Source organism: Choloepus didactylus, chromosome 3 (assembly GCF_015220235.1).
Source record: "Choloepus didactylus isolate mChoDid1 chromosome 3, mChoDid1.pri, whole genome shotgun sequence".
Classification (NCBI taxonomy): Eukaryota; Metazoa; Chordata; class Mammalia; order Pilosa; family Megalonychidae; genus Choloepus; species Choloepus didactylus.
This window is the reverse complement of record NC_051309.1, coordinates 207,501,148-207,573,236: the sequence shown is the minus strand read 5'-3', so window position 1 is coordinate 207,573,236 and position 72,089 is coordinate 207,501,148. Positions and strand designations below refer to the sequence as shown.

General features: G+C 36.2%; 1 long non-coding RNA gene and 1 pseudogene across 1 annotated transcript; both read right to left on the bottom strand.

Annotated features, from left to right (window-relative positions):
* LOC119530624 overlaps nucleotides 1-809 on the bottom strand; it is a 2,103-nt pseudogene extending 1,294 nt beyond the window's left edge.
* A 22,226-nt stretch (nucleotides 810-23,035) lies between these two features.
* On the bottom strand, nucleotides 23,036-39,195 carry LOC119528963. Its single transcript, XR_005215790.1, has 3 exons — nucleotides 39,078-39,195; nucleotides 36,526-36,572; nucleotides 23,036-23,095 (listed from the first exon to the last, which is right to left on the bottom strand). It is a non-coding gene; the product is annotated as an uncharacterized LOC119528963 (long non-coding RNA).
* Nucleotides 39,196-72,089: the final 32,894 nt, after the last annotated feature.

Here is a 72,089-nt window from a genome sequence, read left to right as displayed (position 1 = left end):
TGCTTTTTGAACAGATTGGGTGCCATTTCAATATCTGACTTGGATTTCATTCTCTCTTCTTTTTTCTTCTCTTCTCTAATCATCATTTGAAAGGGCTCGGGTACTGAAATCTTTGGCACCCATTCTTTCAGTTTCTTTCTTATTTTTTCAACTGCTGGGAAGTCAGAATCTTCATGCTGAATATAATCTTCAACAGAAAAGTCTGTCCACATGCTGTTGATAAGCTCCCTAGCATAGGCCATCATTTTGTTTTCTTCAGAGTACTCCTTTTCTAGGTTGGGCAGCTCATCTTCAGAGGAAGACCCACAGGAGAGAAAGACTGGCCTAAATCAGACTCTGAATGCGATGGCAGTAAAGATGCCAGGTGATGGAAGTTTTTTCTGATACAGACCTGGAAGAGATACTAGGAGCGTCTTCTCTGATGATCACTGGTTGAACTCCCTTTAAACTTAATTTATTCTGGTACATTTTCTCTAACTTAGCCATAGTTTTCATGTGTGCAGTCTTCAGCTCTTCTAGTTTCCTGAAATATGCTTTACTGGTGTGGGAGACATCAGTAAGTCCACAAAGTCCTCATAGCTTATAGATATATGTTCATCCGTCCCAGAAACGGTGTTAAAATCAGCCGACGCCAGCAACACCGCCTTCTTCTCTTCTTCCTCCACCTCCTTCAGGGCTACTGCTGCTGCCTCGTAGGCCTCTAACGAGTCCTCCTTTTCGAACAGGGTGACCCGGGCTGCGGTGCTGGGATTTCCCAGGCTTTGGAGACCCGAGGCCGCCGGCTTCGCTGCTTGGTGCGTGGTGTCCATCCCCGCACCACCGAGGCCCCGGGCGGGGACGCTGGTGCTCAGGATACATTTTTAAATGTCAATTTTCTTGAAGAGTTAGAGGAAAATAGTTTTTATGTTAAAGTAAACATGCATATATTTTGTGATGGAGAGTAAATTTCATATTTAGTTTTAATGTAAAACAGTGTTTGAAGGAAATCTGTTTGCCATGAGCAAGGTTTTGTACATGCTCAGACTTTTTTTTTTTCTTTAGCTTGAGAAGAACCAGGAAGAGAGTCACTGAAGAAAGTAAGCAAGGTAAGGACCTGATCAGGTCTGCATTTTAAAAAGAATTACATTTGAGATTTAGGACCCGTCTTTCAAAATCTCATTATACTCCCTGAAACAATTCTGAAAACATATTCTTTTGGTATTACTTATTTTCAAATAAGTCTACAGAATTTCAGGTAAAATCATAAAATAGATGGAGGAAAAGAGGGGTTTTTATGAATTGTTTTTGAACAGTTATGCTTACAAATACCTTCCCCATTGGATATTTACTATTCCTTCATTATAATCTAGAAAGCTGTTGTATAAGAAAAAGTATTGAGGAGAAAGCACACAAATTGTTCAAAAGGAATTATGGCATATTTCACGCAGGAAAAGATCACAATTCTGGAGGAAAGCGGGAGAGTTTTCCTAGCTAGTTGTGTAATCTTGGGCAGTCACCCTTCCTGCACTCCACACTTCATCTGTAAAATAAATAGTTAATTTAGACAGGAATGCAATCCCCAATGTCTCTTACAATTGTACATTTACATGGCTCTAAAATGCGATTAATAAATATACAACAATCCTTTGAGCAAGAACATTTTTCTCTTTGGTCTTTTCGTTTTAAGATGGTCATTATGTCCATCCGACAGAAGGGGCAGTAACTTCCCAGAGGCACCACTGTCCTCAGACAGTGTTCTAGAAAAGTCTTGTCACTGACACCCAAATCCAGGCTGACTGGTGCTAAAGCTGATGTTATCCCTTCATTTGCAAAGTCACTCTCATGTTTGCTTTTTAAGAAGGAAGAAGACGTACAAGTGTGTGTCTGCAGGTCCAGCAGATCGCTCACAAAACAGTATGACTTGCTGGGCAATAGAAGGAACTATCATTTACCAACTATGACCTTTGTATGTTTTCTTGTTATCCTGTGTATATCCATGTCATGTGCGATGTTGTGGAATTTGTGTGGGTTGGCAATGACTCACCTGTTGCGCAATAGCGATTTTAACTCACTTTTGGTTCCATAAACATTTTAAAGGTTTTATCTTTGCTAACTATCCTCATATTTTAGGAAGTGATAGAATCTATGGTTGTGAATCCATTTTTAAAAGTTTATAATAAATTTTGAGAAAAAATTAGTATAATTTTCAAGGCTCGAGTCTGGGGCTCTTTTAATATCTTGGTAAGAATTAAACAATTCATTTAATTTTTAATGATGTTGCATTTAATGTTTCAGCTACCATCTATATGTCATTTCCCATCAAATCTCTACTTCTGAATCTCAACTCATTTTCTCTGTGGTTGTCTGCACTTCCACTGTGCTGTGAGATGCTAGTGGCCCCAGCCTGTGTGGGAGACCGTGATGCCAATGAGGTCCTGCTCAGGCTGACCATGGAGGACACGAAGAGCTCTGCAGGTGTCAGTTTTTGTCTTTAAGATAAGAAAAGAAAAACCGTTACAAAGGAATCTTTTATGATCGCATAATCTTTTAGGAGCAGGAGTGGGAATAGAACCTAATTCTTCTCATTTCTGTTTACTGCCTTTCTAAATGACAGCTCTCTTATTGTATTAGGCAGAACCTTCTCAGACACCTCAGACACATCATTTTCTAGATTGAAATGTCTGTGAAAGCCCCATGAGGCAGGGAAGTTTACCTTGTACTTTATTGAAGGCTAAGACCTTGTGCATTGTCAGGATACCCAGGGATAAAGGTTTTTGTTTTGGTTTGGTTTCATTTGGTTTGGTTTGTGTTTTCCTGTTCCTTTCCCTCACCCATAATGGATTTTTACCTGTGACTTGAGAACAATGGAAGCTTAAGGCCTTTGCTTTAATAGTTGCAATAGGTAAAAGGATCTAGAAGTAGGTCATGCCTTTTCTGAAGAAGTAATTGCTCCCCTCCCACAGGCCTGCATCAAGACAGAGGCTCTGTTCTTCAGGACTGGTTTCAGTCTTTCTGTGAGTACCTGGTGAGGTCTGTAGAAAGGATGTGAACACTTTGTGGCTGCAGCTCCTGAGGTTTCTATACACATATGCTGCCCCATATTAGGCTTTTAGCAATTTATTAAATATTTTACTATTTTTTTTTCTTATGAGCTTTGTGGCACCCATTTTATTTTACTCCCATGCTCTTCTCCAACTAAGAAAGGAATAGCAAGCACCCTGTGTTTCTTTGTAGGTGTCTGTATTTCTTTAGGTTTCCAGGTTAGTTGATTTCCCTGTGAACCCACATTTTTAATAAGTTTAAGAATTTTATGATTTTGTAGTTTATCTGGATTATTTTGTTGTTTGAAGCAAAACTATTTCTAGCTTTCCATTTCCTAAGTGAAAGCCAGATTACTCTCATTATTCTTTATTGTCTCTAGGCTCTGTTGTGATATCCCCTTTTCATTTCCTTTCTTTTTTTTTTTTTTTTTTCCCCTCCTCAGGACACCTGCCTCTTTGGATAAAGATTTTTTTTTTTTTTTGACACTGCATGTCAGATATTACTTTTTTTGGATGCATTGCCCCTTTCTCCTCCCCACATCCCACTGGTCTCTGCAAATTTCCTATTTCTATACATTTCTTATAAGTGACATCATGCAATATTTGTCTTACGTCTTACATTTGCACCAACAATGCCTGAGGGTTCTGATTTCTCCAGATCCTTTCCAACACTCACTATTTTCCTTTTTTTCTTAATACTATACATCCTTGTGGGTGTGAAGTAGTATCTCATTGTAGTTTTGATTTGCATTTCCCTAATGGCTAATGGTGTTGAGCATCTTTACATATGCCTATTGGACCATCTGTTCATCTTCTTTGATGAAATGTCTCTTCAGGTCCTTTACAGAGTTTTTAATTGCGTTGTTTTTTTGTTGTCACACTGTAAAAGTTCTTTACATATTCTGGGTATTAATCCCTTATCTAATGTACAGTTTGCAACTCTTCTCTATAATTGTTTTAATCACATGTGTATAGCTATCAGTCTTATGATTCTCTCAAGTATTTTTATTATGGTTGCATTTCCCCTTTTGGCTGTATCTAAAACTCTTCTATTCTTACTGATTCTAAGTTCTTTATTTGATCTTTAATGATGTGATTTGTACTTTCAATGTGTTGCTTAGCTCAGAAATTTTCCTTGCCATAATTTTCTATGGTTTTAATCAGCTCCTGTTTATGTGAATTTGCATTTTTATTAAGGCTTATGGAGTATCATATGCCTTTGCTATAAGAGTTATGTTCTTCCAAACCAGCTACATTATTTTTGTGGGTTCCAACCTCCCCACCCCACCCCTACCCCATCATTTTTAGTCCTACATTTTGGTAGTATTTATTATTACCTTATTTAAGGTGCTGTCTCTTACAAGTTATTTTATTTTTTAATATATATTCTTTCCTTTTGGAAAGCCTATAAAAAACAATTTGGAATGTACACATACAAATTTATTATCTCTCAACTCTTCTTTCATATGTGCCATCACTTTATCTCCCATTGTGCTGGCTTCAGGAAAGTGTTCCACTTAGTTTGCTTTCTCTTTGTCTATGATCAGTCTCTTATCCAGCCAATCTTAAAATATAATTTAATTTAATTTAAAATCTTAACAGCTTTTTCTCAGTAGAGCAATTGTAGGTTTACAGAAAAATCATGCAGAAAGTACAGAGTTCTGGTATACCCTCACACACTCAGTTTTCCCTGTTATTAATATTTTGCATTAGTATGATACTTTTGCCATAATTTATGAAACAATATTTTTATAATCTTATAAATAATTATAGGGTTCACTCTATGGGTTGTACAGTTCTACAGGATTTTCAATAGCTTTTTACATTGCTAAGCTTTTAATATTTTATTATTATTTTCTGTACTAAAACATGCCCTTGTTATATAATAGATGAGATTCACCCACTGATCTCCCCTAGGGTATTAAATATATTTATTTCAGAATTCTCTTTATTACGTCTGTTTGTTCATTGAGGGGTTCCCCCATTTGCTAAGTCTGTTTTCTCTCATGATGTTGGTTTTTATCAGATGTTTTGTGATTTTTTGGTTGTGTACTTATCTTCGGGAGGAAAATTTTTCTTTGTTTTTTGAGTTATGACTGCCTCTTTGCTGGTGCCCTTGAAGCCACATTTACTATATTATTATGGTGGGCTGTTGCAGCAACCTCTGATTAAAACTTTGGCTCCCCATTTGCTTCCTTCTCAAAGAGTCACCATTTTAAAAATTTATTTAAATTTATTTTTGTAGGTTTTATATTTGCTCTTAACTTTAATATTTATGTTTTTCTTTTTGTTCTTTTCCCTTGCTTCCTTGATTTTTTTTTTTTTTTTTTGGTCTTTTTAAAATGTAGATCACTATTTATTGAACAGTTTGTTTTTATCCTACCAAATTCTTTGGCATGCAGACACACACAGCACATTCATACACACAGAGACACTTACAAACATATATACACAAAGAGAGAAAGAGAGAACATATATTTATTTCTTTTCTTATTTCTTTTTTCTAAATATTTCTCAACCTGTGCTCATAGAATCTAGACAACTGGGAATTATTTTTAAAATTAGATTTTTCTGTTAAAATGTCAATTTTTAACATTTGCATTCAAGTTTTGTGACTAGCTTAAAAACAATACCATAGACGTATAGCTTATGCTTATTCAGTTAGGGTATTCACAGTCATATAGTTTATGCAATAATTTTTGCATTCTTGGGTTCTTAATTTTGTTCAGTTTTTAAGTTTGCTGGTCATCAAATTTAAGTACTCCTAAATGAAGAATGATGACTACTTTAAGTCTCTGTATAACTGAAAGTGCCTTTATGTTGTCTTTATACATGAAAGACAATTTGGATGAGAAAAAATTTCTCTTTTTCCTTTCAAAATTGCATATATTTTTCTATTGCTTCTGACATTTGGAGTTGCTGAGAAACCTACAGCTAGCTTAATTTTATCTGTTTGTTTTGTAGATGAGTTCTTTTTTCTTCCCTGCCTGGATACTTATAGATTCTTTTCGTACCTTTATTTCTGGCTTCTTTTTTTTTTTCTTTTTTTTTTTTTGCTGTAGGAAAGTTTCAGTTTTTAATGTTCAATTAATGCTTCCCTTGCTTTTCCTCTGTATTCTTCACAATTATATTGAGTCTTCATTTTCTGTCATTAGTATTCATAAATAATTTCTTAATTGTTATCATATCCTTGCTTTTTTCTGTTAAACTCTTGGAAAATTTATCAAAAATTGTTTCCCTAATTATCAACTCAGATGTCTAAAATGCCAGTTAAACTCTTTGTTGGAAACCAAAGAGATTAAAGAATAGAATCAGAATTCCCAAACTCCAAAACACTGAAAGATCATACTCTTGCACAAATTTCCAATAGTCTGCATAAATGACGGAGGGGTGGAATATAGTGATCACTGAGAGATTGGTACACTGAATAAGAAGATGCAAAAAAAAAAATAAAATCCTGAAATTTAAATTGTGGCAGAAATACGTGTGGCTTCATTTGAATACCAATTCAGAAAGTTGCTGTGTCAGTTTTTAAATAAGTAAAATAAAATAATTTATAGAAGGGTGAAAAGCATATTGAATCATAAAATAATTTTATAACTGTGGCATTTGCAAGTCAAATCCATCTTGGAATATACTGTTAAATATTATTCTCTACAAGATGGAGATGAGGTTGCAAATTTCAAAGATGTTCACAAGAGAAGACTAGGATATATAACAAAAATGAAGGGAGGGAGGGAGGAAGGAAAAAAAGAAAGGAGAAAGGAAGGGAAGAAGTGTATGATTAGGGGGACTTGATACAATGAAAGAAATTATTTTGCAAAACTGTTAACACACTAGAGTTCTGGGAAGTATTGAAAATTTAGGCAATTTAGTTATAAGTCTGCATAGGGGTAGGGAGGAGGGTATACATCATCATATGGACTTCTAATTCAAAATTATTGAGTTCAGTTATTCTCAATATGATCGGGCTCATGCAGGTTGGGAATTTGAATGCTATAATTTGAGGGTTATAATTTCTCTCCACCTGTGATACAATTGAGGGCAAAGTTTAAGAAGAGTACCAGATAAGGCCCTAAATGTGGACTGAAATAATATTATGCATGCCCTTGAATTCAAATGAAGAAGTTTTACCTAATTGTGCATGCACTGAAATGCACGGAGGCTTTTGAGCAGTGATGATTCAAACACAGCTGCATACTGGGAAAATTAAACTGACTGTTTTGATTTTGAGTACAGGAGGTAGGGAAACTAGACAGAAACATATTTCAATAATCCAAACAGGCATTTTAACTAATTTGATTGGAGTGGGAAATTTTGTAATAATTCAGGAGATGCTGTAATGTTAATTTAACTGAAAGTCAGAATATAAAAAATCAATAGTAAGCAGAAATTGTATATTAGCAATATGTAGTTATGATTGCCAGATTTACTTTTGTGTACTTAGAGATAAATGTGACAGGAAAAATGATAGGTGGCAACAGTTGCATTTTTGCACTGTCTTTATAATTTTCACATGAAGGTTCTTGATTCCTGAGTTAAAGATATTTATTTTCCCTAAAATTCGCTTCCCTTGTTATCAGAAAGCAAGCTCTGTTCTTCTAACCTCTTGGTTTAGCACAACTCAGAATCACTCTGCAGACAAAATTGGACATTTGTTACTTCCCTATTCAATTTTTCAAACAGCGTTACGCGCTCTTAAGGTGGAAATCTCAATGAATGAAATGGATTTGGATTTGTGAGCCCCAGATACTGTTTGGTTTAAAGAGGGTTTGGGGGCAGTGTTAGAAATGTGGGAATAGCACCCAGATGTGTCCACCCTAATTTCTCATATTATGACAAAGCCAAATATAAAATGCCTGGTAACATAGTGATGTTACTGTCAGTCTACCACATTCTGTACTAAGTAGATATTTCCATAGGACTACATTTATGACTCTGCTCACATACACACAGGCACACGCACATACACGCACGCACCCACACACACATTTCTTCACATTCACAGACCTGTCAGATCTGGATGATGTTAGTAATTTATGGATTTACCTTTTTCATGTAGAATATTCCCATGTTCACAATCTCTAATTCAATGAGCACAATAGAGGCAAAGCAATTTTCAGTTATGTGATGTCATATGAAAATTAATAAGGAAAGTGAAAAGTAAAATATAAACTTATTTTTTTATTGCCATGCAATTAATATACCTTTACCTTTTTTTTTTTTATAACTTCATAGGAACCACACAATCTTCCTTATTTATTTCTCAGCAAAAGTTGTATGCTAACTTCACTGCAGTTTAAAGGTCAAGTTGCTATTTTGAAATTCCCAATAAAGAAGTACCCGACTTAGTGATCCTGTGCTAATAATAAAAAATGACACCAGAACAACTGCTAATCCCCACACTCAATACTGTGCTTCACTGACAGAGAAAGGACAACAATAATTCCTCTACAAGCAACTGAACATTTGATAACAAGTCAAAAGTGCTTGTCTGGTTTCTTGGTATCCCCATAGTCATGCAGAAATATAACTGAGAAAACATCATAGACACCACATTGAGGAGAAAACATTGCTTTATAAAAGCATTTGAAAAACAACATAATGTGGAAAGAAGCAATTTATGTTGAGCAAAATTCTACTCAAAAGTAGTTCATTTGCCTTCCTTTAAATATTTTTAGAAGAGACTTACATAAAGCAGCTGTTATAATTCAGTTCTTTTAAATCATTATTATATAATTCTGTTATACTTTGTCTCAAATAATTTCTATGGAACAGAGCTATATTGGATAAATATTTTAGCTATGATCACAGGTGATTCTGGTATTTCACAAAAACAGAGATGTCATGTCAATGGAACTTGATAACATTTATCACAAAAATGTAAAATGTGTAGTCTATTAAGGAGAATTCCTGGAATTTCTCCAATGAAACAAAGATGTTTATAACCCAAAATTTTAAAAATTGACTTTGATATTTTCTATCTTCTTACCCACCTTTTCTTATACGTATATATAATATATATGTATCTATATACACACATATGCACACATGATTTGTATCTATATGTAAAAATCAATTTTGTATGAGGATTGGTTTCAAAACCCACAGTTGCCATGTTATTACTATTACATGATATATTACATATCTATTATTACAGAGAACACTGTGACAAGCAGAAGCATCCAACTTTACTTAAGAACATACCCTTGAAGGAATTTTAGTCTAAAGCCAGTTTGAACAATTGCAAATTTCAGCCTGAGTTTAAAGAGCTTAATTGAGCGTGACAATTGAGTATTTGTTCCACTTCTGGAGCAACAACTTCTTTGCAGTAACTACAATTTGAGTAACTGAAATTAGCATCATCATAATAAAATGCGTTTCTTTTATTCAAACTCTGCTTTTCTTTTTTAATTATACTGATGTCCTACCTCTCTACCTGGGTGTGATAATGGCCCACATGATTAGATTAACAGCATTCTGAGGGAAGAAATCAGAGTGATTTTCTTTTAAAAAGAAGCAAGAAAAGTTTGGGAAAGTTGTTCTCAATTTTTAATACAGATGATTCACTTTAAAAACATACTTCTCCAACATTGTTTAGAGCTTCAATAATATATTAGGATGTCACACATTGTTAGTTACTTCAAGTTTATCAGATGTCCTTTGGAAGACATCACATCCAGCCTCTGCCATCACATCATAACCTCAAGGAAAATGATGACTCCCCAAGGCTCATAAAATCAAGCTAATGTATAAGAAGCATAAAAGAAGTTATCAGTGAAAAGATACTGAGATAGTTGTATCTCTATTAATAAACATCTCTGACTAGAAATGCTGAAAGTACATTAGGAAGCAGTTATACTTCTGCACAAAGGTTATCACTTGTCAGTAAGAGTAACCACAGTCATTACAGGCAACCAAAACACTCTCCGCAGAAAATGGCCCCAGAATAGTCTGACAGTGGACCTACTTCATCAGATTTTGGCTTCTGCACATTGTTATGATCCCATCATCCATAGTCTGGATTCGGGAGTAGCACAGACATAGCTGATGTCCCAAAGAGCTCAGAGATTCCACTCATGTAATGGTACATCAGGAAAATACAGTCCTTCAAGGATAATGTGCCACTTCTTCCTCAATCACAAGAAGATGACCCCAGCATAAGAGAGAGACGTATTTTCATATTATTTCAATTAGCATTGTATTATTTTAGTTGATAATATAACATGTTGAAAATGTTGTGTTAAATTGATCTTCAAGCCCAACATACTCACCAGTGCTTGCCCTGGGTGCTCACTGAGAGTCATTTCACTGGAAATTGTCCCAGTGACTCCATTCCAGTTGTGATGAGAGTTATTTCCTAGTACCCCTAGGAGACCTATAAGTTAATTATATTAATTAGTTTGTACTTTCAGCTTTGACATTTTACCAGTAGGTAGGTAGTTAACTGACGGGACAAGGTATTTCTTTGTGTGGGTTGGGGGGAAGATATGCTGAGGAAAAATTTAATCTTTTAACAATTTGTTGAGGAAAAAAATTGTTAGTGATGTGGGAGCGGGAGAGGGGATGGGGTGCTATTAGAGTACACACACTGAAAGTGAAACAAAGAATAAAGTGATGTGTAAATTAAGAAATTCTCAATAGAGTCAGAACACCGAAGCGATTTCAGAAATCATAGATAGTTATCTGGACATTCATTGTGTTCCTACATCCATGCTGATGCCTACAGATCTCTCAGAATTACTAAAAGTGTCCAATGTTCTTTTTGTTAAGTAATGTTTGGCTATTTCCATTCTGGTGTTAAATTGCTCATCATCAGTAATCCTATATTTGTCAATTCGTGAAGGACCTTCTGCTATCAAATAATGATCTCATCTATAGAGAAGCTTAAACTTAAACAACCTTCTTATATTCTATATAGATCAGTAAAAGGGTGATGCATTAGACTGTGTCTGGAATGGTGAGAGAAACATTCTGACAGGAGATGACCTTTGATCTGAATCTTAGATGAGCTGACATTTTCCAGATGGACAGAAGAGGTAAATAAGGAAGGAAGAAAAAGTGAGACCTTATCCAGGTTGTGGATAAAAGCATGCAGTGGTATTAGAGGCAAGGGTTGCAATTCAAGTTTTCCTACCCAATTCAAGCTTTCCAATATACCAGATATATTATCATGGCAAGTAACCTTTCCTTGTTTGACCTTAATTTTCTTACATATTAAACAAGGACTTTAATAGGACAGATCTCATCACGTTTTAGAAAGACATAAATGGCATAATGCATGGAGTCATAAAGCGTGTATTATTGGACAGATAGTAAGCCTCAGTAAGTGTTAGCTATTTTTTATCACTATCATAATGCTTTTGAGTGGTCATTCAATTCACTAAGGATTTCTTTCTATTAATTTTCCAATGAAATCACAACAATAAGAATAAAAGACTTTAAAATAATAGAACTCTCAATGGGCATAATAAATTTTTGCACATTTCTAAAATACATTTGTTTTTAGTAGTCATTACATACATTAATCAATAACCTCAGCTAATTAAATATTTCCAGTTTTTAGTCTATATAAATTTAACTGGATATTGATTCCTGGTCATTGTCAGGGCTTTTAGACAAGTTAAATGTCCTCAGTTCAGAAATGTTTGTTTGTGTTTTGTTAGTAGCTAGTTCTTACTATTCCAAGGTAGACTTTTATACTGATTGTGTTGTACAGCATCACCAAACAAAATCTATTCCTTAAAATTGAAGCTACACCCACATATTAAAACATAATAGCAATGTCTGAATCTGCTTTCAGAAATTTTTCTATTTTAGTTTCCTAAGCTGCTCAAGGCAAATACCATGAAATGGGTCAGGTTAAACAATGGGTATTTATTAGCTTGAGGTTTTGAGGCCAAGAAAATGTCCAAGTCAAGACATCATGAAGTGATACTTTCTCCCCACAGCTGTGGCATTCTGAGGCTGGCTGCTGACTATCCTTGGTCCTTAGCTTGTCACATGTGCTTGGCAAGGCACATGACAGCATCTCCCTGTCTCTTCCTTCCATTCTGGTTTCCGGTTCAGTTTCTCGCTTCCTGTGGCTTTCTCTCTCTCCCTCTGTCTGAATTTTGTTCTCTTATAAAGGACTCTAGCAATAGGATTAAGACCCACCCTGATTGAGGTGGGTCACACCTTAAATGAACAGCCTCATCAAAAGTTCCTGTTTACAGTGAGTTCACTCCCACAGCAATGGTTCAAATTTAAGAACATGTTTTTCTGGGTATGTACAGCTTCAAACCACTGCATACCCCATTCTCAGTTAATGATCTAGATCTTGTGTTTATTTATACTTGATCTGCAGGTCTGGATGCTTCACCTTATTGGGCTGAACTTTTATTCTTGCTCCACTGATAGAGGGTATAGAAAAAGAGCTTGAAGAACTGGACTTACTTGTTTTCTCTGACCTGGACTCAGGGATGATTCAAGTAGTGTCGACAAATAGCTATTGGAAACCTAATACGTGTGATGAGCTGCTTAACAATGCAACCTTAGCATATTTTTTTCTGTCCATACCTCTTTCCAGAACTGATTAATTTTCTTTTTCTGTAAGAGAATTCAAAGTTTCTCAACATTAAGGTATACATGAAAATTTTATCATATTTTTTTGAGGTCAACACAGGCAATTTTGACTCTCATCTTCTTCAAATGATGTTCTGCCATCTATTCAGTTGTATTTGAAGTGTTTTAAGTAGATTGCTAGCTCTTAAAAAGACTTTTTTTTATTAGAGAAGTTGTGGGTTTACAGAACAATCATGCGTAAAATACAGGATTCCGATACACCACCCCACCACCAACACTTACATTGGTTGGAAAATTTGTTATAATTGATGATAGCACTTTTTTGTAATTCTACTGTTTTTTTTAGCAATAATTACATTTGTCACAATTGATAAAAGATTATTAAACTAGTAGTATTAACTGTTGTACAAAGTTTGCATAGGGGTATTTTTCCTCATACTCCCAACGTATTATTTATTTTTTATGCATATCTTTATTTTATTACTCATCTCCCCATACACTGGATAAAGGGGTGTCAATTACAAGGTTTTTACAATCACATGGTCACAAGGTAAAAGCTGTATAGTCATATGATCATTATAAAAAAATCAAGGCTACTGTATTACTGTTTAACAATTGCGGTATTTCCTTCTGGCTATTCTAATACACTAGAAACTAAAAAGAAATGCCTATGTAATAAGTCAGTAGTCATCATCATTTTTTAAATCCTAACTTCTCTGTTACAACTGCTCCCTTTCATTTGATCATTCTCTCAGTCTTCAGGGATATCTGGGCAATGACTATTCTAAATTGTTCATGCTGAAAAGGGGTGTTGACATTATGGGGTAGAGGAATGAAACTGGATGATATTCTTGGAGAGACTGGTACCTCTGGGTTTCAGGGCTTATCTGAAGGCTTTAAGTTTCCAAAAAAATAAACTTGATAAGTAAAAATTTATGGAGTCTTAGATAGAGTCCAGGTATTCTTACAGTTTTCAGAAATACTGTTGGCTGGGGCTTAAAATACTGTGGCAAATTGCAATATCTGGCTGAAGCTTGCGTAAGAGTAACTGTCAGAATGACTTCTTGACTCTATTTGAAATTTCTTAGCCACTGAAACTTTATTTTGTTTCATTTCTTTCTTGCCTTTTGGTCAAGAAGGCATTCTCAGTCCCACAATTGTAGGGCCAGGCTCATCCCTGGAAGTCATGTCCCACTGTGTTGTTTTGAATCTGTTATATACCCCAGAAAAGACTATGTTCTTTTAATCCACTCTTGTGGGAGCACCCTATTGTGAGTGGACATTTTGGTTAGGTTATTTCAGTTGAGATGTGACCCAGCCCATTCAAACTGGGTCCTAATCTTTCACTGGAGTCCTTTATGACAGAATAAAAGGCAGAGATATTTTGGAGAGAGTTTAGAGAGAAAATGCCCCAGAAGAAGCAAGAAGGACCCACAGAAACTGAGAAAGCAATTTTGAAACCAGGGCCCAGGAGAGAAGGACCAGCAGATGCCACATGTGCCTTCTCATGTGACAGAGGAGCCCTGGATGTCACTGGTCTTTCCTCACACACAAAAAAATCTTACTCTTGACATTTTCATGGCCTCAGAACTGTAACTTTGTAAACTAGTAAAACCCCATTGAAAAACCCATCCATTTCTGGTATATTGAATTTCAGCAGCTTTAGCAAACCAAAACACCCCCATAGTGGGAAAAGTAATGAGTTTATTTGCAGAGTTGGCTTGGAGAGAGAGGCTACATCTGAGCAACAAAAGAGGTTCTCTGGGGGTGACTCTTAAGCATAATTGTAAGTAGGCCTGCTAGCTTTTTTATGATAGGAATCATTTCATTCATTTATTGTAAATCTCCATACTACCTATTCCTGTGCTAAAACATGGTATTTGATGAGTAAACACTTATTGAATTGACTAATAATATATTATTAATGGCTCTTACTTAGAAAAAAAGTAGGTAATGAGAAAATACAAAGAATTGGATTGTCAAACTAGACTCACAAGAATCAGAGAGTTTATGCAGTATCACACTTTACTAGTTTCAAGGACACAACTAACCATGAGGCAGAGGTGAAGCAAGAAGTCTTAAATGGTTAATGCAGCTCTCTAGATACTTCTTTGCTCCATTGGCTGCACCTTACTCAGATTTACCAAATAAATCTCTAAGAATTGTATGGGCCATCACTTATGAAAGTAGAAGCCATTTTAGACATGAAACATTGTGGTCATTTCCTATGGCACTGGGAACAATTTACTACAAACTTAGTGCCCTACAAGAGTGTGCATTTATTATTTTGCAGTCTGTAGATTAGACCAACTAGAGTCCCTCTGGGCTAAAATCAAGGTATCAGCAGTATGACTACATTCTTTTCAAGAGGCTCGAAGGGAAAATCTGTTTCCTCCCTTTTCCTGCTCCTAGAGGCCACCTGCATTCATTGGCTTATGGACTCATTCCTCCAGCTTCAGAGACAGCAGCAGTGAGTTGAATCCTTCACATTTTGCATCACTCTGAACCCTTCTGCCTCCCTCTTCCACATGATAAAAGTATATAGAGAAAAAAAGATGTAAAAAATTTCATTAACTTTATATATATACTATTTATCAATCACTAATTGCATAAAAATAGAAAAATGAATTTTTGTATTTATATACATATAACTTCTCCATATTTGAGAATAAATCAACAGCCTCCCTTTCTAGATACAAATACACACACACACACACACACACACATATAAAACAGAGAGAAAAAAGTCTTTAAGAGTCTTTTGGGCACATGCTTGTGAACACAATGGTGAAGAACATTATATGCAAAATATGCCCAGGGCTCTAAGAGCCAGAACTAATTAATGCCTCTGAGCTCTACCTTTGTAGAAAATTATGGAGCAGATGCTATCTGATGTCATATACCTTAAGTGAGTCTCTTCCCAGGTAGTATACCTGTGGGTGAGCATCACCATTTATTTTGTTTCAGGACCCTTTAGTCTACATTTGTAATGACAACTGATTAGAAACAATTTCTTATTTCTTATTAAGGTATAACAAATTATTATTCACTTAAGAAAAGTGTCTTTGATGCTCCTATTATAAAATCTGCGTATAACAATTCATATCCAAATATTTACCTTGCTTCTTCCCTTACTTAATCTACAACTGTACCAATGTCACTTTCTACAGAGAAATGTCCCTACCTGAAATAGCGGTCCATCATTATCATTTCCTTTACGTAACCTTATTTATTTATTTTTCTTGTAACAGTTCTCCATGTCAGGACCTGACACTATAACATTTATTTATTCACTTGTTATATCCTTTCTCTTCAAATATGATGTAAACTCCATAAAGTTGAAAACTATAAAAGTGCTTGGAAAATTGCAGTGTTTGATAAATATTTCCTAAATAAATGAATGGATAATCATAAGGAGTATGTACAGCTGCATTCAAGCTGTAGGTTTCTTCTTTTAACAGTTTCTACAGGGAAAGTTTTAGAAGACCAGTTTCAAAAAATTTCTTTGAAGATTCAATTGGTATTTTACATAACATATTTTGCAAAGACAATATTTATTAGTCTAGCAGGCTGAATAGTGGCCCTCCCAAGATGTCCACATCCTAATCCTCCCAAACTGTGAATATGTTGCCTACATGGCAAAAGGGATTTTTCAGATGTGATTAATTTAAGCGTCTTGAGATGGGGAGCTTATTCTGGGTTATTTGAGTGCACCTGGTGTAATCACCAGAGTCCTTGTAAGGAGAGGCAGGAAAGTCAAAGACAGAAAAAGTGTTATGAGGGCAGAAGCAGGCAGGGATAGGGGAGAGAGAGAGAGAGAGAGAGAGAGAGAGAGAGAGAGAGAGAGAGAGAGAGAGAGAGAGAGAGAGAGAGAGAGAGAGGAGAAGGAGAGAGAGGGAGAGGGAGGGAGAGAGAAGGAGTGAGAGAAAGAGAGAGAGGGAGAAGGGTGTAGGGGGGATTGGAAGATGTTATGCTGCTGAATTTGAAGATGGAGTAAGGGACCATCAGCCAAGGAATGTGGACAGCCTCTAGCAGCTGGTAAAGGCAAGGAAACGGACTCTCCTGCAGAGCCTGCAGAAGGAAATCAGTCCTGCTAACACGTTGACTTTAGCCCAGTGAGACTGATTTTGGACATCAGAAAGAAGCTGAAATTGTGTGCGATGATGACTGAATTCATAACGATCACTTCTGAATATCCCCATTCTGTTCTTCAAGATTTGGGGAGTAATAGTAATGATTATCATGTGCTTACTGTGACAGGCTTTTACAGATATTACTGCCCATGCAGTAGAGGCCATTATAAATTTAAACTAAGGAAACTGAGGCAGAGAAAAGTTAATTAACTGCACAAATTCACATAGCTCATAACTGCTAATAGGAGGATTTGAACTCCTATATAATGACAGATCTTATATTCTTAACCACTATAATGCATGGGCTCCCATAATCAGATATGGAATTAATGAATAACTAAGTAGCTGTACCAGGGGTCCTATAACTATGGTGGGAGTCAGAGTTACATACTTTGGCCACATACCCACCAGGAGTCTCCAAGGCCCTTCTGACCCAATACCCTTATTTTCTTTCTCACTTACAGTGGAACATAATGATGCCAGTAGGTACCTGGGGATATTGGCGAGGTCCAGAACTAAGGAAAACACAAAATAAAAAGCACCTGCCCAAATGGTAAAGGTTGAAAACTTAATTTACACTCCATATGAACTTATGATTTTCACATTATGACATTGATGTGTTGCTTAAATCTATGCAGCCAAATCACAGCAGAAAATTCACCTAGGGAGAACTATGTGCCAAAATATCTTTGCAAACTATGACTTCTTGGAAGCAACTATTTTGTATCTGAATAGAGCCAAACTAGCCTTTCACTCTTCCAGATTATTTCAGTTGAATATCTAGTAATAATTTGGAGAATTTGGAGAAAACCTCTGAAAATTGAGATCCATTCTATGTTGAATTTACAGCTGAAGGTTTTATAGTTTGCCAGGTTGGGTTTTTTTTTTTAGATTAAAGATCACAGTTTCTGGTATTAAAAAATATGAGCATGTGGGCTACAAAACCTTAGTATCTCTTATGGGAACTCTGTATTTTATGCATGATTTTTCTGTAAACCCACAACTTCTCTAATAAAAAAATTAATCTCTCTTTATATCATATCATCATGGCATAAAATATTTAATATTTTAATGGTCAAATCATCAGATACTGAAATTCAAATTAATACATACTAAATGACTTTTGAAATCCAAAGCTCTTTGGTTATAAAGCTGAAATGTACATATTTTCTGAGGAAATAGTGCCATTAGGGAGTATTTTTCTAATTAACAATCTAGCAGTTGCTATTTTATTTCTCTTTGTTGAAATTACTGGACATGAAACTGCAATAACAGTAAACCTAGATCAGTACACTCAAGCAAGACCAGGTTAGCAACAAACTTAGAAAGGAATTGTGTTTTTACTATTGACTTTATAACAAGTCTCCTAAGTTCTTAGCTGAAGAAAGCACAAATTTTGCAATAGCTGAGGATACATTTGTGTTATTTCTTTAAAAAAAGTGCAATGAAATAAAAGTGTACTCACTATAGAATTCTTTAGTTTTATTTTAATGGAAATGTGCCAGCTTTTTAAAAAAATACTGATTCATTGTGCCATGATTTTGAGTAGAAAGGATTTAATTGATGCAAAATTTTTCTAAGCATTTAAAAATATAAATTATAAATAAAATAATAAAAGTAATTTCAGAAATGTTTATGTAGTCACAATATTTTATATTATAAAATGAAAGAAAATTAAAACTTGGCTTTGTATAAATTTATTTTTGTGACTTGGGCCCAGTAGGAAATGTCTTAAGGGGACCCAGCATTGATGCCAATGATAAGTCAAGTGGGATTATTTAAACTGTATCAAGTATTCCATAACATTATAGAATTCATAAAAAATCATTTAGAATAAGAATAAGCATGTACATTAGAGATCACTTGCACAGCTAGAAACCTGGTCAAAACTCTAGTCAGTTTAGGAACTAAATACACATTAAAACAACATCAAATAAAAAGTAACTTCTAGAATGTATGGGAAAGTAATTATGGTCCCTAATAATTTAAAGGCTGTATACAATCTTTTACATTTCAGAGTAAAAGTGACTCTTGATTATATAATTCACTGAAATTAGAATCAGACTTATGGTTAGACCAAGTGTCAGTAAGTAAAAGTGGATGACTTTCTCTTCAGTAGCTCTATATTGCTCTTTCTCTCTCTCCACCTTGATCTTCACCCCTCGGTTACTCAGTGCACAATGACAAAATTCACCAGTATGCATTGGTATAGCCAAAGGTTAGTCCATGGTCAATGTCCATTCAGAGTTGTAAGTTCCCATGACATACTGCTTGTTAAATATTTTTGAACACCACTACTTTTCAGTGTTCCACAAGCTTTCTCTGATACCCATTTACAAAAGCTGTTCACAGAAAATGTCACCCTGACATCTAAATGAATGGTAAAGTTTAATCTGTTATGTCTTCTATGATGTTCATATTTTAACACAGGCCATGCTTGGCTAAAGTAGTGAAATTTCAGGAAGCCTCTATTTCCCTGCTACATGTTTCCAAAAAGAGAATTCCACTCAACCATGGCTAGCTCCCAGTTTCTCTCCATGGTCCCCATTCACTCCCCGTGGGCAGAGAGGTATGACTTATCTAATTGGTGGATTTAGGGCAAAGAATCGGGCATGCTCACTGTAGCGGGTTGAAGAGAGTTCTCCCAAAATTCATGTTCACCCACAATCTCAGAATATGACCTTATTTGGAAATAGGGTCTTTACACGTGTAATCAACATAAAATGCGGTCACACTGGGTTAGGCTGGGCTCTAAATCCAATGACCAGGTCTTTGTAAGAGAAAGGAGAAGAAGACACACAGGGAGAATGCTGTGTGAAGACAGAGGCAGAAGTACAGCTACAAAGAAACAGAGGTTTGCCTGCAACCACCGGAAGTTAGGGAGAGGCAAAGGAGTATTTCCTAGAAACTTCAGAGGAATCATGGCCCTGTCAACACCTTGATTTTGGACTTCAAGAGAAAGAATAACATTCTGTTGTTCTAAGCCACCCAGTTTGTGTTAATTGTTACAGCAGCCCTGGGAAATAAATACATTCACCTCCACTTCTCATCTTCCCCCTTTTATTGAACTAGTCTATTTGGGTTACCAGGTATTGGCTCCCATACCTAGAAATTTGCCTGGAGTATGGGATGGGGTCTGTATTTGTTCAATGAGCAACAATGAATCTCCTGTACCAATAACTGAATGGGTAAATCTCATTTACCCATTTAGCAAGCCCATTTGGCAATTATCTAAACCCACATTCTAACAACAGTTTGTCATTAATTGAGTAAACAATTGTTTGCCCATCTCTCTCTGTCTTTGTTCCAACTCTAATAGGTTTAGAATCCAGACAGGGATAGTGGGTATTAATTATTGTGTGCCTTGACACTCCTAAAATAGAATTGAGAACAAAACACTGAGACAGATTTCAGGTCAACACAATAGAGAACATTTTCTCAATGTAGGCTATTCAATATACAATGTGTTGTCTTCAGTGGATCCAACTTCGATGGGAAAATTTTGGTGGAGAATAGATAATTGCTTAAGAAAGATGTTGTGGAGATGATTCTAGCAACAGATATAGAGTTGGTCTAGATGTATTAGTCAGAATCCAGTCACAAAAGGAGGGACCACTCCAGATATTTCACGTAGAGAGGGGTTTAATGCAGGGAACTGCCTACAAAAAAAAAAAAAAAAAAAAAAAATGTTGCAAGGGTAAGATGCAAAATCAAGAAGGGGAAATATTGGAAGAGTAAAAGGTAAAAGAGGATGCTATTTGGAAACCAGGGCTGTCTTTCCAAACCTGAGCTGAAGCACACAAGCCCAGTTTTGAGCTGACCTGCTGGAGCCATTGATGCTATAGCTACTTTGGCTGCTGCTGAGAGAAATGTGGGAGCCTGTATTCCACAGATGCTGCTGAAATCCCCATTTATATGCTGGTGACTGTCACAGGAAGTCACTCTTGGAGCCCACAGTCTTCATGCTGCAGCTGCCACTGCCAGACACACCATAAGAAACAGAAAATAAAGCATGCTTCATTCTTCCTCCCTTTTTCAATCACCTGCCAGTGCTTCCCCTTGATGAAATATTACTGCAAATCTGTTGGCAAAGGTCACTGGGAAGATTATTTTGTATACTTTCATCTCCCTGAGATACAAAAGAGAGCAAGGACAGGTTGGAATGAAGTTGAGAGCCAGCAGACAAGTAACTGGAATACTAGATAATGTATTTTTTCAATAAGATTTTAAAAGAACCAACAGAAATTTTCAGGACAAAAACTACTCACTGTTAACCCATCTAAATAGAAATCACTGCAGCAGATAATTAAAGAAATATAGAAGAAATACATAATTGGCAGCTATTCATATATCCTAGTTTGCCAGGGTTGCTGTGACAAATATCATACACACTGGTTGGACTGAGCAATAGGAAATTATTGGCTCACCAAATTTCAGTAATCTGAGGGCCTGAAGTATGTAGCTTTCTGATAGTGGCTTCCTGGCAATCATTCTTTGCTTATGTCACTTGGTAATTTGTCTCTTTTTGGTTACTCCTGGGGCTTGTATTTCTGTGTCCAAATTTCTTTTGCTTATATGGACTCCAGAGGAACTGGATTAAGGCCCACCCTGATTCAGTTTGGCCTCACCTTAACAGGATTTTCAAAGATCCTGTATACAAATGAGCGCACATCCACAGGCAGGGATTAGGACGTGAACATGACTTTCTTGGGGACGTGATTCAATCTACCACATCATGTTACCAAAAATACTAATATCTAACTAAATCATCAAATTATTCCTACAAAAATACTAATATTTAACTAAATTATCAAAGTACTCCTAATAAATAGTTTACACTATATATGGAGAAAACTAATTAGAGGACTACGAAATACTAGATTTACCAACAATATGTGTTACCATAATAATGGAAAAATTGGTATGGGCAAAACTGGAAAAGCTTCAGAAGATCAAATTTGATTTTCACTTGTAGATGAGGTAGGATCTGAATGAAGAGGGATTATTTTAGGCTAAGAAAGTAACATAAACAAAGGAACAAACGCTAAACTGAGGTTATGCGTAAAGGAGGAATAACATGAGAAAATTAGTCTCACTGAGGGTTTTGAACATTAGATTGAGTCAGGTTATTAGGGACATAAAATTATACTCGCAGTTAAGAAAACTATAGGGAAGTGAGGAACCATGATGAAAGTAGGTTCTTTTGTAGTTTTCTTAGGAAGATTCCATTCCACAATCTTCCAGCAGAATTAGAAAGACTTAAATTTCATTCTCCAGTGTAATCTATAAACAATGATCAGCCTAAAATATATTGGGAATTTTTTGTGTGGCAGGGAGCTTCTGTATCTTGAGGTATTATTCTGAGTGGCATTTGTGGCAACATTCAATGCCCTTGATTTTTCTCTTCTATTCCCCTTCCATACTCACTTGTCCTCTTCCTAATTCCATCATGCTAGATAATTTATAAATTAATGTATAACATTAATATCAACTATAATAACATAGACCAATCTCCATGGAGTCAATCTAGTGAAGTGATTAAGAGAAGGAGCACTGAGGCAAAATTGCTCAAATTCGAAACCCAGCTCAATTTACTATTTATGTGGCTTGGATAGGTTACTTAAACTTCTTTTTGCTTCATCTGAAAAATGGGCTGATGGTAGAACTTACTTTGCAAGACTGTTGTCTTAATTAAATGTATTGGTAATACGTTAAGCATTTACAACAGTGTTTGGCACATACAATATTTTATGTTTTAGCTATATTTTCTCCCATTGTCTCCTGCATGTGTTTTCTAACCTGTTTATGCTTAAGTAATCCATTTTGACACAGGTAACATTATCTCCTAAGGTGGCTCATTTCATGTTGGACCACTGAAATCACAAAATCTTTTATATATATATATTAAAATACATTGAAGTCCCTGTAATTTCTAGCCATTGTTCCTATTTCTGCCCTTAAAGCTACCTGGAATTATTGTGCAGCATTTCCTCTTGCATATGGCAGCCTTTTTTAGATTGGGACTGCTCCTTTCTCAATTCCTCCATTTGCAAACTACTGTATTATCTACAATTCCATTAATTATTCCTCATATATTTTTTAGACCCCGATGAACTGATTACTCACCTTTGTATCTGTTTCCATTTGTCAATTAACATTCCCAAATGTCCAGAGATCATTTGTACTTTCATCTCCAAAGAAGTTCACACTGGGGAAACAAGTCTGAAATGGGCCAGATATAATGGGACAAGAGGGCCTTGCACCTCCCCATCAATCATCGCCTGTTTATGAAACTGAACATGTCACCATCAAATTGTTGTTCCTTTAGAGAATGTGCTCAACAGGATCTCCTTACTTGTGAACTGATTGGAGGTAATCCTACAAAAGAAGGGAAAGAAATACAATATCAACCTTCCTCGTTCTAACCCGTGGCCATCTCCTCTTATTTAGTGCTCAGCAAATTTTAAGCTATAAAGATTAAAACCTTATTATACTATGACATGATCAGTATTCACAGAGGTTAAGCACTGCATAGTAATCATGTATTAAACATCTGATAATATAAAATAATTTAGCATAATATCTTCACATGATCAAAATTTTTAATGTTCCTTACAGATACATAGTTCCTCTTTGAAGGCTAATTTATTATTTAATAATACTTTATTAAAAATTCAAATCAGTCAATACTTTTTTGAGACCTTTTTATTTTAAATTAGCAAAGTTTTCTTATTCATGGACTGCAACTATATCTGTTCTGTACTAAATACTTTTAAAATGAAATTATAAAATTTCTGAAAGACAAACTTTTCGTAATAGTCAAATAATGTCACCATATTTGATAAAATTATATATTACCTTAAGAGAATTAAGAGAAAAGTATTCTATTAACATTAAAATCAATCTCCACTCTGAAGTCATTAGTTAATTATATATATGCACACATATCTATACTATTCTAAGAAAAAAGAGAGTTAATAGATGCAATGAGCTTTGTATGAGGGATTTTCTTCTCCACCTTGTAGTCCTTGGAGAGCCCATCATTTTGGGCCTTAAGGTAAGCTGTTATGGACACTACACACCAAGACTCAGTTTTAGATTATACCTGCAGGGTCTACATAATTTATCCTCTTGACAAAACTTTTCTGCTGATTAAACAGTGTAATTTTATGGCCCACTTCTTGAATAATGTATCTGAGCTTGTTTTATGTGTACCTCCCCTAAGTTGCTGAACCTATAAAACTGAAAACTGACTATATCGTCTTGTCATATTTTTGAAGTTACACATTTTCCTAATTGGATTTGTTGATTTATTGCTAACAAAGGTAAAACTTTCCACTTCAGCCATTTATCTGGAATCTTAAATTGATTTAATCTGGAAGCAAATTGTATGAGTTTAAAAAAAACCTGATGTACATTTAGCCACCAAGATATTAACTTGGTAGAAATAAGACTAGCAAAGAAATTGACCACAAATAGATTGTGCAACTGCTGCCACCTTAATTTTCTTTGTATAGAATCAGTTTTACAAGTAATGAATATTCTCCCTCAAATATAATGACATAATGGTAATCAATTTATCAACATTTTATGATTTTATTAATTATTAAATGTAATTCTAGATTGGTATTCTATAATTAATACTCTACAATTAATCAACATTCAAATAGAAATAAGAACCCCAAAAGCCAATTGCAAATACCTATAAAAACCTCATTTCAGGCAACTGAAGATGCCTTACTTTTTGAATCTTTGTAAGAAGTTTAACTTCCCAAATTTTATTATATAATTCCTAGCTGGATTAGGAGATAGATTTTTCTTCTTAGGCTTCTATTAGGTAGTAAGTATTTTGCACACATTATTACCTTATTTAATAAAAAGTATTTTGGGGGGGAAAATTTCTATTTATCATGATGCTTTATTTACACCCCCCAAAATAAATAAAAACAAGTCATTTTCATGTTCGAAAAGTTATAAATGTGTCTGTGTCTTAAACAAAACCTTAATGCGATACTGTCAATCCAAAATTAGCACCAGGCATGGCAAAGAGAACAACAAATCCCAGGAGGTAAAACAAGAACCAATTAATCTTTCTGTCCAATGGAAGAAAAAAGCTGAAGTTCCACAATCCAATGCACAGTCAGAAGACAGAAACAATATTTTGAAGTTATGCGGATAAAAACTTCACTCTTTAACTAAAAATAGTCTAAAAAATTGGCTGTGTTCTAGAATTAGCATAAATCTACACTTGTAGCTCCTGAGTGCATTCTTGTATTTTTTTGGCTGTAGACAGTGCAATGCACCCACAGCACTTCACCATTTAGAACCCTAGAGATAGGTGAGGAGATAGTAGAGCAGAAAATCCCTCTGGGGAAAGCAGCTTGGTCAGGGCAGCACAGTGGGAAACAGATTTTATGTCCTTACCTTTGACGATGTAGGGGTCAGATCATACCAGCACCAAAGGTGCGAAGTGAATTTATAAAGAGAATGGAGAAGCTTGTTATTTTGAAGTGCTGTGATTTGCTGCATCAAGAGAGTCATTACGGAAGGAATAAAAACAGTAAGTATTCCAAATTCTTCACTTTAAAAGTCAAGATCTAAAGGAAGTTGAGATATCAGGCCAAGCATGGCAAATCATTTTGAAACTGGTGGTAGGGTATGCAAAGTATATGTTGAGCTTGTTTTCCAACTTCTAATCAACATTCATAGGGAATCATGGTTGATTGGTGTAAAACTGGAACAGAGGGCACTTTTTCTTTGCTGGGGAGGGGAAAAACAACAGGAACAGAGTACTCAGCAGAAAACTACCAAGGCCTATGACCCCCATTCAAGACACACTGATACTAATTGAATTTCAGAGCCAATATATTTGGTTCATGGTGTGCGAGTTTGCATCTATTATGTCCCCCAAAGAAGCCATGTTCTTTTCTTTTTTATTCATTTTATTGAGAAATATTCACATACCATGCAGTCATACAAAACAATGCGTATATTCAGTTGTTTACAGTACGATCATATAGTTGTGCATTCAACACCAAAATTAATTTTGGCATTTTCATTACCACACACACAAAAATAATAAGAATAAAAATTAAAGTGAAAAAGAACAATTAAAGTAAAAAAGAACAATGGGTGCCTTTTTGTTTTATTTTTTTCCTTCCCCTGTTTTTCTACTCATCCATCCATAAACTAGACAAAGGGGAGTGTGGTCCATATCACATTGTCACCCCTCATAAGCTACATTTTTATACAATTGTCTTCAAGATTCATGGATTCTTGGTTGTAGTTTTATAGTTTCAGGTATTTACTGCTAGCTATTCCAATTCATTAGAACCTAAAAAGGGTAGTCTATATTGTGTGTAAGAGTGCCCACCAGAGTGACCTCTCGGCTCCTTTTGGAATCTCTCTGCCACTGAAGCTTATTTCATTTCCTTTCACATCCCCTTTTTGGTCAAGAAGATGTTCTCCATCCCACGATGCCGGGTCTAGATTCCTCCCCAGGAGTCATATTCCATGTTGCCAGGGAGATTCACTCCCCTGGGTGTCAGATCCCACGTAGTGGGGAGGAGGGCAGTGATTACACCTTTCAAGTTGGCTTAGCTAGAGAGAGAGGGCCACATCTGAGCAACAAAGAGGCATTCGGGAGGAGGCTCTTAGGCACAATTATAGGGAGACCTAGCCCCTCCTTTGCAGCAACAGTCCTCCCAAAGGCAAGTCCTGTAGTAGAGGGTGCAGCCCATCAAACCACCAGTCCCCTACGTCAGTGAGCACATCAGCAACCATTGAGGTGGGGAAGCCCAACACCCCTGCATTCTCCACTGGCTCCCCAAGGGGGCTCTGCATATATTTTTCATTTTTTTTTAATTAACTTTTTTTTAAATCTACTATATCAAAAAAAATTTTTCTTAAAAAACATACAATAAAAAAAACATTTCAAAAAAACCATAACAAGGGAGTAAGAAAAAGACAACTAACCTAAGATAACTACTTTACTTCCAAAATGTTCCTACTCTACCCCAAGAAAATAACCTAATATAGCAACATTTCTATGAACTTGTTCCTACCATACCCACCAGAAATTAACAGGTCGTAGTCATTCCTGGGCATTCCCAGATTGTTAAATTTACCCACGATAGCTTATCTTTGCATATTGGGTTATCATTCCCCCTTCCTTAATTGCTCTCTATCGCTAGTTCCCCTACATTCTACATTATAAACCATTTATTTTACATTTTTCAATGTTCGCATTAGTGGTAGCGTATAATATTTCTCTTTTTGTGGCTGGCTTATTTCGCTCAGCATTATGACTTCAAGTTTCATCCATGTTGTCATATATTTCACAACATCATTCCTTCTTACAGCCTCATAGTATTCCATCATGTGTGTATACCACATTTTATTTATCCACTCATCTGTTGAAGGACATTTGGGTTGTTTCCATCTCTTGGCAATTGTGAATAATGCTGCTATGAACATTGGCGTGCAGATATCTGTTCGTGTCACTGCTTTCAGATCTTCCAAGTATATACCAAGAAGTGCAATCTCTTTATTGAAGGGTAACTCTATATCTAGTTTTCTAGGGAACTGCCAGACTGACTTCCAGAGTGGCTGAACCATTATACAGTCCCACCAACAATGAATAAGAGTTCCAATTTCTCCACATCCTCTCCAGCATAAGTAGTTTCCTGTTTGTTTAATGGCAGACATTCTAACTGGTGTGAGATGGTGTCTCACTGTGGTCTTAATTTGCATCTCTCTGATAGCTAGTGAAGCTAAACATTTTTTCATATGTGTCTTGGCCATTTGTATTTCCTCTTCAGAGAACTGTCTTTTCATTTCTTTTGCACATTTTTTAATTAGACGGTCAGTAGTATTGTCATTGAATTGTAGGATTTCTTTATATATGCAAGATATCAGTCTTTTGTCAGATACATTGTTTCCAAAAATTTTTTCCCATTGAGGTGGCTGCCTCTTCACCTTTTTGACAAATTCCTTTGAGGTACAGAAACTTCTAAGCTTGAGGAGTTCCCATTTATCTGTTTTTTTTCTTTTGTTGCTTGTGCTTTGGGTATAAAGTCTAGGAAGTGGCCACCTAATACAAGGTCTCGAAGATGTTTCCCTACATTATCTTCTAGGAGTTTTATGGTACTGTCTTTTATATTGAGAGCTTTGATCCACTTTGAGTTAATTTTTGTGTAGGGTCTGAGATAGGGATCCTCCTTCATTCTTTTGGATATGGATATCCAACTCTCCCAGCCCCATTTGTTGAAAAGACTGTTATGTCCCAGTTCAGTGGCTTTGGGGGCCTTATCAAAGATCAGTCGGCCATAGATCTGAGGGTCTATCTCTGAATTCTCAATTTGATTCCATTGATCAATATGTCTATCTTTGTGCCAGTACCATGCTGTTTTGACTACTGTGGCTTTATAATAAGCTTCAAGGTCAGGGAGTGTAAGTCCTCTCACTTCATTTTTCTTTTTTAGAGTGTTTTTAGCAATTCGAGGCATCTTCCCTTTCCAAATAAATTTGATAACTAGCTTTTCCAAGTCTGAGAAGTAGGTTGTTGGAATTTTGATTGGGATTGCATTGAATCTGTAGATGAGTTTGGGTAGAATTGACATCTTAATGACATTTAGCATTCCTAAATGACATTTAGCTTTCCATCTTTTAAGGTCCCTTTCTATTTCTTTTAGTAGAGTTATGTAGTTTTCTTTGTATAGGTCTTTTACATCTTTGGTTAAGTTTATTCCTAGGTACTTGATTTTTTTAGTTCTTATTGAAAATGGTATCTTTTTCTTGAGTGTCTCGTCAATTTGTTCATTTCTAGCATATAGAAATGTTACTGACTTATGTGCATTAATCTTGTATCCCGCTACTTTGCTAACTTTGTTTATTAGTTCTAGTAGCTGTATCATTGATTTCTCAGAGTTTTCCAGATATAAGATCATATCATCTGCAAACAATGACAGCTTTACTTCTTCCTTTCCAATTTGGATGCCTTTTATTTCTTTGTTTTGCCAGATTGCCCTGGCTAGCACTTCCAGCACAATGTTGAATAACAGTGGTGATAGCGGGCATCCTTGTCTTGTTCCTGATCTTAGAGGGAAGGCTTTCAGTCTCTCACCATTGAGTACTATGCTGGCTGTGGGTTTTTCATAAATGCTCTTTCTCATATTGAGGAAGTTTCCTTCAATTCCTACCTTTTTGATCAAAAAGGGGTGTTGGATTTTGTCGAATGCTTTTTCAGCATCTATTGAGATGATCATTTGATTTTTCCCTTTTGATTTGTTAATGTGTTGTAATACATTGATTGATTTTCTTTTGATGAACCATCCTTGCATGCCTGGAATGAACCCCACTTGCTCATGGTGTATGATTTTTTTAATGTGTCTTTGGATTCAATTTGCAAGTATTTTGTTGAGGATTTTTGCATCTATATTCATCAGGGAGATAGGCCTGTAGTTTTCCTTTTTTGTAGCATCTTTGCCTGGTTTTGGTATTAGATTGATGTTAGTTTCATAAAATGAGTTAGGTCATGTTCCATTTTCTTCGATGTTTTGAAAGAGTTTAAATAAGATTGGTATCGGTTCTTTTTGGAAAGTTTGGTAGAATTCCCCTGTGAAACCATCTGGCCCTGGACATTTATTTGTGGGAAGCTTTTTGTTGACTGATTGGATCTCTTTGCTTGTGATTGGTTGATTGAGGTCTTCTGTTTCTTCTCTGGTCAGTCTAGGTTGTTCATATGTTTCCAGGAAATTGTCTATTTCCTCTACAATATACAGTTTGTTGCTATACAGTTGTTCATAGTATCCTCTTATAATTTTTTAAATTTCTTCAGGATCCATAGTAATGTCACCTTTCTCATTCATTATTTTGTTTATATGGGTCTTCTGTCTTTTTGATTTTGTCAGTCTAGCTAGGGGCTTGTCAATCTTGTTGATCTTCTCAAAGAACCAACTTTTGGTGTTATTTATCCTCTCTATTGCTTTTTGTTCTCTATGTCATTTATTTCTGCTTTAATCCTTATTACTTCTTTTCTTCTACTTGGTTTAGGGTTAGTTTGCTGCTCATTTTCTAGCTTCTTCAGTTGATCCATTAGTTCTTTGATTTTGGCTCTTTCTTCCTTTTTAATATATGCATTTAGTGCTATAAATTTCCCCCTCAGTACCGCTTTTGCTGCATCCCATAGGTTTTGGTATGTTGTGTTCTCATTTTCATTCGTCTCTATATATTTAGCAATTTCTCTTGCTATTTCTTCTTTAACCCACTGATTGTTTAGGAGTGTGCTGTTTAACTTGCTGGTGTTTGTGAATTTTCTAAGTCTCTGATGGTTATTGACTTCTAATTGTATTCCATTGTGGTCAGAGAATGTGCTTTCAATAATTTCATTTTTTTTTTTTTTAATTTATTGAGGCTTGTTTTATGTCCCAGCATATGATCTATTCTGGAGAAAGTTCTGTGAGCACTAGAGAAGAATGTGTATCCTGGTGATTTGAGATGTAATGTTCTATATATGTCTGTTAAATCCAATTCATTTATCAGATTGCTTAGGTTTTCAGTTTCCTTATTGGTCTTCCATCTGATTAATCTATCTATAGGAGAGAGTGATGTGTTGAAGTGTCCCACAATTATTGTGGAAACAGCCATTGCTTCCTTTAGTTTTGGCAGTGTTTCTCTCATGTATTTTGTGGCACTTTGATTGGGTGCATAAACATTTATGATTGTTATTTCTTCTTGTTGAATTTCCCCTTTTATTAGTATGTAGTGGCCTTCTTTGTCTCTCATAACATCCTTGCATTTAAAGTCTATTCTATCTGAGATTAGTATTGCTACTCCTGCTTTCTTTTGGCTGTAACGTGCATGAAATATGTTTTTCCATCCTTTCACTTTCAATTTCTTTGTGTCCCTGTGTTTAAAATGAGTCTCTTGTATGCAACACATTGATGGTTCATTTTTTTTTTTTTTTGATTCATTCTGCCAATCTATATCTTTTGATTACGGAGTTTGATCAATTTACATTCAACATTATTGCTGTGAAGGTATTTCTTGAATCAGCCATCTTGTCATTTGGTTTATGTTTGTCAGATATGCTTTATCCCTCTCTCTCTCAATGTCCTTTAACGTACCCATCCTGAATCTCTTTAGTACTGAACGTTTCTCCATATATCTCTCTCCTTTCTTTGTTTCTCTGTCAGTAGGTCTTCCTTTAGTATCTCAAGTAGGGCTGGTCTTTTGTTATCAAAATCTCTCAGCATTTGTTTTTCTGTGAAAAAATTTAAGCTCTCCCTCAAATTTGAAGGAGAGCTTTGCTGGATAAAGAATTCTTGTTGGAAATTTTTCTTGCTCAGAATTTTAAATATGTCATGCCACTGCCTTCTCGCCTCCATGGTGGCTGCTGAGTAGTCACTACTTAGTCTTATGCTGTTTCCTTTGTATGTAGTGAATTGCTTTTCTCTTGCTGCTTTCAGAATTTGCTCCTTCTTGTCCGTATTTGACAGTGTAATCAGAATATGTCTTGGAGTGGGTTTATTTGGATTTATTCTATTTGGAGTTCGCTGGTCATTTATGATTTGTGTATTTATGGTGTTTAGAAGGTTTGGGAAGTTTTCCCCAACACTTTCTTTGAATACTCTTCCTAGACCTTTACCTTTCTGTTCCCCCTCTGGAACACCAATGAGTCTTATATTTGGACATTTTATTTTATCTAACATATCCCTGAGTTCCATTTTGATTTTTTTGATTTTTTCCCCATTCTTTCTTTTGTTCTTTAATTTTCCATCCTGTCGTTCTCCAGGTCACTGATTCACTGTTCAGCTTCCTCCGGTCTTGTACTATGAATATCTGGAATCTTTTTAATTTGGTCAGCAGTTTTTTTGTTTCCATAAGAGCGTCTATTTTTTTTATTTACTCTTGCAATTCTTCTTTATGCTCTTCTAGGGTGTTCTTCGTGTCATTTATATCCTGTACCGTACTCTTCTTCATGTCCTTTATATCCTGTGCCATGCTTTCATTGTTCATCTTTAGTTCTCTGATTAATTGCTCCAGGTACTCCGTCTCCTCTGATCTTTTGATTTGGGTGTTTGGGTTTGGGTTATCCATATTGTCTGTTTTTTTCATATGCTTTAAAATTTGCTTTTGTTTTTGGCCTCTTGGCATTTGCTTAAGTTGATAGGATTCTTTTAGGATATGTAGACCGATTCAGACCCTTATCTCTAATTTTTCAGATCTACAGCTTCATGGAATACACTTTCTCTAACTAACTAGCAGGTAGTGTCCACGAGCCACCTATTCCCCTAAAGCCAGTTCTACCCCACTTTGTTTTTGTGGTGAGTGGGAGTGTGAGTCTTGTGGGTTCCACTTGGTGCACCGAGCTTGCATGTGTAGTCATGTTGCCCGCCCTGCATATGGGGCATGTGTCTGAGTGGTTAGGGAGGGGAGGCAGCTTTAATAATCAAATCTCCCAGGTGTTCCTGGAGATTTAAAGTTGTTGCAATAGTCTAATACTTCAGTTCGGTATTTTCACAGTTTTTTTCTGCTGCTGACCCACAAGTCCTTTGTATTGGTGTATGGTCCCTGGGACTTGCAAGTGGGTCCCTCAGGTCCTGTGCTGAGGGATGACTGCTACATCACAGGTGTGTGCTGTCCCCCAAGGGAGGTTCTGGGGTACAGGGCTGTGTAGGGGCATTCCCAGTCGCTGAAAGGGTAGCTGAATGGGCATGTTAATTTCCCCCTTTTCACACAGCTCCACCTTCCCAGCTCTGGGAAAATTAGCTGAGGATGTGGGAAAGGCTATTGTCCACGCCTGATATTGTGGTGTGTGCCTGTGTTGTTGTAAACACTTCCCATCACAATGGGTTGTTTGGGGCCACTCTGGGCTGTGGTGCTGGCTGGGTCTGGGCAGGAGTGTTCCCAGCCCACTGTGAAGATGGCTGTAAGGGGATGCCCCCCTTTTCTTGGGAAGTTGTGGTGTTTAGTGAATTTTCTTGGCCACTGGACTTATTGCCTTGTGTCTCAGAGCTCTCTTAGCTCTTCTCTTGTCTGGGCCCAAATTACAAGTCTTTGAGGCTTTCTGTAATGGGCCACTTAGAGTAATTGTTTTAGAAAAAAGAAAAAGTTAATTAAAAAAACGGGGGTCTATATTCCAAAGCCTGATATTCAGTATGCTTTTGAAGTTGTTCATAATTTTAAGACATTATAAAAACAAAGAGGTATTTAACATCCAATGGGGGAAAAACATTTTTTTGTTTTTGCACTACTGGATACTATACTATTATCAAGAGAGCTATTCCAGAATTACACATAACATATCTCACAAAAATACTGATAAAATAGTAAACAATATTTCTGGAAACCATCCCCTATGAGCTATCATTATTAGGCATACAATTTTATTCTACTTGGGTATGATCTCCCTAAATTTGTACAAGTTTACTAAATAAAACAAACTTGTGCTATATCTGTTAGATCTTTAAGATAATAAAAATATATAAGTTTGTGTTTAATGAAATTGTTATTATTATAACAAACTTTATTTTAAGAATAATTATATTTTAAAGATGTTTAAAGACAGTTCCAAAAATCTTTTTAGTAACTTAAAGTATTCACATATATAAAGTATGCAAGATGTGCTTTGTTTAAAAAATATATACAGTTTTGTCCTAAAGTAGAATAACTAATTTTCACAGAATGAGAAGCAGGAATAGTATAACACAAGACCCAAATAAATATAAAAAGTTGTAGAAAGTTTATAAAAATGAATTTTGTTTATCATAATCAATGCTGACTAAAATTTAATAAGCTTATTTAAGGGTGTTCCTTTGTACTAAGGGGAGATTGGTTTTCACAGAATGTAAAGCAGAAATGTGTAGGGCAAAATCTAAATGAACATAAAAGGTTATAGAAAGTTTATAGGAACAAATTTTATCTGTTGTAGTCAATGCTGATTAAGATTTAATAAACTTATTTATTGGATAGTATACTTATGCAAAACCAAATTTTAGTTTTCTCTCTGTTAAAGTAACAAAATTTTCTTAAATTGTTAGTCTGTTCTTGATGAAAAGTTGGGAAAAGTTTTTCTTAACCATCTAAGTATTTACCTAAAAAGCAAATACTCTATGTTAACATTTAAAATCAAACCCTACAAGGATTTCACACTGTTACAAAGGATTTGTTCTTTCATCTTGTAAAAGGTGAGGTGCTGAAAAGAGTTTCATTTAATATATTATGAGTTGCATAAGAAGTGTCTGGCAAGTATTATGAAATTAAAAGAGATTTTTCTAAACTTCTGTTGCTTAAATTTGTATGAGTGAAATGTTATCCACGTATTTAGAAATTGTATAAGATTCTTAAAGACTTAACAATGTTCTCACTGTCCATGTTATGTCCTGATACTGGTCTGCATAATATTAACAGTATAATGATATAATCATATTTTTTATTTTTTTAAAATATTACACGTCAAAGTAACAACCAAATTTTCTTGTCTGTTACATTGTTTTACTCTGATACTTCTCTAAAAATGTATGCAGTCAGCTACAAGTCGAAGACTCATCTTCAACAAAGAAGACTTGGAAAGCAAAACAAGGCAAATCTATAAATTATGTTTTACATGTTAATTATCATAACCCTGATAAAAATGTAAAGATAGAACAAAATTTCAGCTGTAGTCTGTAATTAATAACCACAAAATAAGTTACTTGTCAAATGTTTTTTTTAATTATTTCTAGAAACAACTTAATTTAAAAGCTGCTCATAAGGGAAGTAAGGCCTAGATTGTAAGCTCTTGCAGCACTCACCTTTGTTTCTAAGCTTCAATTATTATTTCTAAATGCTGAGATGCTTGACTCTGTGTGTGTAACCTAGTAGCTCCCTGGAACTTTGGTGTCTGTGTGACACATGAATCTCAAAGTTAAAGTTCTCCAGCTCTGAAAGTGTTAAAGAAGAAACATTAATTCTAAAAAGATGACTCCATACAACAACTGTTAAAGAAGTTAAAGAAAGAATCAATCACTTGAAGAGGTAAATGTGACTAAACTGATTGAAGACAAAGGTGAATCAGAATACCAGGTAAAAAGTAGTATTATCTGTATTTTAAAACTTTTATTTCTGTGAGGGACCAAAAAGGAGAAATTTATTTTATCAAAATTAAAAAAAATTTTTCTATAAAAAAAAAACAAACAAAAAAAACGGGGGTCCTCCTTGCAGATCTAATGGGCTATTAAAATGCTAAGAGGCAAGGAGATTAGAGCCATTAAGGGACAATCAAGAAAGCAGAGAAACCAGCTCTTCAGACAAGGAAACTTGCCTTCTGGATTTGCATATGAGCCTGACTCTGCCTGAGCCCTGCCCTTCCCTGTTCTATGTTCACCAGAACTCCAAAAAACTTTCTGCTTTTATTTTTGGGTTTTCCTTGTTGTTTTTGCTAGCCCTATCTCCTCTCCGCTGAGCTGACTGCTCCCAGATTCCCAGGCATCTGGTCTCAGTCTATCTATGTTTGGAGTTTGGATCAGCCATCTGAGGTTTCAATCAGATCCTCAACTGCAGTTCTCCCTCCTCATTCCCAGCACTAATGGCCCCTCCTCCCATGGGACTCAGCCTGCCAGGGAGGGATAAGGGTCCCCTGGTTGTGAGAACTTACAGGTTCCACTGATCTCAGCTTTTCCACTCATTCGTGAGTGTTATATGAAGTAAGCCCAAAGTCAAATTGCTCTCCAGTGTCCAGTCCACACAGTTCTTGGCTTTTTACCTACTGCCCTGGAGGAGTAACTAAAACCTACATCTCACCACTCTGCCATCTTGCCCCACCCTCTCCCAGAAGCCATGTTCTTTTAGTCCAATCTTGTGAGTACAAACTTATTATGGGTGGGATTTTTTGATTAGGTTGTTTCCATGGAGATGTGACCCACCCAATTGTGGGTGACATCTTTTGATTAGACTATTTCCATGGATGTGTGACCCCGCCTATTCAAGGTGGGTCTTGACTAATTTACTGGAGTCCTTAAGAGAGAGCTCAGGGACTGACACAGACACAGATGCTTGGAGATGCAGATAGAAAGACATTTTGGGCATCTAAGCTAAGAGATGAAGGCCAGAGTTTTCCCTGGAGAAGATAAAAGCGGATGCCCAGACACTTAGAGAGAAACGCCCTGGGAGAACAAGCAAGGATGCACAGGAGTTGAAAGACGGAAGCCAAGATAGAAGCCCAGGGATGTTTTGGAGAAAGCTGCTTTGAAACCAGAACCCAGGAGCAAATGACCAGCAAACTCCAGCCATATGCCTTCCCAGCTAACAGAGGTGTTCTGGACATCATTGTCCTTTCTTCAGTGAAGGTATCCTCTTGTTGAAGCCTTAGTTTGGACACTTTTATGGCCTTAAAACTGTAACTTTGTAATCTAATAAATCCCGTTTATAAAAGCCAATCCATTTCTGGTATTTTGCACTCCAGAGATTTTAGGAAATCAGAACATGGTGGGAGCAGGTAACATGGAGAATGCTGGAGATGTTCAATTAGGAGATGGGTACCTTTTTTTTTTCTGTAAAGCCAGAGGGACACAAAATATTTAAGTTGCTTTAGAAAAATCCAACTTCTGGAATTCTAGATATTGAAGTTGGCATTATAGGTGGTCATATCGTCTAAAATTTATTTTATGTAGGGATGAAAAAGTAAGATGTTAAGATCTCCTTTTTCAAAAACAACATAATTGATTGTCTAACATAAGTGTCTCTGCCAGAAGCTGACAAAATATTGTCTTTTCTTCATTTTTGCCAATCTGGAATAGAATAAGGAGAATTAAACCACAATTACCAACCTATTTGCTTTGGCATTCTAAGTCAATTGGTGAGAAGTAGAAGCAACCTGCAAAAAAACAACAAAGAAAACAAAGATTAAAAGAAATATTTATTGTAAGCAGAGAAATAAGGTACTACAATTTTTATCATTCATATTAAAAAAACCAAGGATAGGAAAAGTAAAATTAAAACCCTTAAATATTGGATATACCCCAGGCAAGGAATTTGCAAAATAGTATATAAAATATTCTTTAAAAATGGTCCTCTTCTCCTTCATAAGCTTCACTTCCAGCATTCCTTCCTTTTGTTATTTAGGGAAATTTTTAACCTTAAAAATATACAGTTCTGTTGGAAACAGCCAGTAAGTTGGCACTGGTCATCTACATGTGACTTAGTCTGTGTGGTAGCTGTCAGTTGAATTATCCAAGATGCTGTTAATTTTCTAATTCCCTAAGCATGAAGTAAGCAGTGCTTCTAAGAATAGAAAAAAATGTTTATCTAATTTTCACATAAAAATCTTTGTTCAGACTATTCCCCCCACATGGAAGAACTCCATACTCCTAAGCTGTGAATCAAGGCTCCTGTCTCTTTTATGTAGGCTTCCCTGATTTATCCAGCCCTTTCTCTCACTCACAAACTGCCTTGTACTCAAACACATGCTTAAAATGATTTCATGTATTTCTGATCATTATAAATTACTTTATATGATATGCACTAGTAACTATTACCAAAGGGACACATAGTTTGAATATCCTACTTGATTATTCAATTTTGACTCTTCCTTTCCACATATCACTACCATGTTGGCCGAGCTGGTTGTGCTCAGCTCCTGCCCTCTTTACAAATCTTTGCAGAGTTATAGTGGAATACTCTGAGCCTTATATGTGCCCAGTCAATTCTTGTGTTAATGACACAACTGCTAACCAGTTTCTCCTTTGTGAGTTTCTTTTACAACTCTGTTGTTCTTGGCTATTCCAAAAATGTTTGGGGAAATGGAAATTACTGAGGACATGCTTAATGAATCTACTCAGTTCCCTTAACTTTTTAATCAAATTCCAGATATTTAATCTGTGTTTAAATTTTAAACAGCTCTGACTTCCCAGTTTCAACTTTCAGCGTGATGACCTAGTAAAATGTTCCCCCTTGTCTTTAATTTTAGTATCAGTTCATGATCTTAGTATTTGCTATATTCATGATTATTCGTTTTGGTTCTGCTGGAGGTTTATTAATTTGTTCAACAAATATTTTAGGAGTACCTACTCTGTGTCTGGCCCTACCGTGGTCATTTAGTGATATTGTTTGGCAAAACAGTCTGAACCTTTATGGGGCTTTTAACTTAGTAGGGGAGACAGATATTAATTAAATAATCACATTTATCAGTATGCGATTGTAATTTTTGGTGAGTGGTATTAAAGGAAAAGTACAGGTGTTGCGAGAGTAGGGAAACCAGACTTAATTTAAAGAACAGGGAAGTCCTTCTTGGAAGAGGAAAATTTCAGCTGATCTCTAAGGAATGAGGAGGCCTGAACTAGGAAGGGTGGTGGTGCAGAGAGTAAGGGATTACAGGGAAGAGAGAAGTGCAGATATAAAGGCAGACAGTTAAGAGGAAGCTTAGCATGTTGAAGGAACTGAGTGTGGCTCAGCTCATGGAGTGAAGGGGGAATCAGGACACGAGGCTAGGGAGATTGGCAGGAGCGGGTTCACGTATAATCTTATAGGGGTTAAGATTATGGTCTTTCTCCCCAGAGCAGTGGGAAGTCATTGAAGGGATTGGCTATGATCATATCTGCATTTTCCCAATATTACTCTGGCTTCACTGAAGAAAGTAGTATGGAAGGAGGTACAAGTAGACATAGTGGAATTATTTAGACTGATATTTATTTTATCCAAATGGGAGATGACAGTAGTTGGACTAGAATAGTATAGGTGATAGGAAAAGTGGATTGATCTGAGAGATCTTCAAAATGAAGTTCATTGTACTCTGTTATGTATATATATATATATATATAGAGAGAGAGAGAGATGATAAAATGGCTGATGGTGAGAGTGTGGTTAGAGGAAATGCCACAGTTTGATTGCTAATAAAGTAGCAAAATGTGGGTGCCACTTAGCTTCAGGGATGGCATTTTAAATCATAGTCTTGCATTTGGGAACTAGAAGGAGAATAGATGCATTTAACTATTTCATTGATTTTACTGAATGTATTCATTCCACAAACTTTCAAGAACCAAATACTTTGCTAAATACTTGGCCACAAGATGTGTGCAACCCAAGTGTCGATCAATAGATGAATAGATAAACACAATGTGGTATATATGTACAATGGGATATTACTCAGCTGAAAAAGGAAAAAAAGTTATGACACATTTTTGAACCTTAAAAACATAATGGTGAATAAAATAAGCCTGATACAAAAGGACAAATATTTGATGATCTCACTTACATGAAATAATTAGAATATGCAAAATATGGTGGTTTGAAGCAGTATGTACCCCAGGAAAACATGTTCTTAGAGTTAATCTATTCCTGTGGGTGTAAGCCCATTGTAAATAGGATCTTTTGATGAGGTTACCTCATTTAAGGTGCAGCCGAACCCGATCAAGAGAGGTTTCAAGTCCTATTACTGGAGTCCTTTATAAGTGGAATGAAAGTCAGACCGAGGGAGAGACAGCCACGGGAATCAAGAGTCTGGATATTGATGGAACCTGGAAGAGAAGGGAGAGACCAGGAGATGCCACCATGTGCTTTGCTGTGGGACAGAGGAACCCAGGGATCTCCGGCAGCCAGCCCCAGAACTCCAGAGTCCAGGGGGAAAGCATCACCTTGACAACACCTTGAATTGGACTTTCTTCAAGTCTCAAAACCATAAGCTAGTAAAGCCCCATTTTTTAAGCCTACCCATCACATGGTGTTTGCTTGAGCAGCCTAGGAAACTAAACACAAAATCATATATTTGGAACCCCCCACATGTTACCAGCAGCTAATTGGGGGAGGGGAATGGAGAGCTAATATTTAACTGGTACAGAATTTCTGCTTGGGGTGATGGATAATTTCGTTAATTGGATGGATGGTGGTGATGATGGTACTTAATTGTGAATGTAATTAATATCACTGAATTGCAAATTTGAAAATGCATGAAATGGGAAATTTTAGGTTGTATTTACCAGAATAAAAATTAAAAAGCAAAACAAAACATAAAACTGTTCAACAGATTCCTAATATAAACTATGGGCCATAGTTAATAGTATAATTATATGGTTTCACCAATTGTAACAAATATACCACACTAATAAAGAAAGAAATTGTAAATCAAAAACATATGATTTCAAAATGTAAAATCCTCTAAATTAAGCTAAGTATTTAAGACTAAAACAATAATAAATAGGTTGGGGGCAGGCAGGGAGAAGTGACTGAGTTACCAGATACAAAACCTAAATTGTGTCCCGGTATACACATTGCTATAATCTGCAACAATTCCACCCAATGTAGTTTGAAGATGTCCTCATTGTTTGGATTTGCCAAACTGATGTGGATGTTTGAAATAAAGATATCACAACTTAGAGAACTAAAGAGGTGGTCCCCAAAATTCAAATCAAGATATTTGCTGGCATGGACTAAGTATTGGCATATTGCTGAATTAACTGTTCCTGCTATGACCGTACGTAATCCATGCATTTTTGCTTCCTATTTGCATCTGGAAATCATCTTTAATCAGCTTACTTCCCACTAGAGGAGGATTTACTTCTGTTGCTGTATTGCTATTTTCAACTTTTTTTTTTTTTAATCTCTGAGTTTCTTGTAACATGTTTCTCTCTTAATTTAAAGCATTGTTTAACATACAGCAAAGGTGACTTTAAAAATCAAACCTGTTTGTGTGAATGTCAAAATATACTGTTAAAAAACAATCAAAATGTTTATCTGAAATTTTGTAGATACACTACATGTATTTTTAAGTATGGTTCTTGTTCAATAAATGTAAGCTGATTTCCCTGTAAAAGAGAACACTGAATTTTGAAGGTTTGAATATATCCCTCAAGAAATATTTCCCTTAGAACTGATGAGGGAAGAACAATCATCACAAAATAACAATAACCAAAAGAAACACCAGGGCTGTGCTGGGGTAAACCAAGAAAATTGCTCTCTGCAATTGAGCCATAATGCAGGCAGGGACCATCTCAGGCATCGTTGTGTCCTGACTGCCTGGCACAGTGTAAGGTCCTATATTTATCTTCCAAGCTTCCTTTTATATTGAATTAACCAGTAGGCAACACTATAGTGACTTTTGATTTACTCAAATAGTGCATTTATGATTTTTAGGTATAAAAAATGATGCCATTACCAATTTCTGTTACTTATTTTTGAGAATGTTGCAGAATTATTATTTGATAATAATTCCATAGTGTTGGTAATGAAAATCATTGTAAATAACCAGCAGTTTATCAGTTTTCTAGAATTAGTCACTTTCTGTCACAAATTCCAAGTTTGTCATTCTTGAAAAAAAGCATGCCTGTCAGATACAGGCTTTTTCTCCTGCTTTTCATTATTAAGTTTTTTTTTTTTTTTTTTTTTTTTTTTATCATCATTTTATTGAGATATATTCACATACCACGCAGTCATACAAAACAAATTGTACTTTCGATTGTTTACAGTACCATTACATAGTTGTACATTCATCACCTAAATCAATCCCTGACACCTTCATTAGCACACACACAAAAATAACAAGAATAATAATTAGAGTGAAAAAGAGCAATTGAAGTAAAAAAGAACACTGGGTACCTTTGTCTGTTTGTTTCCTTCCCCTACTTTTCTACACATCCATCCATAAACTAGACAAAGTGGTGTTTGGTCCTTATGGCTTTCCCAATCCCATTGTCACCCCTCATAAGCTACATTTTTATACAACTGTCTTCGAGATTCATGGGTTCTGGGTTGTAGTTTGATAGTTTCAGGTATCCACCACCAGCTACCCCAATTCTTTAGAACCTAAAAAGGGTTGTCTAAAGTGTGCATAAGAGTGCCCACCAGAGTGACCTCTCGGCTCCTTTTGGAATCTCTCTGCCACTGAAGCTTATTTCATTTCCTTTCACATCCCCCTTTTGGTCAAGAAGATGTTCTCCGTCCCACGGTGCCAGGTCTACATTCCTCCCTGGGAGTCATATTCCACATTGCCAGGGAGATTCACTTCCCTGGGTGTCTGATCCCACGTAGGGGGGAGGGCAGTGATTTCACCTTTCAAGTTGGCTTAGCCAGAGAGAGAGGGCCACATCTGAGCAACAAAGAGGCATTCAGGAGGAGACTCTTAGGCACAAATATAGGGAGGCCTAGCCTCTCCTTTGCAGCAACCGTCTTCCCAAGGGTAAAACTTATGGTAGAGGGCTCAACCCATCAAACCACCAGTCCCCTATGTCTGTGGTCATGTTAGCAACCATGGAGGTGGGGTAGGCGAATACCCCTGCATTCTCCACAGGCTCCTCAAGGAGGCACTACATCTTTTTTTTTTTTTTTTTTTTTTTTTTTAACTTTCCCTTCTTTTTTCAAATCACCTGTATGAAAAAAAAAGTTAAAAAGAAAACAAACATACAATAAAAGAGCCTTTCAAAGAGACCATAGCAAGGGAGTAAGAAAAAGACAACTAACCTAAGATAACTGCTTAACTTCCAACATGTTCCTACTTTACCCCAAGAAAGTTACATAATATAGCAACATTTCAGTGAACTTGTTCCTACTACAACCATCAGAAATTAACAGACCATAGTCATTTCTGGGCATCCCCAGAACGTTAAATAGCCTATCTGTTCTTCCTGGATTATTGTTCCCCCTTCCTTAATTGCTCTCTACTGCTAGTTCCCCTACATTCTACATTATAAACCATTTGTTTTACATTTTTCAAAGTTCACATTAGTGGTAGCATATAATATTTCTCTTTTTGTGCCTGGCTTATTTCGCTCAGCATTATGTCTTCAAGGTTCATCCATGTTGTCATATGTTTCACCAGATCGTTCCTTCTTACTGCCGCGTAGTATTCCATCGTGTGTATATACCACATTTTATTTATCCACTCATCTGTTGAAGGACATTTGGGTTGTTTCCATCTCTTGGCAATTGTGAATAATGCTGCTATGAACATTGGCGTGCAGATATCTGTTCGTGTCACTGCTTTCCGATCTTCCGGGTATATACCGAGGAGTGCAATCGCTGGATCGAATGGTAGCTCTATATCTAGTTTTCTAAGGAACTGCCAGACTGACTTCCAGAGTGGCTGAACCATTATACAGTCCCACCAACAATGAATAAGAGTTCCAATTTCTCCACATCCCCTCCAGCATTTGTAGTTTCCTGTTTGTTTAATGGCAGCCATTCTAACCGGTGTTAGATGGTATCTCATTGTGGTCTTAATTTGCATCTCTCTAATAGCTAGTGAAGCTGAACATTTTTTCATGTGTTTCTTGGCCATTTGTATTTCCTCTTCAGAGAACTGTCTTTTCATATCTTTTGCCCATTTTATAATTGGGCTGTCTGTACTATTGTCATTGAGTTGTAGGATTTCTTTGTATATGCAAGATATCAGTCTTTTGTCAGATACATGGTTTCCAAAAATTTTTTCCCATTGAGTTGGCTGCCTCTTTACCTTTTTGAGAAATTCCTTTGAGGTGCAGAAACTTCTAAGCTTGAGGAGTTCCCATTTATCTATTTTCTCTTTTGTTGCTTGTGCTTTGGGTGTAAAGTCTAGGAAGTGGCCTCCTAATACAAGGTCTTGAAGATGTTTTCCTACATTATCTTCTAGGAGTTTTATGGTACTTTCTTTTATATTGAGATCTTTGGTCCATTTTGAGTTAATTTTTGTGTAGGGGGTGAGGTAGGGGTCCTCTTTCATTCTTTTGGATATGGATATCCAACTCTCCCAGCCCCATTTGTTGAAAAGACCATTATGGCTCAGTTCGGTGACTTTGGGGGCCTTATCAAAGATCAGTCGGCCATAGATCTGAGGGTCTATCTCCGAATTCTCAATTCGATTCCATTGATCTATATGTCTATCTTTGTGCCAGTACCATGCTGTTTTGGCAACTGTGGCTTTATAATAAGCTTCAAAGTCAGGGAGTGAAAGTCCTCCCACTTCGTTTTTCTTTTTTAGAGTGTCTTTAGCAATTCGAGGCATCTTCCCTTTCCAAATAAATTTGATAACTAGCTTTTCCAAGTCTGCAAAGTAGGTTGTTGGAATTTTGATTGGGATTGCATTGAATCTGTAGATGAGTTTGGGTAGAATTGACATCTTAATGACATTTAGCCTTCCTATCCATGAACATGGAATATTTTTCCATCTTTTAAGGTCCCCTTCTATTTCTTTTAGTAGAGTTATGTAGTTTTCTTTGTATAGGTCTTTTACATCTTTGGTTAAGTTTATTCCTAGGTACTTGATTTTTTTAGTTGCTATTGAAAATGGTATCTTTTTCTTGAGTGTCTCTTCAGTTTGTTCATTTCTAGCATATAGAAACATTACTGACTTATGTGCATTAATCTTGTATCCCGCTACTTTGCTAAATTTGTTTATTAGCTCTAGTAGGTGTATCGTTGATTTCTCAGGGTTTTCTAGATATAAGATCATATCATCTGCAAACAATGACAGTTTTACTTCTTCTTTTCCAATTTGGATGCCTTTTATTTCTTTGTCTTGCCGGATTGCCCTGGCTAGCACTTCCAGCACAATGTTGAATAACAGTGGTGACAGCGGGCATCCTTGTCTTGTTCCTGATCTTAGAGGGAAGGCTTTCAGTCACTCACCATTGAGTACTATGCTGGCTGTGGGTTTTTCATATATGCTCTTTATCATGTTGAGGAAGTTTCCTTCAATTCCTACCTTTTGAAGTGTTTTTATCAAAAAGGGATGTTGGATTTTGTCAAATGCTTTTTCAGCATCTATTGAGATGATCAATTGATTTTTCCCTTTCGAGTTTTTAATGTGTTGTAATACATTGATTGTTTTTCTTATGTTGAACCATCCTTGCATGCCTGGAATGAACCCCACTTGGTCATGGTGTATGATTTTTTTAATGTGTCTTTGGATTCGATTTGCAAGTATTTTGTTGAGGATTTTTGCATCTATATTCATTAGGGAGATTGGCCGGTAGTTTTCCTTTTTTGTAGCATCTTTGCCTGGTTTTGGTATTAGATTGATGTTAGCTTCATAAAATGAGTTAGGTAGTGTTCCATTTTTTTCAATGTTTTGAAAGAGTTTGAGTAAGATTGGTGTCAGTTCTTTCTGGAAAGTTTGGTAGAATTCCCCTGTGAAGCCATCTGGCCCTGGGCATTTATTTGTGGGAAGATTTTTGATGACTGATTGGATCTCTTTGCTTGTGATGGGTTGGTTGAGGTCTTCTATTTCTTCTCTGGTCAGTCTAGGTTGTTCATATGTTTCCAGGAAATTGTCCATTTCTTCTACATTATCCAGTTTGTTGCCATACAGTTGTTCATAATATCCTCTTATAATTTTTTTAATTTCTTCAGGATCTGCAGTTATGTCACCTTTTTCATTCATTATTTTGTTTATATGGGTCTTCTCTCTTTTTGATTTTGTCAGTCTAGCTAGGGGCTTGTCAATCTTGTTGATCTTCTCAAAGAACCAACTTTTGGTGATATTTATCCTTTCTATTGTTTTTTTGTTCTCTATGTCATTTATTTCTGCTTTAATCCTTGTTATTTCTTTTCTTCTACTTGGTTTAGGATTGGTTTGCTGTTCATTTTCTAGCTTCTTCAGTTGATCCATTAGTTCTTTGATTTTGGCTCTTTCTTCCTTTTTAATATATGCGTTTAGTGCTATAAAATTCCCCCCTTAGCACTGCTTTTGCTGCATCCCATAGGTTTTGGTATGTTGTGTTCTCATTTTCATTCGTCTCTATATATTTAGCAATTTCTCTTGCTATTTCTTCTTTAACCCACTGATTGTTTAGGAGTGTGTTGTTTAACCTCCAGGTATTTGTGAATTTTCTAAGTCTCTGATGGTTATTGACTTCTAATTGTATTCCATTGTGGTCAGAGAATGTGCTTTGAATAATTTCAATCTTTTTAAATTTATTGAGGCTTGTTTTATGTCCCAGCATATGATCTATTCTGGAGAAAGTTCCGTGAGCACTAGAAAAGTATGTGTATCCTGGTGATTTGGGATGTAATGTCCTGTAGATGTCTGTTAAATCTAATTCATTTATCAGATTGTTTAGGTTTTCAATTTCCTTATTGGTCTTCTGTCTGGTTGATCTATCTATAGGAGAGAGTGATGTGTTGAAGTCTCCCACAATTATTGTGGAAACATCAATTGCTTCCTTTAGTTTTGCCAATGTTTCTCTCATGTATTTTGTGGCACCTTGATTGGGTGCATAGACATTTACGATTGTTATTTCTTCTTGCTGAATTGCCCCTTTTATTAGTATGTAGTGGCCTTCTTTGTCTCTCAAAACATCCCTGCATTTGAAGTCTATTTTATCTGAGATTAATATTGCTACACCTGCTTTCTTTTGGCTGTAGCTTGCATGAAATATTTTTTTCCATCCTTTCACTTTCAATTTCTTTGTGTCCCTGTGTCTAAGATGAGTCTCTTGTATGCAACATATTGACGGTTCATTTTTTTTGATCCATTCTGCGAATCTATATCTTTTAATTGGGGAGTTTAATCCATTTACATTCAACGTTAAAACCGTGAAGGCATTTCTTGAATCGGCCATCTTATCCTTTGGATTATGTTTGCCATATTTTTCCCTCTCTCTATTAATATCCTTTATTGTACCCATACCGAATCTCTTTAGTACTGAACCTTTCTCCAAGTCTCTCTGTCCTGTCTTTGTTTCTCTGTCTGTAGGGCTCCCTTTAGTATCTCCAGTAGGGCAGGTCTCTTATTAGCAAATTCTCTCAGCATTTCTTTGTCTGTGAAAAATTTAAGCTCTCCCTCAAATTTGAAGGAGAGCTTTGCTGGATAAAGTATTCTTGGCTGGAAATTCCTCTCTCTCAGAATTTTAAATATATCGTGCCATTGCCTTCTCGCCTCCATGGTGGCTGCTGAGTAGTCACTACTTAGTCTTATGCTGTTTCCTTTGTATGTGGTGAATTGCTTTTCTCTTGCTGCTTTCAGAACTTGCTCCTTCTCTTCTATGTTTGACAGTGTGATCAGTATATGTCTCGGAGTGGGTTTTTTTGGATTTATTCTATTTGGAGTTCGCTGAGCATTTATGATTTGTGTATTTATGTTGTTTAGAAGATTTGGGAAGTTTTCCCCAACAATTTCTTTGAATACTCTTCCTAGACCTTTACCCTTTTCTTCCCCTTCTGGGACACCAATGAGTCTTATATTCGGACGTTTCATATTATCTATCATATCCCTGAGGTCCATTTCGAGTTTTTCAATTTTTTTCCCCATTCTTTCTTTTATGCTTTCATTTTCCATTCTGTCATCTTCCAGGTCACTGATTCGTTGTTCAACTTCCTCTAGTCTTGTACTATGAGTGTCCAGAATCTTTTTAATTTGGTCAACAGTTTCTTTAATTTCCATAAGATCATCCATTTTTTTATTTAGTCTTGCAATGTCTTCTTTATGCTCTTCTAGGGTCTTCTTGATTTCCTTCATATCCCGTACTAGGGTCTCATTGTTCATCTTTAGTTCTTTGAGTAGCTGCTCTAGGTGTGTCTCTTCTGGTCTTTTGATTTGGGTGCTTGGGCTTGGGTTATCCATATCGTCTGGTTTTTTCATATGCTTTATAATTTTCTGTTGTTTTTGGCCTCGTGGCATTTGCTGTCCTTGATAGGGGTCTTTTAGGGTTTGTAGACCAGTTGAAGTCCTTATCTCTAATTTATCAGATCTACAGCTTCGTGGAGTACACTTTCTCTAACTAACCAGCAGGTGGCGTCCACGAGCCACCTGTTCTCCACAAGCCAGATCTCCCCTGCTTAGCCTTTTTGGTGAGTGGGGGAGTGAGTCTTGTGGGGCCCAATTGGTGTCCCAAGCTTGCGTGTGTAGTTGGTGTTGCCTGCCCTGTATGTGGGGCGTGTTTCTGGGCAGTCGGGGAGGGGGGGTGGCCCTAACAATCAAATCTCCCTGATGATCCTAGAGTTTTAAAGCTACTGCAATAGTCTAATCCTTCAGTTCAGTCCTGCCACAGTTTGTCTCTGCCACTGACCCACAAGTCTTTGGTATTGGCGTATGGCTCCTGAGACTTGCAAGTGGGCCCCTCTTCCAGGCTGTGCACCCCGGGTCCTCTGTTGAGGGATGACTGTGCTATGTCACAGGTGAGTGCCGTCCCCCCAGGGCAGTTCTGGGCTGCTGGGCTGTGTTGGGAGGCTCCCAGTCTGCTCAAATGATGGCTGAATGGGGCTCTGTTAATTCACACTGCTCCCCCTTCCCAGCTCTGGGACATTCAGCTGAGGTTGCAGGGAAGGCTAATGTCCATGCCCAGTTTTGTGGTGTGTGCCTGTTATTTGAAGCACTTCCGTCACACTGGGTTGTCTGGGGCAGCTCTGGGCTATGGGGCTGGCGATGGGCAGGAGTGTTTCCTGTCCACCAGGATGGTGGCTGTGAGCGGACACCCCCCTTTTCTTGGGAAGTTGTGTTGTTTAGTGAATTTTCTCAGCCACTGGATTATTGCCTTTTGTCTCAGAGCTCTCTTAGTTCTGCTCTTGACTTGACGTGCCCAAATTTCAATTCTTTGAAGCTTTCTGTATTGAGCTTCTTAGAGTAATTGTTTTAGAAAAAGCAAAAAGGATTTAAAAAAAAAAAAAAAAAAAAAACGGCCCTCCTCAGAGATCTAATGGGTTATTGAAATGCTAATAGACAAAGCAACCAGGGCCATTAAGGAAAGGTGCCCTGGGCAGAGAGATCAGCCTTGCTTCGGGATTTGCATATGCGCCTCAAGGCCTGATCTCCGCCCTTCCCCTTTCTGTGTTCACCAGAACTCCAAAAATCCTCTGCTTTTACTTTGGAGCTTCTCGTGTTGTTTTCCTTCTATGCCCGTCTCCTCTCTGCTGGGCTGGCTGCTCTCAGAGTCTCTGGTGTCTGGCCTCAGTCTATCTATGGTTGGAGTTTGAATCAGTAGAATGAGTTTCCGATGAGAGCAGCCACTGCAATTCTCCCTTCTCCTTCCTGGAGCTGACAGCCCCTCCTCCCCCGGGACTGAGCCTGGCAGGGAGGAGCGCGGGTCCCCTGGCCGCAAAAACTTACAGATTTCGCTGATCTCAGCAGTTCCACGTTTTCATGAGTGTTGTATGAAGTATGCCCAAAGACAGATTGCTCTGTGGTGTCCAGTCCACGCAGTTCCTGGCTTTTTACCTACTTTCCTGGAGGAGTAACTAAAACATACAGCTCACCAGTCTGCCATCTTGCCCCGCCTCCCAAGTTTTTTTTTTTAAAGATAATATTTTTTGTGACTTGGAATAAAATTTTATATAAAATTTTATAAAATCCAAAATAAAGGCCAGTTTCTAATGTAATATATTCAACTTCTAAAGAATATTTCAATGTTAGATCTAGATTCAGCTAATCAACTATATGGGGCAGTGATGTAGGTCTCATATGAGTATGTAATATGACATAAATGTGATCAAATCATTGCTGGATAGTATACATGTGTTACAAAATTAAACTCATTTTTATTTCAAGCTTGTAGGATGAAAGGCAAATCCTCAGGTAGTGATTTTTGGAGCAGAATTTCTTAATAATCAAAATATAGTCAATATGCTACATAACAATCTGCCAGCCTCCGGTTTTCACAGGAATAAGTTGAAATATAGGAACTCAGGCAATCTCTCCATCTTCTTTATCTGTAGCAATGGCTCATACTAGGACTGTAAGAATACTGAGAACTTAAAAAGGAATCAGAGGAGAGTGTCAATGGTGATGAAAGAATTACATACCATATTACATTCCTGAACTATTTAAACTGGAAAAGGCATGATTTTCAAATAAGTTAGATTCCCTGTGATTGAGTCTATCTATTTTCATTGTGGCAGAACAAGAATATATGAACAAACCACCTCTTAAATTTGCTTGAAGCTGTATTTCCTGAACAAAGGAAAAGCACAAAATGGATAGATGCATAAATTCTTAAATTTTGTTACTGTCAAACCAAATGTCTTTTCTGAACACTTAACATAGGCCATGATATTCTTGTCATAAAGAATGAGCAGTGAACTCTACTGTCTGAAATAGTACAGATTTGACCCTTCTCTTTCAGAAGGATATTTTATGTTGGATAGAATCTTCTTGTCCCTTGAGCATTTCATCCTCAAATTAAGAAGACAAAGCTAGCTACTCAAAAGAAGGGTTGATTTTCCTCCAGATTAAATTCCAACTTTACCTGACTTTGATACTGAATCTTTCTCCTCCATCTACCAAATTACATGACTGGGAAGGCAGCTTTTCGATGAGGGGACAAGAGTGGCTGGAAGTAATGTCATGAGATAGTTACTATAAATTGTCATCAAATAAGACTTCTGTTACTGATATGTTTAAGATTATCAGTGTCTTTACTTCTCTGTAGTAGCCTAGACCACAGCATAGCTTTCCAATTCTTTTCTGAAATTCCAAAATCCAAAGAGCCATGAAGACCAGAGGTTTATTTTCTTAATTTTGGTGTCAAAACTCATTTGGAAGCAAAACTGACTTGAAATGACAGGAGGACATTCATAACTCTTTTAAACCCCATTAGTGTGTTGTGCTGTTTTGAATGTATTATATCCCCCAAAATGCCATGTTCTTTAATGCAATCTTAGTGTTGATTAGGTTGGAATCCTTTGATTGAGTGTTTCCATGGAGATGTGATTCAATCAACTGTGAGCAGAACGTTTGATTGAATAATTTCCATGGAGCTACTGACTCTGCCCATTCAGGGTAGGTCTTGATTTAATTACTGGAGTCCTATAAAAGAGCTCACAAACAGAAGGACCTCAGAGCACCTCAGAAAGACATTTTGGAGACAGCTGCTGAAAGCAGACTTTTGCTGACACTTTGGGGATGCTAGCCCAGTGTTTGCTCCAGAAACGCTAAGAGAAGACAAATGCCCCAAGAGCAACATTTTGAAGAAAGCACAGGAGCTGAGAGAGGAGCTGGAACACAACCTGGGATCAGCAGATGCCAGCCACATGCCTTCCCAGCTAACAGAGGTTTCCTGGATGCCATTGGCCTTCCTTCAGTGAAGGTATACTCGTGTTGATACCTTAATTTGGACGTTTTCATGGCCTTCAGATTGTAAATTTGTAACCAAATAAGCCCACTTTACAAAAGCCAATCCATTTCTGGTATTTTGTATAATGGCAGCATTAGCAAACCAGAACGTGGGTATTCATTCATATCACTAAAGAAATATTAATAAGTTTGACTCCAGAGTGCTGCCCCTGTTGCCCCTGGAATTTCACATGAATACAGGAATTCTGATCTTCTCCAAAGGATTTAGAATAAAATATTGTGGGCCTGTAATTTCTTTCTACATGCTGTCATTGATATTGTCCATTAATAGAGTCTGTCCATGTCTACATAGTCATTCTAATTGAAGTCTGAGCATATCTCAAGTTCTCAGAAAATTGTATATATAGTGAATTAAAATATGAATATTTATTTCTCAAAATGCTTAAAACTTACCTCACGAGTTTATTGTGAGGATTAAAAAAACACATCTATACAGTTTATAGCACAGGTATAAATGGTAATAATTCAGTAAGTTAGCATATATTTATATAACCATCATTTTTATCATCATCAGATCAAATTGTCCCCATCACTCTCAGGAGAAAATCTAAACTATTCAGCTGTCCTTGAAGGCCTTCTGCAATTTTATGCATTCCTACATCTCAAGGTCAACTGGGATAACATCCTCTGCCAATCCTAGTCATGGTGAGTTACTTTCACTTCTCCAAATAAGTCATGTGTTCTCTCACTTCTGGCCCTTGTTTTTCACCTTAAATATATTCTTTCCTTCTTTCTTCACCCAGATGGAAGATCAAATAGAAGAAAAATGTTTCCTGTTGTTCCAAGGCAGATGGCACCATATAAAACATGAGTAAAAACAGATATTAATATAGATGAGAGAGAACTTCCATTTCTAGAAGTATGATAGACTAAACACTCTGATAGACTGCCCCATTGAAAAAAATCTAAAAAATTCTGATGAAATACAGAAAAAATAACCTAAAACGCATCTTTGTGAAGGTGGGAATGTGGCAAAGTAAACAGAGCACAAAGCAGGAATTTAAAATTTACCCATGAAAACCATGGGTAAACAGGTGAGTTTTACCAAATATTCAAGGAAAATTGCAGGCCAGTCTTACTCATAAACAAAGATGCAAAAATCCTAAACCAAATATTAACAAAGAGATCCAGTCATACATAAACATTAATACAAGCTTCCAGGAAAGAGAGCTTGAATAAATGTTGGAAAGAATAAAGTTAAACATTAAAAAATTAAAGAAAACCCTTTGATCATCTCAAATGATAAACACCCATAATGAAAAAAATTCTTAACAAACTATGAGCAGAATTAAACTTCCATAATTTGATAAATATACTGCAAACAAAATGCTTAGTAGAGAAAAGCAGAATGCATTCCCTCTAAAATCAAGGACAGTACAAGAGTGCCTAATAGATTTTATTTGACACTGAAATAAATGTTTCAGCAAGCTCTCTCTGCCAAGAAAAATACAGATTTGTAACAACTGAAAAGGAACAAGCTTTCATTATATTCATATAACAATTATCCATGGAAAAAATACAAAATAAAATCTCCCAATAATTCTTTTAATATCAAGTCTGACACCCAGGGGAGTGAATCTCCCTGGCAACATGGAATATGACTCCCGGGGAGGAATGTAGACCTGGCATCATGGGATGGAGAACATCTTCTTGACCAAAAGGGGGATGTGAAAGGAAATGAAATAAGCTTCAGTGGCAGAGAGATTCCAAAAGGAGCCGAGAGGTCACTCTGGTGGGCACTCTTATGCACAATTTAGACAACCCTTTTTAGGTTCTAAAGAATTGGGGTAGCTGGTGGTGGATACCTGAAACTATCAAACTACAACCCAGAACCCATGAATCTCGAAGACAATTGTATAAAAATGTAGCTTATGAGGGGTGACAATGGGATTGGGAAAACCATAAGGACCACACTCCCCTTTGTCTAGTTTATGGATGGATGAGTAGAGGGGTGGGGGAAAGAAACAAACAAACAGACAGACAAAGGTACCCAGTGTTCTTTTTTACTTTAATTGCTCTTTTTCACTTTAATTATTATTCTTGTTATTTTTGTGTGTGTGCTAATGAAGGTGTCAGGGATTGATTTGGGTGATGAATGTACAACTATGTAATGGTGAACAATCGAATGTACGATTTATTTTGTATGACTGCGTGGTATGTGAACATATCTCAATAAAATGAAGATTTAAAAAAAAATCAAGTCTGAAAACAAAAACAAAATAAATACAAATAAATTGAATTTTATTCATAGCAATAAAATTTAGGTACTTTGTAGGAGAAAAGCAATGAAGCTTTGCGTGGTCATTGCGAACTCATTAAAATTATAAATATCCTACCATACATTAAAAGATTGCTTTTAAAAAATTAACCCTACCAGTGACAATCTGTAACATTTCTGACTTCTATTTTTTTGCTTCAATTTTTTTTGCTTATGAATGATTTACTTGTGCTACTGCTGCACCACAGAATCCTTTTTCTAAAATTCTTCTCAAAGTAAGTATTCCAATAGTGTTTTCACCTTCTTGTTCTTTGTCTAAAAAATTGTTGTGTTTTCATTTTGTTAACAAGTTATTTACTCTTGAGATTAAATTTTCTTCAAAGCATCTTTGCTTTTGAGGCTGGATAAAAAGGAGTTCTTAGTGTATTTCATCATTGGAACAGAATCTACCAAATCCCATTAGTTTAAACTTGTTAGCAAGGGTGTAGTTTCATTCAACTATAGAACTGTATAGCACACAACCTACACCATGTGATTTATTTTAATTCTACTTTCTTCAAACCTGCAACCATGTACTTGCTGATAAAATGTTAGTTTGTCACCATATGGCTTTTTATATTTTTATTTTAGCAGGAAGAATGCTTTTCCTAAATGACATGTTGTGTTCTGTCTTATTTTGTTTTGTTTCCTATTTGTGCTATTAAGGAAAAGTCCTCAAAAGTGTATTTTAATATTTATCACTAAGTTTAGTGTAATTTTGTAAAGTACTGAATAGAGTATTTAAATGACTAAATATCATAAAAAATGGTAAAGGTTTACCTTCATTTCCTGAACTTATAGTTAAATGTCTTTCTAATGATGATAATTTCATACTTGACTTATTAACTTCTCAAGGCATCATATATGGTTAATATTCATTGTTAATTATATATTTGTAAATAAATATTTCAAGAAGTATTTCATTTGGAATTTTAGAAATTCCTCAATATTTTTTCAGTTTTTACTTTGTTTGAAAGATCATTATTACTTTTAATTCATAATTTTATTGAAGCAGAGCTCATGTTCCATGTAGGTGAAATGGTAAGTCTGCAATTTTATTTTTATCATTACTTATGTTTAAAAGATTAGTATTTAATCCATTTGTTGTTTGGAGCAATCTGTGTAAATCGTTTGCTCATTTTGTAAGGGATAATATGATCTATAAATGTGCTTAACTTGGTATATGAAATCTTTAAACTATCTCAATTCCCCGAAAACAAATTAATTCATGAGAACAACACATTTTCAGAGTGTTCACTTTTCCCTCAAGATACTTGGGGCACCATACGTGATATGAGAACAACACGAGACCCTCTGATATAAGGATCTAGTGAGGAGGCTAATGTCAATCCACTTACTATACATTGATAAATATATGTGTTATAAGTTAAAATAATTGAAGAGAGAAATACTATTTTTTCCTCCCTTATCCCAAAATACCATCTTGCAGCCTTCACTTTGGAGACCAACTTTCAAAAAATATTTTTAGGATTTCTGTCTTAGGTGCTCCAGGGCATTTTTTAAAATATTTTAAAAATAGCCTTTATTACACTGTCACTTATTTCTTCTTTCCTCCTAGACCAGAAATTCTGAGAACTGATGGTACGACACATTTATTATTATGATATCTCCAGTTTATATCCCTTCAGCAGAAAGTAATAGGCTCTCAGTAACATACATGGAATGAAGAAACCACCACAGGATTAGACCTAATAATGGGTCTAGCTAAAAAAGTTAGGCTCAGTGCATTCAAGTAAAATCCATACAATTAGCACTTGCTGTCTTAAAAATTCAAACAAAAGTATTTCTACATGATCCATAAACTTCGATAGTCCCCAGATGGTAGAGGTGATTTCCACAGGACAAGGTGGAGCTGGATTATATGATTCTTGCAACAATCATTTCATCTGTCTCTAGACTGATTCTTTTTTTTTTTTTTTTTAAATCTTCATTTTATTGAGATATATTCACATACCACGCAGTCATACAAAACAAATCGTACTTTCGATTGTTTACAGTACCATTACATAGTTGTACATTCATCACCTAAATCAATCCCTGACACCTTCATTAGCACACACACAAAAATAACAAGAATAATAATTGGAGTGAAAAAGAACAATTGAAGTAAAAAAGAACACTGGGTACCTTTGTCTGTTGGTTTCCTTCCCCTATTTTTCTACTCATCCATCCATAAACTAGACAAAGGGGAGTGTGGTCCTTATGGCTTTCCCAATCCCATTGTCACCCCTCATAAGCTACATTTTTATACAACTGTCTTCAAGATTCATGGGTTCTGGGTTGTAGTTTGATAGTTTCAGGTATCCACCACCAGCTACCCCACTTCTTTAGAACCTAAAAAGGGTTGTCTAAAGTGTGCGTAAGAGTGCCCACCAGAGTGACCTCTCGGCTCGTTTTGGAATCTCTCTGCCACTGAAGCTTATTTCATTTCCTTTCACATCCCCCTTTTGGTCAAGAAGATGTTCTCCGTCCCACGATGCCAGGTCTACATTCCTCCCCGGGAGTCATATTCCACGTTGCCAGGGAGATTCACTCCCCTGGGTGTCTAGACTGATTCTTAAAACACTTCTGTCCATCCTTACAGTCACATAATTTTAAATGTATATGATAGGGCTGCTTTCTAATGGGCTGTCTTCTCTAGAAGGTGTCTCTTTTTTGGGGCTGGACTTCAGGCTGATCCTCCCTCATCAGCACTACTTTGGGCACATTTTCTGGAATTATCAAAGTAATTAATAATGTGTGTTCTGATGAATGAGAAGCAATTGTGGAGGATGCCATCAGTTTTTATTTCCTTCAATCCTCAGGGCAGGTATGAGAACCAGAAAAATCATTTCTGTGTATTGTCCTTCCTTCTGTATCCTGACCATCCTGCCCTACAATCGTTCAAGCACGACTGTGCATGACTGGGGCATTCACTGAAAGGAGATATTCATTATTCAACAAATTTTTATTCGTTGTAAATACCATTTGCCACAAAATATTGCCTAGCTCAGAGAAAGCATACAAACTTTGAAGTCACATTTGCCAGATTTAGGCATGGCAGCTGGGACCTTACTTCTTTCAGCCTGCTCCTTCGTCTGGGAAATGTATATGTAAGTGCCCAACCCTTATAGCCAGTCACTAAATATTAGTTTTCCTTTTTTCATTCAAGAACTCTTCATAGACATTGGAGGTAAAGGTATTTCCTTATAAGTCAGCCATTGATTTCTCTCTCCTACTGACTTTGTGGTAAGGGCACTGTTGTTAAGTGTTTGTGGTTGTTGGCTTTCACATTCAGATAGAAACATTTCTGGAGGGATAGTTATGAGAACACTGTTGATGGTGAATTCTCAGCTGTGCAAGATCTTTTGCTTTGCACTCCCAGCACTCCATGGAGAATGGAGCTTGTTAATGCACAATTTGGAGTGATGTAGGCACATCTTCAGTAACTAGAAAACATCATCTATACAGTCAGAGGCAGAATTACTCAATTAAAGAAAATCTGTCTATATAGTAGACTAAAAGTTAGGAATATACATAATGATATTTAAGATAAGCTAATAAATTTCTAAGATATACTTTTTTATTTATTACTTAACATGATATTCTTGAATTGTAGGTCAATATGACATAATATTGCCAAATTAATTGTACACTCTGATATATCATGGTTTGGGTGATATTCAATCTTCTATGAAGAAAGATGTTTGAATTTTGTGGAAACTTTTAAAAAGAACAAGTCTCAAACATAATTTCAAGTTCATTGAAGTGTGGGTTATAGTCCACAATTTGTTATTTCAGAATAATGAGTTCCCTACCCTTGTTCTAAAAAGGTATTTCAAACGTATTTTTTATTTCATATGACTTATCAACTCTTGTTTCCTTAGAAGTATAAACATACAGTTTACCTTCCAAATTGGAACACTTCTGAGAGTAAAAGGGAGAGCTATTAGTTGTCAAGGTGGATAATATTTGTAAGCAGAAGCTGTCCAGAGCAAACCTTGCCTGTAACAATCCTACTTAGCAGTAGCTCGTGTGCTTATCTACACAGTGCTTTGTTTCTAAAATGCTTGAACAAAGTCAGATCGATTCTGATTTTATCACTGGTGTAGCTAGCTGGAAAAAAAAAAAGCACTGAATCAACTCAGACAGGCTCCAATGGATTGACCTGACTACCACTTCTCTTTTCTATCTAATAGGACCAGATAGCCTAGTTTTACAGCTTCATTTCTTTATATTTGTCATCACTGGTTTTATCACTTTTCTGTTTGTTTATACCCTCCCTGAGGGTGCAACAACAAAAAATGCGATTGACAGTAATATGTTTCAACAAATGTTAAAACTAGTGAAAACTATTTCTTCTTATGTTTTTTTTTCCAATCTCAACATTAAGTTTATAACAAAATTTATATAAAAATATCAATATAGGTACTCAGTTAAATACAGCAATATAAGAAATATAAGAAAAATATAAGAAAATAAAAATATCAGAAAATATATTTAATCCAATGAATTTAGCAATTTGCATTTCTCATTTAGAGGAAATATATTACTGTTGCTAGAATCTATAACAAATTATGACACCACAATGTTCTAGTTTTCTTTCTACCTCTTAACTACTTTGAAGTCAGGCTGTTTTGCTGTTTTCTTTTCATCTCCCTAATCTTTCAACATTGGTGGGCTTCAGGGATCAGTACTGGGAAATCTTTATTTCTTCCTTTTATTTTATGTTTTTCACCACACTAACTCCCTGCATGCTCTAATCCATTTTCATGACCTTAAGTACTGCCTAATGAAGGACACCTCCTGGACTCCAGAGTATCCATCAACCAAATGATATGTCCTCTTGGAGTTGGAATCTTGAAATTATTACACCCCAATCTCAGTTCTTGCTCTTCCACCCTTCATCCCAAGTCAAAGCTACTCCTCCCACAGGCTTTCTCATCTATATTAATGGCTCCTGCTTCTTCACACTGCTCAGGCTAAATAACCTTGGCGTGAATCTTGCCTCCTCCTTTTCTCACGCCCTGTATCCAGTTTATCAGAAAATTCTTAGTTCTATCTTTAAAATTTGTCCAAAATCAGATCACTTCTTAACCCCTCAACCCACCACCCCGGTTCCAGTTTCTATCTGCTCTCCCCCAATTACTGCAATCATCTTCTAACTGATTTCTCAGCAAAATTGATAATATAAAAACAAAAGATCATTTCACTATTGAAATGCTTTCATCTTTCAGAATGAAAGTCAAAGCCTTCATGTGACTTCCAAGGCCCCATATAATCAAACCCTCTGTTGCTTCTTTGAGGTTACATCTTAACCTTGACCCTGACCTCTGACACCTCCCCTGTTTCTTCTGCTCCAGACATATTGACCACCTTTCTGCTCCTTAAATGTGGGACATGCAACCATCTTGGGGCTTTTGTGCTTGCTGTTTTCTTTTCCTGGAATACTTTTCCTCCATATGTGCTCATTTCTCTTTTCCCATCTTCCTTTAGAAGTAAGCGTTTTGGTGATGCTTTCCTTAGCCACTCTCTGAAAACTTGAAACTCATCCCCTCCTAACAACACTATCACCTCCCTGCTCTATTTCAGTTTTTAGCACTTATCACTATCTAACATGTTATATATTTTCATTTATTTATCTCATTTTCTGTCTCTCCCTCTGTAATAATGCTCCATGAATGCACCAAATTTTATCTATTTTGATCTCTGGTGTAAATGGTAGCCTAGCATATAGTAGCTGCTTAATTTTTATTTTTAAATTAATGAATGAATGGAAGTGGCTTTTGAAATATATTGTGGTAGAAGAAAGAAATAGTTAAGGAGAATAGACTTACTGATCATTAAATTTAACAAAACTTGTTCATTCTTCAAAGCAAACCATAAGAGACTTTTACTTTGAATTAAGTTTTAACTGCTGTCTTTGGAAATTCTACTCTAAATCATATCAGACATATCCTACAGTCTTTCATATATACAGCTAATTCATTTTGTGTTCGACAACCCTGCTGCTACAGTAGTGTCAGCAAAAAAGAGCTGATGGTAATAGATTTGGTTGAAGCTCATTTCCAATTTCTGATTAAACTGTTTTTAAAATGAGATAAATATATGAAAATAGATAACATGTTAGACAGTGATAATTGTAATGCTAATACAAATTAGCTAAGAACAAATACGTGGCCAAAACTGATCAAAAATTGTTTCAGGACCAAACTAAAACATAAATTATATAGACACAGAAATGTGCATTAAGGTTATCATTAGATCAAAAAACTGCTGTTGAAAGATTTATTAAATGGAGGGTTAATTTAATACGACTCTGAGGCGGACTGTGGTAGAAGTTTATAGGGGAAAACTGGTTTTAACTAAGATTATAAATGGCTCCAAGTTAAATAGTGTATGTTCTGGACCTTTTCAATTTGGACAAAGGGTTTGACTCTCATTCCATCCAAGATAAGGAACGAACCACATTTTCAGCTTTTTAAATTACTGCAAGCATTATATAAAGACCCAAGCATAAAAAATTCAAATTACATAAGCATGACAAATGGCGGTGCCTTTGTACATTGTAAATTGTATTTAAAATATGCAACAAATACCATGAACAGTGCATAGCCTTCTCCTATGACTGCAGGACAGGGTGACTGGCTGATTGAAATCCACAAATAATCAGGATTGTCATTTATATCAGAGTTGTAAACTACTACTTCACCAAACCCTGTATTGGAGTAGCCAATATAAAAAATCTGATATATAGCCTTCCCTCTGGGGGGTCTGGTTCTCTTTTAAAAGCTCAGAGAAGTAGAAACAGAGAGCCCAAATCCTCTGCAAGCTGAGTAATTGAGAGTCAAAGCTTGTGGTGTGCTGTCTTAGGGTGCTGTTTTGTGATTCCCTCAGCCACATTTCAATGACCACATTTCAGCAGTGGGAATATGAATGTGCCACAGTGTTTCCAATAAAGCCAGTTATTAGCCTTCAGAGCAGCCTGACAAGTACAATAGATTTTGTTTTTCAATAAAACTGTAGCTATAGGGCTTTGGCTTTTAGAAATTTGTGGCACGTTCTCTGGTCAATATATTAAAAAAATGTAGATATAACTATTCATTCAACATTAGTTTACACTCATCCAAATGTAATTTTCTCTTCTCAGCAACTAAGTAGTGCCTTGTAAAATTGTCACTATAAGTCTTTCCCCGTAAGGATTTGACACTGTTATATAATCCATATTCTTTATTTTTCATAAGACATAAACATTTACTTGTTTAAGGGACTGAAGCAGAAAAAGCAACAATACAGATAATTAAAATGTAGATCTTTCTCTATCAATGACCTGAGTGGCTTATAATTTTCAAATGAAGTGAGGATATATTAAAAAAGCAATCTTTTAATTTTTCACAGATTCTTTTTCCCTCTTTCATAGGGGCCAGGAATACTTGTCAAAATTTAGCTATTTCCTTTCCTTGCCAGTTGCTCCATTTGAGACTTTATTCTTGTTCAAAAGCTAAACATAGTTGACAGACAAAATGGAAATGCAATATGCTCAAAGTATGAGGAAGTTATAAAATAATTTTTGGCTGCATACTTCCTGTGATTGTCACAGCTTTGAAAAAAGTTTGAGACATCTGTCAATGTCTGTATAACAACAGTATCCTGGCCAAAATTTATATAACACTTTGTCAACTTTATAGCAAAAATGAAAATACACATCTGAGAATGATGTCTTTGGGATCACCCTAACACAGGGATGGCAAATACATATCATTTCTTGTATCAACTGTGATCTATTGACAGTAATGGTGTTCTGGTGTGCCAGTTCCCAAGATTCTGATCTATTGTTCATGTCTGCCAAGGGAGAATATATGAGTAGCTTCCCAATTCTAATATTGGGAAGCCACCCTATCTCATGCTTAACTACATTTATGCATACCGTACCCTGTGTTTTGTGAGCCTAAAATTTATGTGCTGTCTTGATATCTTAGTTTGGCAGACCTAAAGTCCTAACAATGTGTTCCCCTGCTCTTGCCAGATATGACCATCATGCAGCAGAACAGATTTCCCACCTGGCTATGTCCCCCGTCTTCTGGACCAGCTCACCCTACCTAGTCTGTTTCACCTCCCTGCCTGCCCACAAAATTATTCAAACAAGCCAACTGCATCCTCCTGTGGGAACCAGGGTCACCTCACGTGATGTTACTACGAAGCTTGCCTTCTGCAGCTCCCACTTACTCATTCTATTCCCGGGTGAAAACCTCACGTATCCCTTGAATGGCATGTTGTGTGCTCCTCTGAGGCTGTTTGTTTGCTTAATAAACTTCTCTTTAATATCATCTGCCCAGTGTAGGGTATCATGTTTTGGGTCATATCCTACTGTTTAGAGCAAGGGAGTCCTCCCTCATCTATAGGGGTGAATAGGAGATGATCAAAACATTTCCGTATAAAGGGTCATAGCTCAAGAAAGTTTGTGTGTTTTCATTTCTTTCACTTCCTTCTACGAGGGAATGAATTAATTTCAAAGCCACCTCCTTGGATAGGTGGGCACATTAGATAATAAATACCTTCAAAATACTGTTTTGAAATACATTCTAATATAGCTCTAATTTTTTGAAGACCTACAATGGTTTCATACTTTTTTTATTCATTTTATTGAGATATATTCACATACCATGCAGTCATACAAAACAAAGCGTACATTCAATTGTTCACAGTACCATTATATAGTTGCACATTCATCACCAAAATTAATTTTTGACACTTTCATTACCACACACACAAAAATAATAAGAATAAAAATTAAAGTGAAAAAGAGCAATTAAAATAGAAAAGAATACTGGGTGCTATTTTTGTTTGTTTTTTGTTTTTGTTTTTGTTTTTGTTTTTCCTTCCCCATTTTTCTACTCATCCGTCCATAAACTAGACAAAGGGGAGTGTGGTCCATATGGCTTTCCCAATCGCATTGTCACCCCTCATAAGCTACATTTTTATACAATCATCTTCAAGATTCATGGATTCTGGGTTGTAGTTTGATAGTTGCAGGTATTTACTGCTAGCTATTCAAATTCTTTAGAACCTAAAAAGGGTTGTCTATATTGTGCATAAGAGTGCCCACCAGAGATGGGGGGATGATTTGGGTGTTCTTTTTTCGCTTTTATTTTTTATTCTTGTTCTGGTTCTTTCTGATGTAAGGAAAATGTTCAGAGATAGATTGTGGTGATGAATGCATAACTGTTATCATACTGTGGACAGTGGATTGTATATCATGGATGATTGTATGGTGTGTGAATGTATTTCAATAAAACTGAATTTAATAAAAAAAAAAAAAAGTGCCCACCAGAGTGACCTCTCAGCTCCTTTTGGAATCTTTCTGCCAATGAAGCTTATTTCATTTCCTTTCCCATCACCCTTTTGGTCAAGAAGATGTTCTCCATCCCACGATGCCAGGTCTACATTCCTCCCCAGGAGTCATTTTCCACATTGCCAGGGAGATTCACTCCCCTGGGTGTCAGAGCCCATGTAGCGGGGAGGGCAGTGATTTCACCTGCCAATTTGGCTTAGCTAGAGAGAGAGGGCCACATCTGAGCAACAAAGAGGCATTCGGGAGGAGCCTCTTAGGCACAATTATAGGCAGGCCTAGCCCCTCCTTTGAAGCAAAAGTCTTTCCAAGGACAAGTCCTGTGGTAGAGGGCTCAGCCCATCAAACCACCAGTCCCCTATGTCTGTGAGCACATCAGCAACCATTGAGGTGGGGAAGCCTAACACCCCTGCATTTTCCACCGGCTCCTCAGGGGGGCTCTGCATATTTTTTTCATTTTTTTTTTTAATTAAGTCTTTTTTTTTTTAATCAACTATATCAAAAAAATTTTTTTAAAGAAAAACATACAATAAAAAAAACATTTCAAACAAACCATAACAAGGGAGTAAGAAAAAGACAATTAACCTAAGACAACTACTTTACTTCCAACATGTTCCTACTCTACCCCAAGAAAATAACTTAGTATAGCAACATTTCTGTGAACCTGTTCCTACCATACCCATCAGAAATTAGCAGACCTTTGTCATTCCTGGGCATTCCCAGATCATTAAATTTACCCATGACAGCTTATCTGTTCTTATGGGGTTATCATTCCCCCTTTGTTAATTGCTCTCTATCACTAGCTCCCCTACATTCTACATTAAAAACCATTTATTTTGCATTTTTCAATGTTCACATTAGTGTAGCATATAATATTTCTCTTTTTGTGGCTGGCTTATTTCACTCAGCATTATGTCTTCAAGGTTCATCTGTGTTGTCATATGTTTCACGACATCATTCCTTCTTACAGCCACGTAGTATTCCATTGTGTGTACATACCACATTTTATTTATCCACTCATCTGTTGACAGACATTTGGGTTGTTTCCATCTCTTGGAAATTGTGAATAATGCTGCTATGAACATTGGTGTGCAGATGTCTGTTTGTGTCACTGCTTTTAGATCTTCTGGGTATATACCGAGAAGTGCAATCACTGGATCGAAGGGTAACTCTATATCTAGTTTTCTAAGGAACTGCCAGACTGACTTCCAGAGTGGCTGAACCACAACAATGAATAAGAATTCCAATTTCTCCACATCCTCTTCAGCATTTGTAGTTTCATTTGTTTAATGGCAGCCATTCTAATTGGTGTGAGATGGTATCTCATTGTGGCCTTAATTTGCATTTCTGTAACAGCTGGTGAAGCTAAACATTTTTCATGTGTTTCTTGGCCATTTGTGTTTCCTCTTCAGAGAACTGTCTTTTCGTATATTTTGCCCATTTTATAATTGGGCTGTCTGTACTATTGTCATTGAGTTGTAGGATTTCTCTATATATGCAAGATATCAGTCTTTTGTCAGATACATGGTTTCCAAAAATGTTTTCCCATTGAGTTGGCTGCCTCTTCACCTTTTTGACAAATTCCTTTGAGGTTCAGAAACTTCTAAGCTTAAGGAGTTCACATTTATTTGTTTTTTCTTTTGTTGCTTGTGCTTTGGGTGTAAAGTTAGGAAGTGGCCACCTAATACAAGGACTTGAAGATGTTTCCTTACATTATCTTCCAGGAGTTTTATGGTACTTTCTTTTATATTGAGATCTTTGATCCACTTTGAGTTAATTTTTGTGTAGGGTGTGAGGTAGGGGTCCTCTTTCATTCTTTTGGATATGGATATCCAACTCTCCCAGCCCCATTTGTTGAAAAGACTGTTATGTCCCAGTTCAGTGGCTTTGGGGGCCTTATCAAAGATCAGTCAGCCATAGATCTGGGGGTCTATCTCCGAATTCTCAATTTGATTCCATTGATCAATATGTCTATCTTTGTGCCAGTACCATGCTGTTTTGACAACTGTGGCTTTATAATAAGCTTCAAAGTCAGGGAGTGTAAGTCCTCCCACTTTATTTTTGTTTTTTAGAGTGTCTTTAGCACTTCAAGGCATCTTCTCTTTCCAAATAAATTTAATAACTAGCTTTTCCAAGTCCGCAAAGTAGGTTGTTGGAATTTTGATTGTGTCCCATACTTTTATCCTTTTATTTGCCTTCAGCTTAGATAAGACTCGTATTTGTTAAACTGTTCATGTACTTAAAGGAAAATTATTTTCAGAATGTGGTAAAGAATGCAAAAATTCCTTCTTTGCTTGCCAAAATTGTGATGGTATCTGAAATACCAGACAAAAACTCTTAATCCAAAGACATATAAAGAGATGTCATTGTGGAGATTAGTTTCATGTATCACCTTGGCTAGGCTATGGTGTCCAGTTGTTTGGTCAAACACTTCCCCACTTGTTACTGTGAAGATATTTCATAGATGGGATTTGCATCTACAATCAGATGACTGTGTCTACAACCAATAAACAAGATAGCCTTCAGAATTGTGGACAATCTCCTAATCCAATCAGTTGAAGGTGGTAAAAGCCAGCACTGAGGGTTTCAGAAGTCAGAAGGAGAATATCTGCTTCTACTTCAACACTGGCTCTTGCTGGAATTTCAAACTGAGGATTTCAACATTACCTTTAGCATAATTTCCAGCCTATGGCTGCCCTACAAAGCTCAGATTTTGTGGACCCATAGTCACATGCCATTTCCACCCACAATCTGATATAAGGAAAGTTAATTATTTTTTTTTTAATAGAAGTCACCATTTTTGTCTCTCTTCTCCCTTCCCCACCCCCACTGCCATGATTACAGGCTCACTTTCTCTTCTCATATGCCTCTTCTCTATAGCCAGGCTCCTCTATTCATCATGCCTCTATTACATGTTATAATGTGATCATTTGTTCCTTCTCTCCTTTTTCACCCTCACCAGGTTTATGAAGAATAGTACAGGTGGGATCAGAGAGAGTATCTGCTGGAATAGGAGGAGTAACTTCCCTGGAGGCCTTTGCTACAGCAGGCTTTCCCCATAATTAGACACCTATTTGTTGTCTCTTTTCATCTTAAAGCTGAATTTTGTTTTATAGTTACTTATTTTTCCTCTACTCACTAATGCCATCCTATAAGATCAGAATAGTTACAGCCTAGTTCCTTAGGGCAGTGTTTCTCAAAATCCCTGTAATAAAGGATTAGTTTTGTCCCCTAATTTATTGTGCACCAATAGTTTATAAACATCAATAAAAAGAAATAACTAGGACAATAAAATAAAAAAACAAAGACATACAAAATAAATGCTACAAATTTTTACTGATTCAACGGATATAAAATTATATATAAATAAACATTAGAAATGAGAACAAATGTAACCCAGGAAAAAGGAAACAACTACAAAATTCTATACATTTTGCAACTCTTTTTGTTCTACAATTTTACCTGTATAAAAAGTTATGCCTGAAATAGTGATTCCCCATACCAAACAGTTATAAGCACTTTGAATGAATAGTAGCCTATTGATAAAGTTATTAATGCGGCAAATGAGTTTGTTTCTTCCATGTTAAGTTATGTGACTTGGTTATATAAATAGTGCTACTTGTATATCTAAATTGTTTTCATAATACTCTTGGCATAAAAACTATTCTCCCTAGAATATATAGAATCATCATGGAAGAAGTATTTTAAAGCAATTTCAGCAAGCTCAGGATAGTAGTCTTTAACATTTCTCTAAAATGAAACAATTAATGCTATATTCCAAAACTCATCCTCAACCTCTCATTAGTACTCATTTCTAATCATTTATCCTGTAATGTTACAGTTAAATTTCAATTTTATCTTCTACTGAAATAAATGGGTTCTGGATTTTATGCATTTTGTGTTCTAGTTGACATTACACATTGTGATAGTATGCAGCTCGCTCCATGATCAAATAGCCTTGTGAGGTCTGTAATACACAACTCGTCTATAACCTGTTGAACAAAATGAATCAACTAAATGCTTATTCTCATATTCTGCACTTTTCTTATCAGGGTCGAGTAACGAAGTCTACATTGAACAGTTCTGGTCTGTAGAGCACACATTGCATAGCGTTACTGAAAGCTCTTTCCCTCCCTGTCTTTTATAACTTTGGGTAAGACCAAATCCTTTTGGCTGAACGTCATCTGCTAGACATAAGAAAGGAATCATAATCCCAAGGTGCTTGAAACTTTAGAATTATTAAATTAGGTAAACTCATCACTGAAGTGGTAGTCCCCATGCAAAAGGAGGGATACCGAAGAAATGCGGGAAGATTTGTCATTAAATTATATGGAATTTGAGAACTCTATCATAAAAGGCTATGTATATTAAATCATAACAATAAAGTATTCTATGTAATAGAAAATGTATAAAATAATCCAAGGAATTTGATTAAAAGGCAACCAAGTTTTATTTCTCAACTACTGTAAGAGACAACTCTTAAAATTTTAGAAGTTCAAACCAGAGTTCATTTTTCAAGGATAAAGGAAAAGATAAAGAAATTATCAATATGTATGTTCATAGAAGCAATTATAAGTAAAAATACAAAATAGAGGGAGATGAGAGTCATAAGGATTTTATAAGACAAAACTGGAAGGAAATTACTAATCAAAATAAATTTATTTATAAGGCACAGAAGAAGAACTAAAAGACAGCCATTAAGGAATAACAGCATATTGTTTTTTAAATAGTAAAGATTTTACTAGTGTATCATTTCTAAAAAGTTCTATTTAAAATACTTTTCCTACATATGCTCTCACACTGCACAAAAGACATCCTACAATGGCCATGTTAATTCAGTTATCATCATCTATCCATGTCAAATGAAATCCCATTTCCTTTTACAAGTGCATGATTTAGGGAAGGAATGAACCTAGTCCTGGTTAAAGAGGAGCAAGGAAAATTTTGCTGTTAAAGAGCTCCTCAGAAACATTCCTTGCCTCTATGTAAGACACACAAAGAATAGTTGACCCCTATTGGTTTCAGGACACTGGCACCTCTGGATGCAAAGCCTGAAAATGCTGCAGTTGAATTCCCATCAGCCTGAGGTTCAAGCTAAGCAATGAAAGCTGGTGAGTCTAAGTGAATCACAACAACCAGGAGAGCCAGAATTCTGACATACTGCACCTGGATTCTTGCCTATCTGCAGACTTTTTAAATAATACATTTTCTAATGCCTTAAACCTATTTGAATAAGGCATTTCTGTCACTTGCAGCTGAAGGCATCTAAAGCAAAACCATTGCATGTGGCTGGTGCACTGCTGCTCATCTTTTACGTTTATAGACTCAATTTATTTATTTATGTTCTAGTTCACCAATAATCAGTGAGCTCTTCCACACCAAAGGCCATGCTGGCAAATTGAGTTGGATATACCAAGTCCTGGAAGATTAGGACACTAGGTTTAAATTTTAGGGAACCTGGGTATTTATCCTTCGCTATCAGTACATATGTAACTTTGAAAAGATAAATTAATCTACTTGGGTCAATTACGATTTCTTTGATGCTTCAAAAATCTATGTTTTTATATTTTCTATATGTTTCTTTTGTATCCAGTGCTGCAAATAGCAGATCAATTCCTCAGAGTCTTTAGAAAGATTGTCTGGTCTGATAGAAGAAAATGGTAAGTACCATCTGCCTGGCACTTTATCCTCACATTCAATTTCAATTCTAGTTGGATTAGAGTAAAAACTGGAGGACAGAGAGGTAGAGCTTGCTTTCAGATAATGTGCTTTTCCTGCAAGTTTGGTTATTGGTTCAAGTTACATCTAATTCATAAAAGCCCAGGGAGGACACACAGACTGTGTAGCTCCAGGATTTGGCCTTCTTCAGAATAATCCAGAGAAACTACTGAATTTCTCAACTAAAATGGATACCAAAGCCCATTTGAAGCTGAAACTGACCGTTTGCAGCAACAAAGACACAGATCGAAATTATCTGGAATTGTTTGTAATACAGTTGACTTGAGGCTGGGTCAGAGAGCTATTTTGTTCAATCCAGTTTTAACTGAATTTACTTAAAGTTCAAGCCTATACTGCAGATAGCAAAGTCATATATTTTAGTTAATACTCTTGCATGTCAGTCATGCTTTAGCAAGATTCTAATCTCCATGCAGATATTATTAGTCAGGGGTTTATAGGCAAAAATAAATCTTTGCACAAAGTTTGTTCACACTTTACAGTTTCCTCCTTTGATATATCTAATGGTGAGGGTTAAATTTTGAGATGTTTTAAAAATCAAATTCTCCATGAGGTATAAGTCTGCTGAGCACAGATACCATCTATGCTTTGTTCCAAAGACAGCATGCTTCTTAGTGCTCAATAAATGTTAAATTATGAATAATAATAAATGCACATAAAGCCTGAGAGGAAAATGTTGCTGAATGCCCGTTTATTTATTGATTCAATTTCCACAGTACTTTCTTGTTGAAGGATACTTTATAAACTTGACCTCAGATAATACCAGTAAAATAAGTAAAGTGATAGAAAAGGTAAAGGATTTTACAAAGGAAAGGAAATAAATCCCATGAAAGTCCAATATAGAAAAGGGCTTTTGGTAAAATTTTATGCATATCCTAAAACTATGCAGTGAATTTGTTGGGAAATTTGAAGAGAAAAAGAATCCCTAGTAAGTTTAAACTCATTTTATAGAAAATTGATATAAAAAGACTGGCTCAATACCATAGTAAAGTTTAGACAAAACAAACGAAATTATCAACACTAAGACTCTGAAGAAGACTTATAAAAGCAATTGAGGGAAACTTCCCGGAGGTCTTTTTCGGTAAAAGGCCTAATTAAGCACACATAATGTTCCTGGAATTGAAGGAATCAACTCAGAATCTGAGTTTCTCTCAGGGTGGATCTAGCCTCCATGCCTTGTGAAGGACAGATTTTAAGAAATTGCATTCTGGAATAGGAAATGTTGAAATGTGTTGCAATCCACAGTATAAATAAAATGGAAATGAAGTTCTATTATCTCCTTGAATGTATTTCAGAAAACATTTGCATATCCAAAAATTGGTGTTCTAAAACTACTGGAAAAAATGCTCACAGTAGAAAAAGGAAATATCAAATAGCAATTTGATTCAATGATAAAATGTTTTAGTTGTAGGGACCAATGGTTTTTGTAAACATTCACCTCAAGCGGCTGTGGAGGAACTCTGATAGTCCTAACAAACTGAAATTCAGTCAATTTCTCTCTCTTTCTCTCTCTCCCTTTTCTCTGTCTCTTTCTCCCTTATATAACTAGACTGAAGAAAGCAACAAGGCAGCAAAAGCAGACTAACTCTTATAAAGTAGACGTTGATTAGTGGCATCTCACTTTTTGCTGAAATCCCATTAAAATACAAAGAGGAAAAGTTCTGTGTTTGGATGTCTTGGGATATGGTGAGAATATTAAGAAGGTAGAAGGATGTTACAAATTTTTTACCTCCTCCCTCCTTCAGATCCACAAGGAGTCAGTCTGTGGCCAGTTCTTTCATCAAAAATTCCCAGTGCACAATGACAATCCACAGCCCTGAGACTGAATTTTTTCTGATAAGCGGAAGACAACAGACTGGTATAAGTAACAAGACATACCACCTTTGAAGGCATTGACGAGCAGATGGCCAGGACTGGAGAAACTTTCTCAGCTCAGTACATTGACAAAACATAGATCACTGACAGATTCTCAGAATTGGTCTAGGGGCTGAACACGGCAACCAGCCTTCCAGTTAACGTAAGGAAGGATCCCAACAGAAACCAAGAAGAGAGTGAGGAGAATTGTGGAAAGCTCACTCACCCCGTTGAAAGACAAACTTCAGGCCTTAGCTAGCTTCCAAATGAATAATTTGAAATAGTTATTCTAAATATAATTATTTGAGAGAAGAATAAGCGAATACAAAAGTAAACAAGCAATCTGATAACAAGATTTAGCAACATAAAATAAGAAAAGCTTTATTGAAAACTTAGAGAGAAGGCTCTACAAAAGGATAGCAAGCTAATTTATAAATAATTTGCTCCATTTTCTCAATCCACAAAACAACGGTGCTCATGTCGTGAAAGAAGAGATGTTTGAGCAAAAGACTTTAGAAGAGCTGGCCAAGAAGCCAGTAGAGATGGCAAGGGAGTTAGAATCAATAAGGGAAGATGAAAAGCAATGACAGGATTTGTTATTGTTAGAAGCTTTACAGTAAAGAGCAGGACTCCTACTGGAAAAATGAAAATTGTGAGATTGAAGGCCACTCTCAGAGTCAGAGAAAAATGAAAAAGGGATGAAAACAATAAGCAAGAAGATGGAGATCCAAACTGTGACAACCAGGAAAGCAAGCACAATGAAGGACATGTTGTAGAAGAGAACTATTTCTAGCTGAACAAATCCATGAGGATTGCCCACTAATTACCAACAAAAATATAATTAAATGAATTAATACCCAGATATATGCAGGTAAATTTTTCCACTTTAAGGGCAAGAAAAATGATCCTAAAAATCTCCAGTTTGAAAGATGAAAGAGTCAATTTGAAATTCAAATATTGCTTACAAATTCAAAGAAAACACATGTCAGAAAGACTTCACTATTCTTTTTTTTTTTTCCCATAAAGAGAAAAGACTAAAAATGAAAAAATTCTATCCAAAAGTAAAAGAGTGTGCTTCTGGTTTGTTTTCTTCTTTCCAAATGCAGAGAAAATTGCAGTTTACACCTGTTTAAACTTGATGTGAAGTGGTATTAATGATAAAATGAAAATAGATATGTAGATATATGGACCTAGACATAGATATGGGTATAGACAGATAGAGATAATTCCTTTAAGGCAGTGCTAGTCAAAATGTGGTGCACAAACAAATGTTGGTCTGAGACAGGGTAAGGATAGATATGAAGTGTAAATTGAGATTACACATGTAGACTTTTTATAGCATTTCATCATTGCCATGACATCCAAGCACATGATTATATATTTTAATGAAAATAAGTGTGCAAAATATTGGAAATTAGAAATAAACTGGTTTTTCACCACAGATAGTTTGAGGAACACTATTGTAAATGACAGTGGGATTTAAAGGTAAATCACTTAAAATGCAAAACTAAAGACATTTCAAAGCAAAAATAGGAGGGAGATACACATGGATAGAGGATCTCATAGAGCCCTTTCATGAAACAGAAGATAAAACTGGTAGGAGTTGTATTAATTGAATTAAATTTAATTAAATAAGCTGGAAAGCCCCCAAATTTTGACTGAAACAAAAGAAAGCTTCTTTCTCTCTCCTGTACTCCTCATTTAAATGAATCTGACAGTTACAGAGATTCCTTGGTTATTAGGAACCTGCTCTTCTTCATTATCCTTGGTGTGTTCCTTCTATTCTCAAGGTCATCTCAAATTAAAAATATGGTTTTTGAATCTCGCTAATATTCCAGCAGGAAAAGGAGGAAGAAGGGAAGGGCAGAAAACATTTGCCCCTCCAGCTGAATCAGCCCCTTTAAATAATTCCCTGGAATCATCACCCCAAAACTTGTCCTTATCTCTCAATGGCCACAACTATCTAAAGAGAAATTGGAGATATGAAGTTTTTCAGTTGAGCATATATTTGTCTCCGACTACAGGCATACTTTGGAGATATTGCGGCTTCAGTTCCAAACCACCATGATAAAGTAAATATTGCAATAAAGTGAGGCACATGAATATTATGGTTTCCTGGTGCATATAAAAGTTATGTTTACACAATACTGTAGTCTAGTAAGTGTAC